Consider the following 72,089-nt stretch of genomic DNA (forward strand, 5'->3'; position numbering starts at 1 on the left):
TACCATTTTAAAGCTATGTGCCCCCAAACTGGAGGACCCCATAGTTTCTGAGATTGGAAATATATAAAAAAATCTAATCAACCACTAAACCAGGTCACTTGACCTTTTAAAATTTCAGCAGAAGAAATGTTCTGTCCGGTACAAGAAGAAAAATAAAAGACATGTATTCTGACCCTGAACCCCAGCACCCCAGGGGGACATTAACCCTCACAGCTGAGGCAGGGTAGTGGGAGTGTGACTTTGTCCTGAGTAAGTGCCCTTTTCTTCTTCATGAACCCAGCCGGTAGCTGTCAAGTTCAAAGAAAGACTCTTTCAATCTTTCGAAGGAGGCCTCTAACTATCCCAGCCCTGTGCTCAGTAATAAACAAAAACAGAATGTTGCCAGGTTCCCGCAGGCTATTATGAATTCACCTCATGCCGGCTGCCTCCTTATAACCAGGAGCACAAAGGCTCCTTTCACCTCCGGCGCAGCGCCTGGGTGAAGCCCACCAGGCCGCTCAGGAGAGGAAACCCAAGCAGACAGCTTTCAGGCGGTCAGCCCTTCTCGGCTCTGCAAAGCCCGAGGATGGGCAGCCCCGGGCTGAGAGGCAGCCACAGGCCTTTCACGCCTGGCTTCTCTCCACGTGAGAATGAGATCCTGTTATAACAAAACCTTGGCGCTTTGCTCTTCCAAGCCATGCTCTAGTCACTGCGGAGTAGCTCCTGGAAGTTAACTACATGTGTGTTTAAGAATCTGATTGCATTCCTTGTGGGAGGGAGAAAGTCACAGGAAAGATAGGAATCATTGAAGAGAATACGCTGAATTTGCACCAGAATGACAAACTGGGAAAATCTGTCTTGTCATTCTCTGTTTTATGTGGCTTTCAAACATTGTCCCCTCCGAGCTTTTTTGTCACTCCCGAAAACAATAACCATATATTAGCCTCTGGCGTTTTCTCGCAAGTCTACAGCACATCCGAGTCTACCTTTTACTCCTCTTAGTACCCACATCCATCTCTTCAGTTCAGTTAGACAACATTGGGAACCAGGCCAGCTCCATCATTCTCCGCCCTTTTATCTTAATAGGATTTTCCAGAAATCATGTGGAAATGGATCATACAAATTATGCTGCTCATCAGCTCTCAGTAGCAGGAAAGTGTCTGGTAATGAGATTTCAGTATTGATAGACACCAGCCTTTTCCAGAAAGGAGATGGCATCACTTTCAATGCGCAGGAAACAATTTCTCAAAGGATACCCCAGTTTAAAGAGCACAGGAAATATAAAATGACGGACTTAATATTATGGTTACATGGGCAGGTTATTTATTTTTGGCCAATATTTCTCAGCAGAAGTAGGCTGCGTTTTATTATTCTTCCAGTCTGGAGTCGCTATCTACGACCAAAAATCAACATTTGATGACATTAAATAATTCCTGCCCACAAAGGCTACGTAAATTCTCAGAATGTTTGGATACATATCAAATGAGCAGTACCTGGAATTCAAGTTCAACTAACCAGACACAGTCTGTTTTGTATGCCTTTCTTCCCCCCCATTTCCCTTGAATGACACACAGACAGAAAGGCAGCAGCTTCTAAAGTCATTTCCCAAAGTGGGTTCCATGGATCACTGATAGATAATCCTTGACAGAAACATATTTAGGAAAAAATATGTGCTTCACTGAAAAACAACGGTTGTTTAGGTGACAACCTTCCAGGTTATCTCATTTTAGTCTCTCATTGTCTTTGAGCTATTTTAGAACTCTATGAGCTGTAGACATCTAATGCAAAATAATTCTTGTCTGTAGGCGAGGAAAGTCAGTCTGTCCTGTACAAGATCAACAGACTTCCCTTCCCCTCTTGTAGAAACACTGGTATTACCTCCAGGTAAACATGCACTTTAATGTTCCTGATCCAGAAATGTGTCTATTTTTAAATCTTTTCTATCTGGTTCTCTCATTGATTGTGAGTGAATAAAATCTTTAATGTATATTCATTTTTATATCTGTATCTGAGTCATTTTAACCCTTTATGAAAATTATATGTGTATGTATATAAAGATAATATGAGTTTGGAAAAGGCTGGTAAAGACAACAGGCGACTGAGCTGAGACTGAGACCTGAGTTCTTTTCCAGACTACTTTTTATTATGGAAAATTTCAAACCGAATCAAAAGCAGAAAGAAAAGTATAATGACCTTCCCACCAGTTAACCTCACTATCTGGCTTCCTCAACTGCCAGCTCCCGGCCAAGCTTATTTCTTCCATCCTGTCCCCACAGCTTCCTTGGGATTATTTTGAAGCAAATTCTAGACATGTCATTTTATGTATCACTAAAATATAGAGGCTTTTTTTAAAAGAAAATACACACACACAAAACATAGCCATGATATCCTTATCATACCTAAAATTTAACAAAAATTTCTTTAAGTCATCAAATATCCAGTTATATTTAAATTGCGCCTTTTTGACATGTCGTTTTTGGGCTCTGACAGCACTTCTTGACAACGAGGCAGAGCATCTAGAACCCTGTTCCTCTCTGCTGTGCTATCTGAAGATGCATCTTCAGGGATATCTTGCTTTTATGCAGTGGCTGCGCTTTTAAAATATTGCACTGTCTGAAATTTTAGAATGTAAACACTTGTTTAAATGCACCACAATGAATTACTACTTGAAGAAAACCAGCAGCAAATAATTTTGATGAGCATCTCGCATTAATGTGTTTATTATATATCTAGATTTTTAGGTGTCAGCATTCCTAAAATGAGTCACTCCTTCACGATTGATCTACTTCAACAAGTCTTACAAAACGACTATACTTCAAAAGTACGGGCAATAACTAAAATTAGGGTCTCTAAATTTCTCTACAGGTCATGAAGGTCAGAGGCATTCACTGAACATGTTTAGATTTGCCTCTGACATACAAGCCAATAGGAGGTAATCTGGAATTAGGAGATGGAATTGTCTTCACTTTAATGGTTGAGAGCTGTCTTAAGTCAGCCCAACCTAAGAAGACTGTAGCCCTCTGGAGAACTTTTTACCTATAAAATTAAATTCATACAGACAAACAAACAAACATTAGCCATTGCACACTCTTTGTTGGGAGCTTATGGTGACATGGAGGGAAGGAGAAGTGCAGAGAGAAAATTCTTCCCAGGCTGAGGCAGCAAATGTGAGCTTTTCTTTCTTTCCACCCTCAAGGCTAATTTGCTTCTGGGCAAACAGAAAGAATAGAATGGAATTAATATCACAAACCTGGGAACTCATAAACATCTTCCACTCAGATGTAAAACTTGCTGGAAGGAAGAAAAACGTTCTGTCTAGTTTTAGATTAAAGACTCCGAATGCCCAACCCAAAAAGAGAGAAAACAGGGGGAGGTGGAAAGGAGGTGACGGGCAAAAATACAGGGGAAACGGTAGTATCCCCCGTAATTTATTACCTCACTGTAGTGTGACGGGGCCAATGCTTGGCCATAGCTGGCCGTGGCCCATTTCTCCCTGTGCCCTCCCCTCTACCCCTAGACTTCATTCTGCAAAGTCAGAGCCGTCGGGGGGGGGGGGAGGGGGGGAGTAAAAGATAGAAGGCTGGCAGCAGGAAAGGGTGAGATTTATTTGTGAAAGGAGAAAAAATACTGTGTCAAGGAAGAGAAAGGGGAGAAGGAAGACCGGTAGGGGGAGTCCGGGCGAAGGTCTGTGGGAGGAGAGTGGAGGGCGGCAAAGGGGGGAGCTGAACGAGGCAGCAGGAGGGTGCGAGAAGTCAGGCCTCAGGCGTGGCTCCCGAGGAATGTCAGTCTGGGTAATGAATTGGACTTTCCTTAGTATCCTTCTAGAGCTAGAATTAATTATGTTTCTGGTTCCCCAGGCTGGGCTGTGTTGGCTGGAAAGACTGAACCACGTGGATGGAGCCTCTGAATTTAGATGGGTTACATTTGAGGAGCGAATGTCCAAGTCTTTGGATTTGTGATGTGACGTCCAACTGCACCTTGAATTAAATTATCACCTGAGTCGAGAGCAATTTGGTATGAAGGTCAGACTCTGGGAACCATGAAATAAAGAGTGGGTTCTTGAATTAACTCCAGAAAGTGAGAGCCATGTAGTTGAGGCTTTGCTGAAATGAAAACTGTAATTGGAAGAAGGAAAAATAGTTCCAATCTGGAAATCAGACTTATGAAGTAAATATGATACATTCAACTGAGATTGTAAAAGAAAAAAATTACCTTGTGAAATTGCAAACTGGACATCAATTTTAAGGCAGATTCCATGGCCATCTAACTTCCTAAAAAATTATATCCCATTCCCAAGGGAACAAGCAGGTCCGTGTCAGGCCTGCCTGGAGCAGTCAAAAGCTGCTGCCTCGCTTCTCTGGTGGGGAACAGATCGCTCCAGGGGATCTGGCGGCTGCAGTGGAAGTCAATTTGAAGCAGACTTTGGAACCACTGGAACAGGATAATAGCTCCCAGAAACTTGAGAAATTTGTGGCAAATTTGTGCCAAAGAAAGGCCAAATCAAAAAACCCTGGGTTCCACCAAAATGATACAAACATGCACATACACAGAAATAAAAAGATGTCAGCATCTAGCATCCCACCAGGGGTGACCTATGAAGTCAAAGCTCAAAAAGTTGTCATTAATGTTATGGTTTTGAGAGGATGTGTCCATAATAAGCCGCTGGAGGAATTTCTAAGGCGAACTCTCTGCCAGGAGTGATGAGACTTGGCAGATCTGTTGGTTGGAGCAGGTGGGTGAATAAGCCAGAATTTTGTGGGTTTTAATCCTGAAGCCAGAGCTTCGTGAATGCTCACTGTTGGTGAAGCAGACCTAGGCTGAGATGGATAAATAGTGGATTGTAATGGATTTAGGACCAGCTAATGGGGCTCGCACCAGAGGCCTTGAGCAGATTCAGAGAACTGGAATGAGAGCAAGGATACTCTATCTTATTGAAGTCTTCTCGGGTGAGTGTAAATAGCACCCAAACCTCAATCGGAGGCCCCAGGAGACAGCTCTTCTTGCAGACTGGGCACCAATTTGCTTCCAGTTCAGGTACGTTTCCTGTGATGAGAGATTTGAAAGAACCCAGCATGGTTAGTCCATGTGGGGATCACCCTTGGGCTGCCTGGTCAAACTTGGAGGACTGGCCATGGCCAATGTTTGTCTTCTATTGTAGAGAAGAGAGGCACCTCATGATAGCCTCTGCTTCCAGGGTGTCTGTCGATGAATCATCTTTCATTATATGAAGAACAGGGACTGGAGGAGAGAGGTGGGTATGCTTAGCAGGGGAAGGGATTAAATACTAAATCTGACCTGTTGGCCATCAGGGAGTTTTCCCATTCTCAGCCTCCGATGTTTGTGGAAAGGACAATGATGACTTCTGGCAGAGGCAGCTGGACCTGGCAGGGATTCTGCTCTGCCCAGGATAAGCTAGGAAAGCTGGGGGCATCAGATGGAAAGGGTAACAGTGACACAGGCACAGTTTCTTTCGATGCCAGCTATTCACAGTCTCCCTCTCCCCTTGCCTTGCCATCAAGGAGAATTATGGCAATGTCACTTCGGTATTTACTACATTCCTGGGGCTCTGTGGCATAACTGTGCAGTGAGAAGGACCTTACATGCCCAGATGTGGTGTCTGTATCAGAAAGTGTCTTTCCGCAGGAAGGGTAAGAGTGGAGAGCTAGCAGGGAAGAGAAAAACTGAAGGGGAAACAGAGCAACTAATGCGCACACCGTGGGAGCACCATAGAGAGCTTTTCCAGGAGAGACTAAGGCATAAAATGGGGTAATGCTGGCTTCAGAGAGCGGTGGCTTTGGGTACTAAACGAGGCAGAGAATGAGAGGAATATAAGGCAATTACCATTTCCTTTTGTTTGTTAGATTATGGTCTTTTGAATCCAACAATCCACAAAGACAGGGCTCTAGGAACCCCAGGATTTATTTAGACCATGAATCCTACCTCATGGCAAAGTTAAAAACGTAAGAGAACCCACCACTCAAGAACTCAATCATTACCAATTTACTCTCTCCCAGCATTTACACCAGCATTTACATCCTGGTGCTTGGGGTTGAAAGCGTTTGGGGGCCTGGCTACTCCCGGTTCATCGTTGTTCCCAGTGTGAGTCTTTTCAGAGACCCAACCCAACCAAGGGGTTTCCACAGGCCCTCCCATCCTTAGCCAATCCTTGTCCCCTCTCTAAAGCATCACTCAGGCTCTGTAACACTCTCTCCACCCCTCCGCCTAGAAACTGCAAATGCGCTCAGGAGGAAAGCAGCCCCAAACACCAGGATCACATTCTGAACCTTTCCAACTCCGCTAGATCCTGGCCTGGTAACCTGGGAATCCATTATCTTTTCAACACTGAAGCCTTCAAGAACTTCATTAATGAATGTGGATTTCCCTTAATACTCCTACTGTAAAGACGAGTCACAGAGAAGTTAGGACCTTGACTAACTTACCACCACCGGCAATGGTGGACCCAGGATTCAACCCCAGGAAGACCTGTGCCAGTATCTCCTTCTCAAGGATCTTCCCCCTGGAAGGGTGATCTGTGTGGCGCTCTGGTGATACAAGAACAAATCTTGGAAAATCCTAAGGACTATATTTCTAACATTGCAGTATTTCTACGAAAGATGATTATTAGTAAAGTAGTCCTGGAAATGTCTCATAATCAGAAGACTCAAAGGGCCAGCCAAGAACAGGAAACACTCTACATGGCCCTCAACTCATTCTGCAGGACAAATAAACAATGTGATATGTGTTCATTCAATGAAATGCTACACACCAACAGAAAGGATGCATGCAGCATTGATGAACCTGAAATATATTAATGTGGGAAAGAAGTACCTTATTTTATTGTTTTATGTTCTTTCTTTCATGTTTTTAATAAATTTTAAAGTTTTTATCTAATAGTATTATTCCAAGGATTGGGTTAAGTCTAATTCTGCTGTCTGATGGTTTCCATGTGTTATTGGTAACTGTGGTTGCGAGTTCATCTCAGTGCGGCTTCGTCTATAGGAATCTTTATGAGGGTGTTTTCAATAGCAGTTAGTTCTGTGCTTGCTTCTGCTAGGAGACCCCCTCCTCCGTTTGCATTTTTATGAGTATTTCTTGGTTTGGAGACTATGAAGCAAGTGTAAATTCAAACTTCCATTCAGATAAGGTCAGGCCCATTTGATTTCTCAGGGAAGTCTACTGTTTTTCACCACAAAGACCAGGCCAAGACAGATGAGCTTTCTTGTAGTCTCCATGTGCTAGCAAGCATGTTTGTTTGTTTGTTTCACTGAGGATGTAGCTGGGAGTTTTACACAATTTTAGTTCCAACCTCCCACCTGGCTATGGTCAAGACCTTGCATCCTGAACCTGCATGGCCAGTAACACATACACTCCCTGGTTCCCCGGGGCAGCAGCTCTCCCCCATCTCCACAAGGCAGGCCCAGGGCCAGGTCTGTTTACTCCCCTCACAGTTGTTGGCCCCTATGTCAGTTACATTTTAGCCAACATTTCTAGTTTTTTGTAGTGGGAGGGTTTTCAATTTTTCTCAAAATTTGTTGTTAAATAAGTTTTAGAAATGCTAAAGCCCTCCTTGAGATTCACGTCATTAGCCTGCTAAAAGGCCAACAGTTGAACCCTTTTGGGAACAATGTACACAGACTTGGATTTAACCTAAATCACTATTTTGTTTGCATATTATGAATTAGGCAGTTCTCCTTGCTCAAGAATAGTCAGGGGCTTAGCTGTTGCTTGAGGACACTACTTTACCTGTCACTAGGATGGTACTGTACTCACACAATAGGGCTTAGCTTTCCGCTACAACACGAGAGTAGGCCTGTGGTTTTAAAACAAATGCCAATTTGTATAATTAAGAATTTCCTAATTTTTAAACATGACACAATATAGAGAAATACTATTATTTGAGAACAGGAATCCCATGTCAGTCTACAGAGAGCCACTAAAAATAGATGAATCAAGCAGGCATAAGAAAATAGACACTATCAGCCAAGTCTAAACTGGCCTTTTAAAAACACTCTTCACGCAGCCAGCGTGGCTCAGCAGTTGAGCATTGACCTATGATCCAGGAGATCGCTGTTCGATTCCTGGTCAGGGCACATGCCTGGGTTGCAGGCTCGATCCCCAGTAGGAGATGTGCAGGAGGCAGCTGATCAATGACGACTCTCTCATCATTGATGTTTCTCTCTCTCCCCCCACTCCCTTCCTCTCTCTGAAATCAATAAAGATATATTTAAAGAAAAAAAATGTCAATACTATTCATATGTTAAAATAGCATAGAAGAAAAAGAAATCACTCTATTTTATGCCATTTAAAAGGACAATTTGCTCTGTCAGGAGGTAACACTTACTTTTCCAGTCAATAGAATAAACACTCTGAAGGAGGCTCAGATGACTCGATGCTCTAGTTTCAACTCGTGGCTTTGCCCACGGCTGGTTCCCACTCATGGAGCAGTCAATATGGAGTCTCAGAATTCTCTGTGCAGTATCGTTATTGGTCCCTTTGGGGCACAAATGTGCTCTGGGTTTATCCTATTGTCTCTACTCCAGTAACTAATTATAATAAATAATTTTAGGAGTTATATGCCCTACTAGTAACAATAGAACACAAGGAATTCTCATGGCATAAACCTTTCCAAAGGGTAATTTTTAGATTAACGTGATTAATCAGATGTCTATTAACTAGAATCACACTTACGTAGATTTATGGAGTCTATAAATTACTGATTTCAATATATACAGATCTCAAAGATATTATTAGAATGGGAGATAAAGCTCATGCAAAGATTAGTAAGAAACTATGCCTCTGTCACTCCCCCATACAAAAGGAAAATGCTCAGACTCTACCCTGATGACTCCACAAGGGACCTCCCATTGAGATGAATGCTAGTCCTACTTCTCCACCTGTGTAGCTTAAAGGTTGCTCGAGTGCACCTGAGGGATCCCAAATCCATCTCTGCCTCAGCAATTCCTAATCTCACCCTCCGGCTCATGTTACACCTAAACCCTCAGCCTAGACCAGGCTCCTTTTATATAAACTCACACAGCACCTCTAGAGCTTTCCAATGAGAACTCTTATCCCACCTACTAATGTCCAACTTCCCAAGTAAAACATAAATCCTATGAGAGCACACCACTCACAAGTTGAACACTCTGGAGTCTTGGAGATCAATAGTGGTGAAGTCCAGAAGGAAGGAAACCAGTGCTGGGTCCGTATGTACTCTCTTCCCTCCTGCCGCGTGGGCACTCGTACTACTACTTCTCAGGAGCTTACCCTCATGAGGCACTGGGGTTACAAAGGTAGCAAAGATGAAGTCACTGCGGCAGAGATGACGTATGCCAGCCTCCCTTTTGGTTAGGTGTGAGCCTGTGACTAAGTCCTCACAAAGGAAATGTGACCAAAAATGGAGCATGTGTGCCTCTTGGCGGCCTACCCTTAACATCTCCCAGGAATGCTCCTCCATGCCCTCCCCCCTTCTGGCTGGTTGGGATGAAGGTGACCACAGCCACCTTAGGAGCCACAGAGAACAAAGCTTCCCTTGACCTGGGTCCCAGAAGAACCTGCCTGCAGCTGAGCCACACTGCCTGGGATGCCCGAGGTGGACTAAGTGAAAGGGTGACACACTCCTTACTCTTAAAGGTCCAGAGATCTGGGGGTCTGTTAACACAGTCTAGACCAGTCTAAGGCAGTTATCAGTCTCAAGGTCACAAGACCTAAGAAAGAACTCTCACTGTGGAGTATATTCCAAAGACCCTCAAGACCAGGGTAAAGAACAGGGTTGCATTGTAACTCAGTGTTGCTGGCTTCAAAAGCGACAGGTTTTGCTGCCACCAAGGACGTGTGATCAGGTTCACGCAGCTGAGACACTGCATAACGGGTATTTTTCAGTATATAGACCAGTAAGTATCCTGAGCAGATTTCTCTAAGGGACGGCCTCAGAGGCATGGAAATTTAATCACTTCCTTCCTACTCCACATCTTTCTGGTTTTCAAAAGTGAAAAATGCACTCTCCGTTATTTTAGTCCCCAGGGATGTCTTAAGACTCACCTCCCCTCCTTCGTGCTTTCCCACAGCCATAGTGATAGGAAGGGCTGGGCGCAGACTAGTCTTCTGAGTGCCCCAGGAAACCAGGTCCATAAGCATCCTGCGGGATTACGGGTCTCACTGCCACCTGCTCCAGCCCCGGCCACCCCCAGACCTCAGGACACAGGCAGACCTGAGCAGTGGGTGCAGTGAGTTTCTGTAGACAACACAATGGGCTGGGACAAGGGGCCCTTTGATGGTCCTCCTTGGTTTTGTGCTCTTTCCAGAGCAGCTAAAGGCCCATGGTTTGGGTTTCACCAAGTTAAGGAGATAAAGAGAAAATATGAACAGACTAGATGGAGGGTGGACACAGAGGAAACTGTCTTTTTAACGAAGCAATATTTTTCACTGCCTAGGCAAGTAACTTTTGTGAAGATACATGAAAAGTAATAGATGGCTCTGTTTTTACTTACTTCTCACTAATACTAGGTTTTGAGGCAAATGGAAATTTACATAAAATGAAAACACGCAGGATCAAGGATCAGGTACCATTCTGTGACTAAGGTGCTTTGCAATTCAGGCAATGTTCTGCTAGAAACTCATATCTTGATTGCAGTGGCTGCAGATACTATTTGAGGAGGCAGAGAACACATGGATGAAGATAAAAATAATTAGGTATCACCGGGCTAAATAATCAAGACTATTACAAAGGATATAAGTAATAAATTTATAGTGTATTGCAATACAAATAAGTATTTTCAGTATAAAAATTGCTTTTGCACAAAGAAGCTATTTAGTAACAAATACAATTACACTACTTTGGAAACATGGCAATGGTGTATGAGTCCCACACATACAGTGTCACAGTTCACATGAAAGTTGACTGAGAGTAAGCCACCTGAACGCCATGTCCTGGTCTGAAGCTGTCACAGGCCTTTCAACCGAACCTCCTGGTTCAGGAGAGCTGTTCAGAAGTTGTGGAACGTTCATCAGACTCCATGACTCCACGTTCGGTTTTTCAGACAACGTATAATCCTCAAGAGGACCAATACGTAGGACTGAGGTAAAGAGAAACTAAACAAGGAACTTTTCTGTTGGCACAAGAGAGTGATATGAACACTTTCCAAAAGTGTTGTCATATTTAACAGGATGGGCCTACCACACATTTATGACACCGGCAAAAATAGCACTTCAACACTGAGATGAAGGACAGATAAACAGACACATTAGCCAAAGCACAAATCTCCTTTCCTTCTCTCACTTCCTGCCAACATGAGGTGAAATGCTGAAATCCTATCTTGTCTACCTTTTTTGATGCTTTCGTATTTCCCATCCTGTAAAGCAACATGCAAGCTCCAGTCACATTAAGTACTTGCCCTGAAAGACATTTATCATCTACCCCAAAGGTGTTACAGGTGCAGGCTCTGGGGCTTCCATATACCCAAATCATGTAGCAACACCATAGCTATTAACAAGGGGGTTTGGCCACAAATAAGTAAAAATTTGGCTTTCTTGTGTCAAAAGTCAGCCCTGTGAAAGCTTTACTTTTCACTACAGTAGGTATTCTGAATTTCTTTAGGTAGAGGCCCTCGGCTAGCAGGGGTCATATGCATGAGATGAGGTCATATGCACAGGCCCAGGCAGGGAACTGAATGAGCCACTCATCCCATTCAATGCTTATATTTGAAGGGGAAGGAATGGCCTGTGTTACCTCAACAGGAGATCTCTAAGCAAGCTGGGGAGTGTAACAGATCTAGCAAGAGAAGGGTAATAAAGGAAGCTAAAAAGATGGCTAGGAGTTTCAACCTTTCCTTCTAATCGATGAAAAGGCGCCTGCTCCAACTACTCACACAGACAGCAATGTACCTCACTTAAAAATCCAGTTACTTTTATTTTAATTCACCTAACTTTGACTTATACAAAATACTACTGTGTGAGTAAAAAAACTGATATTACAATATAGGGAAGTACTGACTATTTTTTACTTTTTAAATCAAAATCATGTGTCCAGGCACTTGACTCCTGGAATAAATATATTATCTGTAAGAAATATCCTTGGAATCCTATTGAATGTTAATCTAATTTCAAATTATTTTAGGTTGACTTTTTCCCTTTAGTTTTACATTCAGTCAGTAGTGAAAACAAATCCAAAGGCGTCAAGTACAAAGAAATAAAATTAGTTGTGTATCAGACCATCTGGTAAAAACTCTATCTTTTGCCAGGATATTAAAACAAACAACGGAAAAATAAGGGAAATGGTTCTCATAGCCAGACATCTAAATTTCTAATGAATTTCTTCTCCATGATGTTTTTTGTCCCTCACTCCATATTTTTTAAAGTATTACTGAGAAAGAAAATATATATTTTTTAAAAATACATAATTAGGTACTATTTGGGGGCCAACTGGAAGTTGGCCTTACGTTTCTAAAAAGCCAGAGTATATCTTATTTCTTCATTCCCTCTCCTCTAGTCAAATACTCCACTCTAAAAAATTACCTTATTATGGAGGGGAGATTATACAGAAAAGCCAAACTGAAACCTTTGTTAGTCTATAGCTCTGAGCTTGACCTTAATGATCTTTGAAAACTTGATTCAGCTGTTGTTAGAGAAAGAAACCCAGCAACAGGAGGGCACACTGGGCTCAGCAGTGATCCAGAGAAGCTGCCCAGTATCAGGGAGATGGAGCCGCCATCATCAGGAGGATGACACTTTGGGTTAGGATGTGCCAGACCCTACTCTAGTGGAAAGGAAAGGAAATGAGCAAAAGCCAAGCTTTTCCCAAGCCCTCAGTTCTCTGATGGCCTCAAACTTGAGGTCCTATTGCTGTCTGAAGAGAACTACTACTGGTGACTTTTTGTGGGGGAGGCGGGGTGTCAAACCATTTTATTGAGGGTCTTCTGGAGAGGGTCAAAGGGCTGGGAGGACAATGACATCTGATGCCCTCGGCCTGCCCTTGCCTGGCTCACCACGCTGCGGGAGGAGGCTGTCAGGTAACTGAACTGCAAAGATGGAAAATAAGCATCTCTAAAGATCAGAGTCTGGCAAAATGAAACCCCCTTTGTATGAGGCTTGCAACAGGCTCATTCAGCACAGGACAGCGAGTTTCAGAACACCTCCCTCCCACAGTGATCAGTGGTCAAAGTCAATAGTAGGAAGGGGTTATCTAAACAGCCAGATAAGCATATACTGCATATTTGTTTTAAAATGACAGAAACTTTTGAATTTCACAAGCCAGCTCTACTTATTATTCTGTCCGACCCAAGGGGTGTAGAATCAACTTTAGTCATCTTTCATAAGCTTGGAATCTAATTTTATGACTTTACTCTAAGACATAAATCAGGTAAGGCAGAAGTAGATGGATGGATTTTTTAAAAAGAAATTGGGCCCCCTGGGTACTTTTAGTAGATTGAGCATTGAGAGATTTACAGGGATAAAATTCTGCACAAGATTAAGGAAGAAGGAAATGAAACCAAATCTTTCATTTCCAGATATTCACTTTCATTAATTCTTTCACCAAAAGCACATCACTGAAGGAAAACCAGAAATGGTTTTTCAGTTATTATTAAAGTGGTTCAAGACCAGGGAACCCTGGAGATGAAAACAAAACAACACAAGACTCAAGTTTCTTCACAAGACTGCCTTGTACCGGCAGGACTGGGACTCCGGGCTGAAAAGGAATACTGCTAAAGGAGCTTTTTGAAACAATTACTACATTTTGGCAAAAAACAACGAAACTGCCTCCCGTACAATCCCCACTTCCTTTGAATCTCCAAAGGTTACAATACTGCACTGGAGCTGCTTGCGGCGCCAGCTTCACAGGCTGCAGTCGGTCCTTGATTACCTAAAACCCTAAGTCCAATAAACACAACATGTCAGCCCAGCTGCTGTCCGGTCCTCTCACTAGGCAGTACTGTGAAGGGGTGGGGAGCCCGCAGGCCAGGGCGGGGAAGCTGGAAATGTGAAAGGTAAAAAATAAAACATGACCACGGAGATTTAGAGTCAGGTCGACTTCCAAGCTCTTTTCTACAATAATCCAAGGCCCTCTCAATTTTTATCTCTAAAAAAGCGGCCCTGTCCCATGGTGCCTGATGTTTACAAAAGTAAACACTTAACACAAGCACAAGGAAGCAAGAGCTCTGCACACTGGCGGGTGCTCAGGCCGCTTTGCTTTCCTGTATCGGGCCTGCAGCCTTGTCGGGGGGCTGGGAGTCGCTTCCGCTGGTCAAGACTCCAGTACACGGCCGGGCGCCCACCCCGAGCCCCCAACCATTCCCTAGCACAGCACCGTTAGCCTGAAAGGTCCTCACACACCCCGGGCTGCGCGCCCACTACAGGGCCGGCGGTGTGGAGACTGCGGGCCAGCGGCCGCCAGCACACCCTCGGCGCCCTATTTGGGGGCGTCCTCGCAGCCGGGCCCCGCGGCAGCAGCCTGGCTCCTGCGCTGCCTCAGCGCGTCCTCCGCCGCCTGGGCGCCTGCTGCGCGGGGCGGCTCGCGGGCCCCTGCCGCGGGCTCCACCGGCTCCGCCGGCTCCGCTTCCCGCCGGGCCTCCCCTGGCGCCTGCGGGCCAGGCCGCTGCTCCTCGCCGGCCGCCGGGCTGCCCTCGCCGCCCTCGTCATCCTCGCCCTCGCCGTCCTCCGCGCCCGCGTCCTGCTCCTCCTCGTCGTCGGCCAGGCTGTCCCGGGGGTCGTCCTCATTGGAATCCTCCCGGTCCTCCTCCCGGTCGTCCTCAGTGTCCCGCAGCCGCTCGCGCTCGGGCCCCGAGGCCTCCTCGGACTCCCGGCGCTGCTCTGGGAGGGGAGAAAGGAGAGAGGAGAGGGGACCGGCTGAGTGACAAGGTCAGCAGCACTCAACGGAAGGCGCGGGCTGCGAAACAGAAGGGCGACAGGACAGCTTCCTCCACCCCACTGCTAGGACCCAGGGCGGGTCTCCGGTTGGCGTGGGTGCACCAGGGCCTCCCCGCCCCGCGGTCCACCGACAGGGGCTCCCACGGATCCGCCTGCGGCGGGAGGCAAAGGCTCCCTCGGCTCTGTATTTGGTGCTTGCAGAACCTGGCTGGGGACCCTCTCTGGTGCCGTAACTGGTTCACCATGTGACAAGCGGAGCCAGAGTACTCCAAGCAGAGTTTGGGCTGAGTCCGAGGGAAAGCTCGCTCTCTTTCCATGGTGATGGCTACTGCTGATGACACCACCGAAGCAGTCTCAGGGGAAACAAAATCTAACATTCCTGGGCTTGTGCTTGAAGCTGGAACATCCCTGGACTTGCAGTTGTGTGTGTTAATACACTTTCCTTTTTTCCCTAAGTTCCTTTAAATTGGCTTTCTGTTACTTGTAAGAATTCTAGGGCACTCGATATACCTTCTAAGTATAGTCCGGTGCTGCACATACCACGGCAGCCCCACAGGTTACAATGGAGCTGAAAACTCCTATCGCAGCCCTCACAATGTAGCAGCACAAGGTAGTACCAGATACTCGTGTTTGTGGGGACGCTGCTGTAAAACCTCTCGGCTGTCAGCTGCATAAAGCATAGCACCTCCACTCACAGAAGTGGACTGTGTCATCTATGTGTGTACAAGCACATTCTGTGGTCTGCAAAGACCAAATCACACCTCATGACACATTTCCCATAACTTATCCCTGTTGTTAGGGGCGCATGACTATATCTATGGAAGTTGCAAAGCCTTGAAAACTTTAAAAATTAAAAGGAAATATAAGCCTATCTAAACTCCAACATAAAATTCAAAAATTATAAAGTCTCGTAAAAGTCTTTATGCAAAGTTTCTAAAATAGGATTAAAAACATGTAAATCCAGGGCTGTTTGGTCCCAGAAACAGTACGGAACAGTACAAAGATTTGGGGAGGCTTCTTTTAAAGCTCTTAGACTAGTTGCAGGCACACAGCAGAGACTAAATAAAAGTGAGTTCCTCTCCCTCCCTTTTCATTCCAGTTTGAATGAAGAAAAACGTGTCAACTGATTAATGAAGAACATACACTTAGAAGGAAAAAGAAATTGCTGAAATGAAGTATTCCTTGAGAGAAAAGAGAACTTTTGTTCAAATCTGTATAGAAAACATTTCAAGGAATTTGATAGTGGCGGTGGTTTGGTAACCTAGCAAATCGGGGAAAATCCACTACCTGTATGAGCACAAAAGGGCACAACACAGAACCCCAAAAATACTCTACTGCATGAGTTTATCACACTTACCAGGATGTTCAGATAAATGCCTTGGAAATGGCACATAGAAACATTCTGATATTATCACCAAGACCTGGAGGGGAAAAAAGTGATTTTACAGTAAGTAGATCGAACATTTATTACCAAAGAACCTCAAAATTAAGCCTGGCTTCCATAACCAGATATTCACAGATACATAATTAGCAGTTGGTCAAAATTCCTCAAGAAAGAAAAAGGTATAATTAAGAATTTCCTAATTCTTAAATGTGACACAATATAGGGAAATACTATTATTTGAGAACAGGGTTCACAAAGTCAAATGTCTACAGAGAGCCACTAAAAACAGATGAAAAAGCCAGCCAAGTCTAAATGGGCCTTTTAAAAAACACTCTGCTGGCCAAACAAAACTGGTCTGTACAGCTGCCCCTTACCATAAACAGAAATAGTACTTCCAACATCAGTGTTTTAAAGGTATTCTAAGATTTTAAAGAACTCAAAGTCACAGTCCTTTTGATTCAATTTTATAAACATCAAATAAGTATCCTACGATTTGTTCAGGGTTATTACCACCTATATTTTCATTTATTACTTTACACGATATTTCGTTCAGTAGGTTAACATCTGGGGGACAAGATTCAAAAACAGAAAAAATGGCAGCAGAAAAATAAATCAATACAGAACATTGAGTTTCATAAGAAAAATGAATAAAGCACTTTGACAGATGAGAGATACAGAGATTACAACTAGGGGCAGCACTGGGAAGGACCAAGAAGGATGCACGAGAGAAGGTGCATTCAAGGCCCTGGGCACAGCCAGGGAAAGCTGGCTGACGCCAGAGGTCTGGCTCCTTTAAGCTACACCAAACTGGGTCACGGGGGCTCCCAGATCAAGAGATCCCAGGAGACCCATGTGGTGGGGCCATTCGATGCAGGAAATTCTGTGGGTGGCAGAACAAGTGCCAATCCATTTAATTAATTTGAATACCAAAAAGGAAAATATTTGCATCTGAAGACTGAGGTTGAAAACTTACATTTTTAACATGACAGTCAAGTGCTTACTAGCTAGCAATTCAAGGGACATTAATATTCCTGTAACTTTTTTTCTTTTCCATTTCTTCATTCCAACTGGAGGGGAAATTTTTGGTCCTGACATATTGCAAAAGGAAGAAAAAAAATCCTCCTGCCAGTGACAAGAAATACTGGCATTCGCAACAAAAAAGGGGGGTTGGAGGGGGGCTAAGTCCTACTCGTGACATATCCATGCTGGCTAAGGGCTGGGTAAGGGGCCTAGAAAGCTTTCGGGACACTAGTCTCAGCTTTGTCTCTCATTAGCTGTGGCCCAACAAGTCACATAACTGCTCCCTCACTGCACACTCTCCTGAAAGGACAGGTCTGGGCTAGCCCATCACCGAGCTCTGTTTTCGGTCTGATGGTGCATAATTCCACTACACAGTCTTTCTTTTCAGGAACAGGAGTAAAACCCTTTCATCTCTCATATTCTCTCAGTTCTAGATCTGTTTTCTGGTCTGGGGAACAATGGGCCACTTTCTGAGCCACTAAGAACAGCACTATTTAATAACAGGGTGTGCCGGGGAATGCGCACCCTGAAGCTTCAGCTTCCCCTCCAGGGTTATATCTTCAGGTTTCAGCTTTTACCCAGGGAGGTGCAGACAGACGTACACCTGAGGAGAGCAGACGAATTACTATCTTTCATTGACAGCGGCATGCCCTGTGCTAGGCACTGGTCATCAGCACATAGCAAAATAATCTACCTAAGCACCAAAATCTAGACTGTGTCTAAACCAACAGAAATGGAGACCAGACAACAAAGGCAGAAGACTGCTGCCTGTTTACCATCACTCTTCTCCTTGTCCAGAGCTTCGCTGTCTTCCGTCCTTCAGAGCAGAGCTGCTAATGGCAGAAAATGCTGCTGCCAGAGTGATTTGATATAGACTGTGCACTTAAGGATCTTCCCTTATTGGTTTAAAATCCAAAATATAGGCCTGATTTCTAAAACTGAGACCTTTCTTTATATGTGAAAACAACATTTAGTAAAACACTTCAACCATCACTAGGTTCAATGAAGAAAGCAAACAAAAATCAAACCAGCAGCCTTGTTTTAACTTCTCATCTTTTAAAATTACGCAAAAATAGGAAACATAATAGTCAGGCTTATGGGAAATAATAACTCCATCAGGAAATTGCTTCTCTATGGAAAATATCCTGCATCTGCCGGCCAATACATAAGTTAAACTGCACAAAACCTTTAAGGGAAGGATAACCTCCAAGGTCAGCAGGACCAAGCTTCACCTGACTGCATGCCTGGGCTCGACTTTCAGCCCCCAGTGAATGGCAAAGGTGACACAGAGCACAGAACTGCACACCTGGAGACCTCCTTGCTCATGGCAAAAATTCTAGCTGTTGGGTGTTTTAACACACATTACAGCTGTAGAAAAGGCACTCTGAGTAGAGATATGCGTATGCTATTCTATAAAAATGTATTGACAATTTATGAGTCTATCACTATTCTGAAAGCATTATTTTGTTAAACAAAATTATCCACCCAACTTCTTATAAAGGAATAATATATTATATCACTTAATCACTTGAACAGTCTTAAATCCACTCTCTTCTTTCTTCAGGTCAAGCCTCTAATAACTTTCCTACACTGATTATCTGAATCTAAGTTTCCAAATGAAATTAAGGGATAGGCACACCTGACTTAATTTCTTGGGCTTAAAGTCAACTTCAAAGATAAAAGTCTAAAACTTTTTATGCTGAAAAGACTTTTCAGTGGTCTTGCAATAGGCTCACACTCAAGCTACATTCCCCATAACTCTACCTCAGAATCTTCTAGGATCTCATACTGTTCCCTCTACAGGAACCTCATACTAGTGTGGCTCCAGAATACACTACTAGAAAAATCTAGCACAAACAGTAGATGGAAGAAGTACATTTACATCCAGGGTCAAATTTATATCCAAAGTCAAATCCTTTTAGGCCAAAGCATTAGGGATATGTTAATATTAGTAAGAGTAATGCATCACATACCTAGGGCCCAATGAATGACATATCTATGTTCTATATCTGTGAGGTTGACATCAGCAGTCAAATCTCAAATATAAGCCATATTATGAAGCATGCTCATGGCAAAATAAAATTGAGCCTCTTTGGCTCCCTGGAATAGGACTTCGTCATACTAACTTAGACTTGCTATAATGTCAATTGCTAATATTTTGAGCTTATTTTAAAAGACTGTGCTCGCCCTGGCTGGGTGGCTAAGTTGGTTGGAACATCACCCAGTGCACCAAAAGGTTGCGGGTTCAGTTCCCAGTCAGGGCACATACCTAGGTTGTGGGTTCATCCCCTAGTCGGGCACATGCAGGAGGCAACTGATCGATGTTTCTTTCTCACATCATGTTTCTCTCTCTCTCCCTTACTCTCTAAAAATCAATAAAAACACATCCTCGGGTGAGAATTAAAAAAAAAAAAAAAAAAAAAAGACTGCTAAAGAGCCAGAGTTTATTATAAAATGTAAGGACAGGCTTTTAAGATAATCTTAACTAAAAGTTTGTGCTTTCTATATAAATGTTTAGTAATCATCACTTATTCCTATCATATAGCATTTAGGAGCTATGTGACTAATATATAGTATAAGGGCTTTTAAGAATTTATATTAGTTTAAAGCTCAATCAAATTGATCAAGTGTAGGTAAAGAGAAAGATAAAAAATTATATCAAAGAGTAAAGAGTAGGCCTACATAGTTGCCTACACAGTTAAATAAATAAATTTATTATTCCAACTCTTACCTAAAACACCTAGGTTGAAAATGCATAGATACAGATACTTACTAGATACTGATTGTCATACCCAAAGACATGTGATGTGCTTTGCACCTGACATTTTTTTCACAATATTGCCTGTGGTTTTTAATCAACATTATCTTATAACATGCACCTTGGGAAACCAGAGTGTTATGTATAAGCAGCTGGCTAGGATTAGAGGGTTAATTAGAGGCTATGAACAAGAGAAAAACCATCCCTTTCACTGAAGGAGCCTATCCACAGTGCTGGCCTTATCCCCACAGTGCTCTAGTCAAGTAGCAATGTGTGAAATCACCATCACCACTGACGGGCTGTCTTGGAAACTATGAATTCAAGTATGGTCTATGGTCTCTGTTTCTTCTTTTATCACTGCCTATATTTTGGGCAGCACACATCTTCAGAATATTTAAGGGATAGAATTAAAAGATAATGATTTAATGAATTTTCCATTAGATCTCAAATTACCATTGAAAGCAGTATCAGACAAGCAAATGCTATTTAACTGCTGATATTACACACAAAGTGATGTTAGTTTATGTGTTTTCTTTCTTGGCAGCTTTGTAGTTTTGCATGAAACCCATTAGGCTTTAAAGACAGGAAAAGAGATTGGCATTATCTCTTACCAGACCCATGAGAAGACCTAAAATCAAGGTGGCTATGACGAAAATGACATAAGAACACCAAGCAGGAATTCCAAGGGTCACTGTGAAATAGTTGTGAAGATGCTGTAATCAAAAGAAAAAAATTTATAATAAGGACAAAAGTGTTTAAATCTACCTCTCCAGCTGTAACTCAAGTCTGTAAATTATTTCCACATATAGGAGCTCCCATGAAGGCCATGCAGTAGTTTATGCATCTGTGATTCTTCAAGAATAAGTCACACTTTACAACACTGAGAATCTGAGAGCAATACTCAAGGTTATATGTAGTAAGAGTTGAAGTTCTTTGGAGTTCATGACCTGCTACAACTCTGGTAGAATTGTTTTTCTAGTCCCTTCTTCCACAATGATAGTTTTTTTTGGTCACTTTCCACTAGTAATTATATATACCTCAGTATTTACTTGTAATATGGCATCAATAAAAATTACACTTCTTAGACATTGGCTAATTTTTAAGTAGAACCAAACACTACTTAGAGAACACGAACCATTTTAAATGTCTCCATACTTCCGCTTTCTAGTCAGACTCTCATTTCTCTATGCCTACCCATCGTTAACAACTTTTCTAAATCACTATAAAATCTAAAATGTAGTATTAAACAGAAGGTGGTTTCTGTAGGTAATTCATTATGAGGAAATGAAAATTCATGCGGCTTTGCGTCCAGTGCACATCCTTTACGTTTACTATTCCCTGGAACTCTATTTGATACCAAAGACTAAAAACAAGAGAAGAGATACAACCTGAGCTAGAAAACATTTCCATGCTAAAATCACTCAGATGATGATACAAAGGATAATACCAGGTTTCTCTTATAGATTTTTGATGTAGTATGTACATACACTTAAGAAGATCAAAATAATCTACAAACCTACCATTTCTGTTCCTTTAGTCAGGTACACTCCCCCGCCCCCCCCACATCCATACACAATCTACAATCAGGGCAAATGTGTTAGTGATCCCAATAAATATAAATGGATTAAACTGATCAATTGAAAGAATTACTTCTTGCCATATACTTTTTACAAGACTCATTTAAAACACAACAAGAAAAAGACTGATAGTGGGGGAAAAAATTCCAGGCAAATGCTAACCAATAAGAAAAAAATATGGTATTAATATTAGATAAAAGCAACTTTGTAGAATGTAAAATATAATTTTTTGTGTGTCAAATGTTATAGTTTATCTTATAAAACTATCTTTTTTTGTTCCCTTTTTAAGTATCTGTAAAGACATTCTAAATATACATGTAAATATCATGTGTAATCTACTTGTCAATAACTGAGAAGAGTATCTTAATTGGTTACTCAGAGATGGATCATATTCTATTTTCCAAATGGTCCTTTCTCTGCAGTCCAACATCCACAGAGAACCCATCCACGCTGTCCATGGCTGGGCACTGCGCATGCATGAATAATAATAAAACACCCATTCCTGGCCTTATGTGACATTGCTGCACATTGTAATCATCTGCATGATATAATGAAAAACTGTTAACTCCTTGTTTAAACTCTTGTCTATCTAAATACTAAATGTCAAGTTAATGTACATGAGGTCAGGGCAATTATTTTTGTTCCCTGATACCATGTTTGAAAGTAAAACTCTAACAATGTATGAAAGTCATGACTAACTTCCACCTAAAGTGCAACCTTGACCCACAGAACAAATTCATCTTTTGACCTGCACTTATTATAGGTTCTATGCTAAGACTTTCTCTCAGTGATTCCTGACATCCATGTATTATAATTATCCTATTAAGTTAGACATTATAAGGCTACAATATTAAGACAGTAGAAGGAAACCATATGAAATTCATGCTACCTGGAGAGAGGGAAAAATGCCAGTTATTGTTTAATATTATACACAGAATCCATCCAGATTCCACACAGAATTGCCAAAAAACAAACAAAACAAAAAAACGAGTTAACAAGTTTTAACCAAAAACTACTGTATCCAAGTGACCAATTTAGCTTCTGTTGTTAAAACAAACAAACAAAAAACAAACCCTGAAGTTGGTGTTCTCTCTCACAATGTAGAAAACAAAATACAACTAAAAGACTGGGACACAACAGGTTGTTCTGAAATTTCCCTCAACATATATCGATGTGCATGAGAAACAGAGTCTTCTTGAGCTCCTTGAATATTAAGTTCCAAATATGACACCCTGACCTACACATAGTTTAGAAAAGACGAATATAGGAACTCATTCTTAAAGATTCGGAATACTTCAAGAATATACATTTAATTCCACAGCAATTGTGTTAAATCTGGCAGGATTTAGCTCACTCTACACACGAAAGGGAGCACAAGGTTTTGTGACAGATTCAAGGTTATATAACTGTCCAACCTTTTAACCTACATAACAGTTTGAATTCACTAAAATGACTCAGTGAAATGATACAATCACATATAGCAGGAGTGTCCAAACTTTTTCTTGAAGGGGCAGAGAGTAAATATTTTAGGCTTGTGGGCCACATGGTCTTTGTCACTGCTACTCAACTTTACCACTATAAAGTGAAAGCAATCATAGACAGAAGGTAATGAATGAACATGACTGTGTTCCAATAAAATTTTATTTATAAAAACAGGTGGCCAGCACTCAGGCTCGTTTGCTGGCCCCTGACATATAGAATCACTTTCAGGCTTAGCTAATCTTTGATCTGTAGGAGACCATGACAATGGTAATATAAAATGAAGTGAAACCACACAGGCCTGTTCAGCTTTGATAGAGATTCCTCACCAATCTAAGTAAGTATGACTTTGACATGGCAGTTACTGGTCATTGTTCAATTGATACCTTTCTACACAAGACACATTCCCACTGGGGACCCCTCGTGAGAGTAGCTGTGTGGCTGAAGAAGTGGAATTATAGAAGTATTTATGATGTTTATCTTCCTACAGTTTAGAAGTTACATTATTACTCCTAAAAAAGCCCTCTGCAGAGATGATTGCAAAGGGTGTATCTAAGATTACTTACCCATATCTTGCCAGAGATGCTAAAAAGACCAGCCATTCCAGACATGCTAAAAAAAATAAAGAGAACCACTGGTGACGCATACTATGAAAAGACAAAGCAAAACTCAGGTCACAGAGGTCTGCCCTTCCACTCTCTGCAATACTGTCCTCTCTTCCGGTTTCACTCGTGTTCACAGAGTTTCACCTCCACAGCATCATTTCAGTCACTGCTGTAAACACACTTCAATCCCCTGGCCCTTTTTCCCTCCATTGCACATAACTGGCATAAACCCAACCTTGGGCAGCTGCGTGTCTCTGGGAAAAAATCCGATGACCAGCTGACTGTTCTCCCTTCAGTCACAAACCTCAGTGAGCACTGAATACTGCATTTTTCACGCTCTAACAAGACAGCTCCTCTCTTCACACCCTTACACACCCTCCTCTCCCTGTGCACTCTCAGCTAGCAAAAGCTCCTCACACATCACTGAAATCAGAACCCATTATGTGATCTCTTATCTCTCCCCCACCCAACCTGAACCTGGCACACACCTGTACCTGCCTTCTCCTGTTTCAACAGAGAAAGTCCATCTGCCCTCCCACTGTCTAATTCCTCCTCTTGTGCCTTGGATCCTATCCCTTTGGCTTATTAATGACTTGGTTCTTTTTGTTAACCCCTCTTCCTGCATTAGCAATTTCTTCCTTTCTGCTAGATCATTTTCATGAGCATGAAAACATGCTCTACCCTCTCTCATCTTTCAAAAAGAGCATCCTTGGACCGCCCATGGCCCTCCAGGTTTACTTCTCCAGTCCACACTTGCCGTTTCTCCTCCCTTACCATGTTGTTAACCCATTCAAACCTGCTTCCGTCCTCATGACTGCAATACTACTGGTGAAAGCCACACTGACCTCGCGTTGCTACATTCAGTGCCCATATGTCAGACTTGATCTTCTTTCACCTCTTGGTAACAGGAGACACAGTGACTACTCTTCACTCTTGAGCACCCTAACTTACTTGGCTTCTAGGAAATCACACACCCCTGCTTGTCCTCCTGACTCTCTGGTACTCACTTCCAGGTTCCTGACTCCTTTTGCTAATTCCTTCTCTACCCAAATTCTTAATTTTGGGGCATCTTGTGGCTTGGTCCCATGCACTTTCCTTTGTTTTCTCTCTCTCTAGGTGATCTCCTCCTTCCTAAGGCTTTAAATACCATATGTATGTTTTGTATTTGTGCTCCTGAAGTCTCCACAGACCCACCCCCATGCATCCAACTTGACAGCTCCACAAAGAAGTCTGCACCTCAAACTTAACATGTAACAGTGTACCCTTGCTTTTCTCTTGCTCAAATCAATAACTGGTGCCAAGGCCCATCAAGTACTCAAACCAGAAACCCAAGAGATGTTTTGTGAATCTTTCCTCTCCTTCACCTTAGCCAGGTCTAGCTTCAAAACATTTTAAGTCCACCCACTCTCTCCATCCCCACTGCTGCCATCATCCCCAGACTAGACATGGCAACAGCCTCCTAACTGTCTGACCTTATCCATTCTTGCCCTCCCCAGTTTCTCCTAAGAGCCATCTGTCATTGCAGGCACTGATAAAATCCAGGTTCCTCAATGTGGGCAAAGGCCTACATGATCTGGCTTCTGCCTGCCCCTTTCTTGGCTTATACACACATCGCTCTCCCTACCATTCACTGTCTTGACCAGATCAGGCACTACACCTACTCTGTACCCATGCCTGGGAATAGTCCTCCACTGCTCCTCGCCTGACTAGGCCGTTCTATCCTTCAGGTCTCACTATAGTCCTCCCGTCATAGGGCCCTCCCTTAGTCCATCATCCAATGGAGGTCCCTGGCCAAAGAGTTATTCCCTGTCTCAGTAAAGGTTTTTGTTTATTTCTTTTGTTTTTTTATAGACAGCCTACAATTCTTTATATCCCTAGTTTCTTCTTAATCTGTTTTACTTTCAGTTGCCTGAGGGGAGCAAAGCGACCATGTCAGTCGTTCACTTTTGAGTATCTAGCACCTGGAACAGTATCTTGCATAAAATCATTACTCAAATATTTGTAAAATGAAAGCTGCTTTTAGGCTAAGCTATGCATCCCTGAGCACTAAATAAATGCTAATATGACTGATTCCTGAAATATTGCATCATTTAACCCTTTTTCAGCAGGGACAGTCCTTACACTTATTTATACTAATAAAATTAATTACAAATATGATAACTCATTCAAAATTAAGGCCAACTATGGGAAAAGTTACAATGATTTGGCCTACCTACCTCACCAGTTACTATGCAGTGTGCCATCACGGCCGTAAGTTGCCCAGCAACATTTTGCTAGGCAGCCAAAGACACCACAGGCTTTATTTTCCACATCAATCCAATAGCAATTCCATCATGAAGTCTAATTCAAGAGTCACTCATATCTTATCAATAATTTGAAAGGAATGAAGGATGGTAAATGTGTTCAATACCACATTTTGTAAAGAGAAAACAGTTGGCAAAGCTCGGTGCAAAAGTTGGGGGTGGCTTCCTGTAACCACCTGAAGCTGGATACTCACTTCCCAGTAACTAACAACTAGCTACAACATGTGGATAATAAAACCCGAAACACAACACGGTGTAAGCACAGTCATGAGTAGCGTGGGTAATCAGAAGTGAACACGAAGAAAAATGCAGACTTTAGAGGTGCATGAACTATTCACTTGGTCCTGCCTGTTTCATTAATAACACCTTCTCATTAAAAAAAATTCCAAGTTACGTTAAAGAAGCCGGGGATTTCCAGCCAGTCAGAGGCTCCACTGATTGCCATTTCTTCTCTAAGATGTAATTCTGCAGGTCTTCGTAGATTCCAGGGCCACGGTAACGACGGAATATCCCATCCTTTGCACTATAAATTATAAAACCAAATAAAACAAACTGATTAAAATGACAAGTGTTACACATAATAAAAATCAAAATAACTATTAGTTTTACATGTGAACTACACTCTGCATTTTAACTTGGCTCACGTGAAGAAAAAAATTATTGTTAGGAATAAAGAGAAAGCATGCATAAAGATTAATCTACTACAAATGAAATATTCCAAAACAGAGAGCATTAAACACCCTATTTTAGCACCACAAAATCTGTACCTATAAGCAAAGTTCCCGCTAAGTTACTTTTTATCATTTTTACTACCAAGCATTTCAATTTTTCTCTTATAACAGCAAAACAGCAGTAGCAGTGGTTATCAAGTTTTAAAAACTGTACCTGCATTTCCAAATTTATGTCATTCAGGTCCCTCCCTCAAAATGAACAAAACACCTCCTTATTTTCACATGCCCCTCAGTCTTCCCCAGTCCTGCTCTCTCCCCATAGTCAGGCTTCCTACAGGAAAAGTCTACACTCACCAGTTTCTCCTCATATATTACTCATTCACAATGCGTGTGACCTGGGGCTTTGCCTCCACAACCCATGGAAACTGCTCATGTTGAGTGTCTCCAATGACTCCAAAGTGCCATATCCAGGGAGCATTTTTTGTCTGTCACTGGCACTGCTCACTACTGAATCCCTTCCTCCCTCCCCTCCCTTGGCTTTTATGAGCTCTCCGGATTTCTCCCTACTCTGACCACCTCTTCCCAATTCCTTACTCCCTGTCCTAAGGTTGATCAACCCCAAGTTCAATCCATGACCTACTTCTATTCCTACTGCATACATTCTCTCTAAATATATTTTAACCTCTATCTCGATGCTGAAAAATTCCTAGTATGTATATTCAGTCTAAATCTTTCTTCTGAGTGTTAGATCCTCAAATCAGACTATCACCTAAACTTCTCTACTGGAAATTAACAAAGTCACTTCACACTATCTTCTCCATTTTGGCCTCTATCTTCCAAACTTCATCTTATTCTAACAGCTCCTCAGTAGCTTTTACTATTACACATGGCCTACTGATAGTCATCCCAGGATTTTCCTTCCTTATGGCTAATCAGACAATGATCCCACCCCCTAAGCATCTCCAGAGCCCATCCCTTCCTTTCTCCCTCCCCTCTCACTACTGAGCCCCTCTAGCCTCATCACCCAGAATGACCCAGACACACCGGCCGAGCCAGCCATAGAGAATGAGTTACAGTTAGACGGTAGCTCATTTTCTCCTGGGCTTTTCCATGGTGCCTCCTCTATCTGGAAAAGCCTTCTCTACTTTGTCTGTTTAACAAATTACGAAGTATCCATTAAGAATCATCCTATCTTTTATGTCATCAAAAAAACCTCTTTGACCCCTGTGCACCTCCTCCCATTAGCTGCCTGAAATCAGGTTCCTTTCCAGGAAATCCTCTGGGCATCCCTCTCTTCCCATGATTATCCTCTAACAGGGTTGTCTTTCTCCCTTTAAATGTTAAACTGACTGTGTGATGGTTATAAAAACAACAACTTAGGATTCCTGGCACACATCTACTGATTTCTAAAGTTTACAAGATCAGAAAATTATTTAAACTTACTGAAAAAATGCTGGGAGAGTGGTGACAAAGAAGCGGCCACTCAGACCTACAAGAAGCATAAATAAAAAAAGTTACAAGTCAAACTCAGACTTACCCAAGCACCTAACCTAAGTTATAATAAGCAACCTTGAACTTGTTTTTATAACTACAGTAATAAGTCATATATACTATTTTTTTGACTTAAAGAAATTTCATTTTATCACCTAACACTTTCCAGTCAGTGACATACGACTTGCTTACCTTTGATGTGTTACATGGGAGTTTTCCATCTTGTGCATCCCTTGGAATTGTATGGTGGCTGGCAGCACAGGTTATAGTTATGCAACCTGGGTTAAATCCTAAATTCTCTGTTTACTAGCTTTATGACCTTAAATAAATTATGTAACCTTTCTAAGTCTCAATTACCTCATCTGTAAAGTGGGTACAATAAAGCCTAACTAAACTGTTTTGAAGTTGGATTAGCTCAGTGTATTAAGTGCTTAACACACAGTAAAGGACAAAATAAACTATAGGCATGATTACATCAGATGGAGGTTTAAAAATAAAGAATCTGAAGTAATAAGACCACGTATAATCTTTGCATTTATAAAATCTGCAGGTATTGTCAAGGGACTCTATAGACATTAAATAGGTTTTCTCACATTTTCTGTAGAAGCAAATCTTTACTGACCACTAACTATGTATCAAATGCCATGTGAAAGCAAATACAAGTAAAACCTTTAATACTTGCTCAGCAAGTATGTACCAATTATCTTCTCTGTTCCAGGGTCTGTGGTAACTGCTCAAGACACATACCTGCCCCACTAATGACCAAGGCTTACACCTAATTTCTGGACTCAAACTACTAAAAGAGGAAAACAAGTGTATGGCAAAAATGTAATTCCAACGATTTGACCTCCAAACAGAGTGACTCACTGTAATAGCCAAAACCATGAACTAATAACTATAATTTTCCATCTCTAAATAGCAGATGGGCAGAAGTGGCTTTGATTCCAATACTTAGAAAGGTGGGTGGAGGCTTGAGGACTAGTGGCTTTTAACAGAAATTTCTCTCCATGTGCTTGTCAACACACTGATCTTAACAGACATCATTAATTTTGTTGTCCAAGTAACTGGTAATTCAGTACTTTGTCTTTTTTGAACTCACAGTTATTACAGAAAGGTAATAGCTACATTGTCATACCTACCTTCTTTTTATCCTTGTAAAGAATACAACAGGTAGAAATTAAATGCAAATAGAAAAAAAAAAAAAAGCCTAGTAAAGTTTGGAAATAGTCAAATTTGAAATTAGAATCATAAAAAAAAAACTTTTCAATTTATGTATAATGCAGTTATTTTTAAACTACAAATACCAACTGCACATATCTTTTAAGAATTTAAAAGATTCCTCTCTCCCCCTGCCATTTCTTTTGAAAAATTACATCATTAACAGCTAATAAATGTAGATGAAACAACAGAATTAGAAACCCATCATTCTGGTACCCACAATAAAATATCTGACTCAGGTTAAGATCATTACGTATCTTAAAACCCCAAAGTATCACCCCAAAGATTACCTACTAATCATAAAGTGGGATCTTTTCTTCAGAACTGAGATGTTCAGTGTCCTCACCTTAACCAAGTGCTCAAACTCAATATCACTAATAGTGATAGTATGTGTCTTCTGACGGCATAAAATATAAAGTCACAGCATCACCTATGAAATACTCTTGCCATACATGTCCAACCCAAATCATGCCTCTAGGCTGAACTTCAAGTTTGCAGAAAATATAAAATACAAGGAAACACCTTAGCAAATCTCTGGCCTATTCTCTTCAGAGTATCAATGTAATGAAAAAAATGGGGGACTATTCTAGACTAAGGGAAATTAAAAAAACTTAATGACCAAATGCAAGTGGTGAACCTTGATTAGATCCTGGTTCCAAAACTATAAAAAGACATTTGGGAAATAATTAGGGAAATTTTAATTTGCCAAAGTATTAAAGGTAAAATATCATGATGACTGCAACTTATTTTCAAATGACTCAGCAAAAGAAAACAATAATATAAATATATGTGTGTGTGTGTGTGTGCGCGCGCTCCCACACACATACATAGACAAACCCAGATATGCCAAAATGTTATCTGTTGATTCTAGGTGGTCAGTTCATGACTATCAATATCCTAGTCTTCAACTTTTCTATGTGCTTGAAAAAACTGAAACTAAAAAGTAACAAACTTTTGCCTTTAATGTTCAGCGTTTACAGTACCTGGCTCTTGAATGACATCGACCTTTCCCACACTGATATGAAGTAGTTCACCATTCTTTGCAAATGTCTCCCATTCTGAGTCAGTCTGCTGGCAGGATGGACACCAAGGGGCATAACTATAACAGAAGAATACTTAATCAATATAAACATATAAAAAATATCTGTAAGACAAAATAGAGAAATAGAATATTTAAATTAAAAAAAAATATCTGTCTAAAAGGAAGCATAAAAGCAAGCTTTTCCAAAGTCATTTACTATAGAAAAACAAAAACATACTTCCCCCCTAGAATTTAATGTATGAATATTAATTCACTAGGAAAAAATTAGGTAAAGTTTAAGATTTTCAAAAACTACTGTAGTACATAAAATATCTTATTTCAAAGTTATGTTTACAATCAATCCAAATTTGTCACTTTCTAGGTAGCTCTTGATTTTTGAGAGAGAAGACTGTTTTGACTGCCCCACTAAAGGAAGGTAATTTCACAAGGGTGTCCCTGAACTAGCCAAACCAGGTTCTGATCCATCAAAGCTACATTTCTGATGAGCAGAGATGCTGGCTTCACACATTCATCTCCTCCTTTGTTCATCTCCTTCCCCAGTGATCTGCAGAGAATGGATCCATGGTTCCCTGGGGAGCTTGAAGGCGAAGCTACCCAGATGATCATGCTTATAATGTCTGGTTTCCCCTTTGCTCTCTTCCTAGTATTAATATTAATAAACTAGCTAATTACAATAACATTTGGGCGGGTTAATAATCATTCCATGCCTCAGCTTCCTCAACTGTAAAATGAAATAACAGCAGCTACCTTAGAAGGTTATTGGGAGATTAGATGACACATATAAAGCAGGTACATATCAAGAACAATCATTAGTACAAATGTTTGTAATATACTACTTGGTTTCTGTTAAACACACACACACAAAATTCGACCAAGTAAATTTGGAGATCTAATTTGCTTTATTAAGCAATTCATGAATTGGGCAGCATCCCATCTACCAACTAGAAGGGTGCTCTGTGGGATTACAAAAAATGGAAGAGTTTTTATAAGAAGGGAGGGGCAAAGGAGCTATTAACAAAAGAAAAGAATTATTTTTAAACCAGGACATTTTTTTGAGGGAAGAGACCTAAGAAAGCTGGAAGGGTTTTTATCATGCAGATTGCCTCTCTGCGGGGGGGGGGGGGGGATATTAGATTCATCTTTCTGTGATTTAATCAATAATCTAAATCAAAATGTAACAAATGATACCTTCACTACATCAAGTGTTATGCTTCTTTTTGGAAAATCCAGAAAACTTCCTTAATGACCCAAGAGTTGAAAATCTTATTCTCAAATATATTTCTTTAGAAGATCATTTCTAGGAAAATATTATCAAAAATGCAGAGGAAAAATAAAAATTGACAGCTCTACGAAAACCATTACACTTGCTAGAGAAAATGGAATTGACTACTTTTACTAGAATGAACACTCCATGAAGGTGGTGAATGGTGCATTGCTTGTACCTAAACAGAGCCCAGCATATCCTAGGCTACAATAAAAAATAAGATAAAAATTAAATATATATATAAGTCCACAGCATTAAAGAAAATGTGGATATGTAGTAATGGAAGAATTTTTCATATCTTAAAAGATTTCAGATTTGTGTATATGTATATATATGTGTGTGTGTGTGTATATGTGTGTGTATGTATGTGTGTATGTGTATATGTGTGTGTATCTGAATATATGTGTATGTGTGTGTATATATACAGCCTCACCCTAGGACATTTTTTCCATTGATCTTTAGAGAGTGGAAGGGAGGGTGAAGTGGGGGAGGGAGAGAAACACTGATATGAGAGAGACACATTGACTGGTTGCCTCCCACATGGGCCTTGACCAACCAGGCCAGGGATCGAATCTACACCCGAAGTATTGCCCCTTGACCAGGAACAGAACCAGAGACCCTTCGGTACATGGGCTGATGCTATAACCACTGAGCAAAACCAGCCAGTGCAGCATTGTGAATAAATTTTTAAATGATATTTCTCCTTAGCAAAGAGTGCTTTTTTAAAACTGAAATTCAACTGCAAGAACCCAAAAGAATTGACTGAAAGTAGAACAAATTAAATTTTACAATAAAAGCTTTTCATGTCTCAGAGCAGACAAACACGGTTAGGTCCTTAAAAATGAATTCAATTATTGATACCAATATAAGCAGGAATTGCATTATAGGAGCTTTGTATAAAGTGGAATATAAAAGAAAAAATTCCCAGAAGAGAGGAAGCATATAAACAAACAAACAAAGAACTGTCATTCCAAGTAATGTCAAATTTTTAATACCGTCAGAAAGCCTAACTGGCTTCTTTACAGAAGTAAAATAGGCCATCTAACAATATGGACCTCTAACAATTTCTATTTATTATGCGGCCAGTTCACCGAACAAAGTGTTAACATGAAAACTAGCACTGACACATTTTGTTTTTCTGTTATATATATCAGGGGGGAAATCTGCTAACTTACTGGCTGTTTGAATGAATTCTTAGGAATTCAAAGTAGGCCTATAGAGGCACTGAGAATATAATGAATTTTATATTTTCGAGAGGAAATATCACAAATAGACAAGAGCCACAACATTTCTTCAGCCCAAGCGCCCAGGTCCCGTATGCGGAAAGGTGGATGCCGCGGCTGAAATCCCCTTTCCGCCTCGCGTCCCATCCTGAGCTGGGCTGGGTGAAGAGAGAACTGCTAGAGGGATCTCAAGGTCTGCAGGGCTTGCTTACTCCAGGGCTACGAGTCACGCCGTGCATCGCGGCCAAACACATTCCATGCAAAGGACACACGGCAAGGTAGAGCAACTACATCTAGGCCTGTACCTTCATGAAGACATGAAATGTGAACTGTCAGCATGGCCAAGCACAGGGGCTGCTGGCTGTGGCCTATTTATAAGCTTAACTTGGCTTCCACTCACCTCAGCCTTAGTGCTCTTAGTTCTTTTACTTAAAACATACACACAGAAAAGCTATTTCCAAAGTAAATAAAAGGAGCTGAGGCCTTTCTGCTCTGACTTTCATCATGCACATGCACAAATTCAATTCTAATCAGAAAACCGTCATCTAGAGAAATCCCGTTTTGCAAGCACTTCCTGAAAGAAAGAACTGTGTGTAGCGCTACCTGACGAAACGCAGCCTCTCTAAAACCCCTGCAGCTCCTACAAAGATGACAGTCTGGAATAAAGCTCCTCTTTGCTTAAAAAAGTTCCTCTCTTAAAAGGAAAATGACCTCCCTCACCTCCAACCAAAGTAGCTACGTGGTGTATTTTATAAGAGCTTCATGCCTAGAGATCTCTCTAATAGTTTCGCTGATTTATTATGCTATCCAAGGCATTCGACTCAGGCGGAAAACACCCCCTTCTTCGTGGCCAGGGGTGTGTTTGGGGGTAACGTGCGCTCCGCTCTGCTCCTCCAGCAGCGGAGTCTGCGAAGCCACGTGACCTTGGGCCCTGACCTTGGGCCCTGACCTCACAGGGACGCTGTCACTTCTCAGGCTTCTGCGGGCGTCTGGATGGAAAGGCTCGCAATCTAGCCTCGGACAAGTAAAGGAAAGACCCCGTGTCGTGTCTGTGTCCTGGACGGAAAATTAAGTATCGACTAGGAGAGGTGAAGGACGCGCCCGCTGAAGCCGCAGGCCGGGCCCGGGAGGCGCGGCTCGGCAACCCTCCCCATCCTTCACGCCCCCGCGAGCGCGCCCCGAGCGAGCCCCCAAACCGGCCCGCACGCGGCCCCGTCTACTTCAGATCTTGCAAATGACCCCTTTCCTCCCGGTATAACTTCACTTCATCTGCGCTGAACAGTCCCTGGCCTGCTCCTAACTCGAACTGTACTTTCCCGCCTCCTTCGAGCGCAGGCGCTAAGCGCGACTCACCAAAGGGGCAACTCATCCGCGTACCCACGTCACCAGCATCAGCGTTTCGTTGGGATCCTGTGTTAAACCCTCACGGGCGCCCATCTTTCTGCTTTATTTTGCACAGCTCGGGGATTTCAGAAGGAAGACTTAAGGGGGCTCGCGCGAACCGGCCGGGCCCTCAGGGCGTCGCGACCCCCCTCTCAGCGCGGACACCGCGGCCCACGCTGCGGACGGTCCCGCGCGCCGGCGCCGCCGAGCGACCGCCCTGCCCTCCACCCGCGCGGCTGCGCCCAGGGCACGCGGTCTCCTCGCAGATCCCCGGTCCCCGTCCCCACGCCCTCGCCGGGGCCGCGCGCACCCCGCCCGCCCGGAAGCCCTCTCCCCCGAGGCGGGGGGCGCGCCGCGCGGGAGCCGAGGGGCTGCGCTTCCCCCGCAGCTGTCACGGCGCAGGGCCGGCGCATGCGCAGCGCGAGCGGCGGGGTGGGCGGCGGAGCGGCCCCCGGCCCCGGAGGCGGGCCGGCGGGGACACTCACAATTTCAGCATCCACTCGCCCTCCATCACCAGCGTCCAGTTGGAGGCGGTCATGGGCAGCACCCTGCTCTGCGCCGCGGGCAGCGCCGCGAGCTCGGGGCCGGCCTCCTCCTCCTCCAGCGCCGCCGCCGCCGCCGCCCAGGCGACCAGGAGCGCCGTCAGCAGCCGCCCGCCCGCCATATTGGGCGCGGCGCGAGGCCCCTCGGCAGGCGCGGGGCGAGGGGAGCGGCGGCTCGGCGGCCTCCCCGCGGCCCCGCTGGGCCTTCCCCGGGAGTCGGCGGGGACGCGAGCGCGCTCAGCTTGCGGCCGGCCGGCGAGGACGGGCCGCGCTCCTGACGCGGGCGGCGGGCGCCGCCTCTCACTCGCGAGGGCGCGCCGAAGCCACGCCCCCCCGCCCCGACGGGCCGCGGTTGCCAGGGGTGTCGGTTGCCTGGGCAACGGCCTCCCTGCGCCTCTGACCGCCGAGCTGAAAATAAACAGAAGAGTGGATGTTGCATAAGCCAGAGCGTGCGCCGCGTGTGCCCGGGCTACCCACTGGGGGGCTGGCGCGTGTGGGTTTCTCTAAACACAACCTTGGCCAGTAATTTAAAAGTTCATCCCCTCTCCAAATGGTAGCAAAAGTTAACAACAATGGGCTGCCCCCTAAACCTATGGAATGAAAAGTGTAGGGACACAGTGGGCCTCTCTTGCTGAAAGGGCAAGGAAAATTACTCTCTGCATGTGTGTCTTGCAATATCGTTGCCTAACTGGAGGTAGTCGTGAGACTAGACTCTGCAGTTGTTGTTTTTGTTTTTTTTTACAAAAACAATTTTAATTTTATAAAAACGTTAAAATGTGGGTACTCATAGCTACAAATAGTTAAGAATATTGCCAGTTGCAATTAAATGCACCTCACCCTTTTCTCAGCTGCAGTTTTGTCAGATCTAAAATGAAAACAGCCTTAAATGTTTTCAAATTTCTTTCCAGATACACAGTAGTGCATCTGTACCTGGAGGCCACTACACTCGTGTGTATGACTGAAATATAATTAGAGGGTTGGTGAGCTTTTCAAGGTGTGCTTTATAAGAATTCATTAGGTGTTCAAAGCATAAAAGTGAGTAACCTGATATGAACCCTGAGAAGAAAGACACCTACTAAGAAGGGCTCCTGGTGTCTTACTGGGCTGAAATTTTTTTAAAAACCGAGCCAGCAGCCATTTCTACACAGGGGCTTCTCATGCAAGCTGCGCTGCAGGAAGGAGCCTGCCTCTGCACTGGGCTGCCCTCTGCATTGGGTTTCTACCAGCTGAGCCAGCCCTCATAAAGGAGTTATTAGAATCCTACATGAACCAATAGGTCAGACGCTTTCCCCACCTAGTCAGAGCTGGGCATCTCCAAACAACCAGAGAGCCTCTATTCTGCCCAATCGGGACAGTGCCTTTTGGGCCGATCAAACTTTGAAGATTTGGAGTCTTCATTTACATGAAGACAGATCAATGGGGACCAGAGGCGGGGACTTTTGTCCATATAAGCCACCTCCCTCAAGCTCTGAGAGTGTATGTTCTCTTTCCAGGGAAGGACAAGGCTGCAGTTCTCTCACAGCTGAAACACAGAAGTTGTATCATCAAAACAGAGCAGACCAGACCAGGGAGAGGCAGTGGCCACAGGGCCAGCTGGCATCAGGGCTGTTCCTCAACCCTGCTGCTTTCACAGCCAAGCTGTATCACAGTTAAGCTGTTTTGCACTGAACAAAGTTTCTTCTTCACTGCACCCCAAAGTGGGGATTCCTGTTGGCACTGAATTGGCACCAACAACCATGGGTTGACAGTGATCGCTGTATCATGAAATATATGTGATTTCTGAACTGGGCTTAACATAAAAACAACTATACAACTATGATTATTACAGGGCACATGACATGAATTACAATCACTACTTACAGGAAAGAAAGGTTGATGTTGCCTCCAAAGAAAGTCTTAACCTATGTTAGGTGTTGGGGCACTGGGTGAAAGAGGTGAAGGGACTAACAAGTACAAATTGGTACTACAAAGCTACAAAACGGTCACTGGGAAGTAAGTAAAGCATAGGAAATTTAGTCATTAATACTGTGATAACTATATATGGTTCCAGTTTGGGTACTGGAAATATCAAGGAAACACCATGTAAGTTATCATTGTTTAACCACCACTAAGCTGTACACCTGAAATCAATACATAATTTAAAAAAGAGAAGACGCTATTGCTGAAGCTTGTCCTATATCTAACACAAAATGTGTGTTCAAAAATTGTATTTCTTGGCCTTCAGATGAGCAGGAAAGAATACAAAAAGAATGTGTGAGAACAAGTGTGTGGTGGGGTGACGCAGATCAGGTTCAGGGAAGCAACTGCTGTCAAACCATGATGACATCTCAGCCTGACACGTCCTACCAATGTGACTTGAGGCTAAAATTAGTTAACACCAAGGTTTTGTTTAAATACAGGTAGTAATAGAATATACTGCATATGATGGCTGTGGCGATAAATATCATGCCTAACTCATGGTGTGATTCAGTAAAGGTTATGTATTATCATTTGGAGGCAACGGCATGCTCTAATGCTTCTAAGGCTCTCTATGTTTCCTGAATTAAAGTCAAATTTACTTATCATGGTTCACAACAATCCAGCTTCAGTTCTGCCCACTTTACAGTCCACCATTCCTACAATCCCCCACGCTCCAGTAACACAAAGCTACTCCCCATTCCACAAACAAGTGAGGAACGGAGGCAAGTCCAACAGCTCTGAAGAACCGAATCCTGTGATCAACCAGGAAAGTCACCTAGAAGCAGATCTGTCCCACACTCCTGAGATGACTGAGCCTTAAGAGTGACCTAGAGCCTAGAGCCCTGGGTCCTCAAACCAACAGAAACTGTGGAACAATAAATGTTGCCTTAGACCAGTAAGATTCGGGGTCAGTTGTCATGCAGCAATAAGTAGCTAGGTCAGTGCTCAATCCTTTACACATTTAAAGAATGGAATTATAGTTTTAAGAAGACTGATACCTGGTACTGGGAGAAAGCGCTTTTGTCCCTAGAGTATGTAGTTTCCACTGGTAGCACTGTGGGGCAGCTTTGGTTACCCAGAAGTACGTGGCTCCAAGTGGGAAAAGGAATGCCTTGTTCTCTGATGAGCTGACGACAGCGGGAGAGAGGAAGAATGTGGCAGATGCACATTCAGTTCCCTTCTCTCTCCCAGCCTGCAGAGCAGTGGGCTTCCACGCCCTCTTTGAAGTTAGGCCTCCCGTTGTAACAGTTCTGGCCAACGGTCGGCAAGCAGGAGGGATGAGTATGTATCACTTGCAGGTTGAAGCATTTAATGACTGCTGCCAGGTGCCCTGGTGTCCCCTTCTCCTGCTGTGGAACTTTTAGAGGAAGGATCATGATCTAGGAGTCTACGGACCAGAGAAGCCTGAATTTTTGAGATGGACCATGAAGAACAGTTGCCCTGATAGTCCCCTGTATTCTTAATGAACTCTGAAAAGGCAGGGAATAAATTTCCATTATGAGAAGCCTATTTGGGTTAGCTATTGTCGCATAGCTAACCATCCCAATATCAGGGCTCGGTGGGGCTGTTTTTCCTTGGTTCCTTCCTAGGGTGTCAGACGCTTGGAAGCTAAGGCTAGAGTTATTTGAAGTCTTTTGCGCTCACTCGTCTAGCACCTGGTATAGGATGGGTGGAACAGCTGGGGACTGATGCAACTCCTCTCTTATCCATGGGGCTACTTGGGCTTCCTTCAGCATGGCAGTTTGAGGGCTGTCCTATTTCTTTTCTCTAGAGCAAGAGTTCCCAGAGGCCCTGCAGTGTTTCTTAAGATCTTGCTTCAGAAATCTAAGAATGTCAAGTCTATTGGTCAAATCACGAAAGGGCAGTCCAGATTAAAGGGAGGAGGAATTAGACTTTACTTTGGGCAGCCACACACTTTGTCACCATGGTATTTAAGTACTCACAGGACTCCACAGGATTCTTGTTAAACTTGTTCCTAAAAAACTCAAAAGAGTATGATAAGATTTATATCAACAGACTCCTACAGATCAGATATCTGTCTTTTGCATCCTGAACCCTTTTTAATGTTGAATAATGGATGTAAGAAAACAGTTTACCGAGCAAAATACAAACATTTATTTCAATGGTAGAAACTTTTAATATATAGTAACAAAAATAGACCTTGATAAAATTGGCATCTTGGGACTTAATATTAAGAGGATAATCATGAGACAGAAAAAGACTGTATTAAGATTACAAACTCTATAATAGTAGGGTGTAGAAATAATAAGGTTTTCCTATTGAGGATGGTGAAAGTGGTACAGAAATATTAAATAAGCTACACAATGCTGTAAAATTAGCCCATAAAGTAATAATAGTACAGGAATTTAATTACACAAACAGATTTGCTACATGCCTTACAGGAACAAGAGATGGAGAGAGAATTTAAATAGGACATTTCCTAGAACAGATGGTAGAAGAAACCATAAGGAGGAAATGCACTGAATTGTCTCAGGCCAGTGACTAGAAACAAATCGAGAAGGAACCTTGATAAGCTTCTGAGAAACAATAGCCCTAGGACCACCTCTTGGTTATAGAGAATCACTAATTTTCCTCCAAACCAGTAAGTGAGCTCAGGGAAAGCTGAATATAAGAAAAATATACACAAGTCAATTCTCTTCCTATATATCAGTTAAGAGTCAATCTAAAAATTTAATATGGGCAAATATCTCATTCAAGAGCACAAAACCTATAAAAAAAACCAACTAAAAAAAAACAGGCAAGACATATGAAAAGTAAAACAGTTAAAAGACTTTATGTGGTGGAGGTATCAATTTTCCTAAATTAACCTATAAATCTAAAGCCATGGGATTTAAAATTCAACCAGAGTTGAATTTTATAGAATTCTAAATATCTGTCTCAGAAAGTAATGCTTAAGACTATCCAACAGATACAGAGAACAGACTGACACTGTCAGAGAAGAGGGGTTGGGGGCTGAGTGTGAAGGGTGAAGGGATTAAGCAAAGAAAAGAAAGAAAGACCCTTAGACACAGACTACAAATGGTGATGGCCAGAGGGAAGGGGGTGGGGGAGGCAGAAGACGTATAGGAGAGAGGAATGATGATGGAAGGAGACGACTTGGGGTGGTGAACATACAAAAACACAATACAATGTACAGATGATGTTGTAGAATTTTATACATGAAAGCTGTGTCATTTTATTAACCAATATCACCCCAATAGACTCAATTTTTAAAAAGACCAGCCAACAGGATTTTGAAAAAGAACCGCGATGTAGGTCTTCCCTTCTCAAATACTAAACTCTGCTGTAAAGTTACAATAAAATGGAAGTGTTCATGTAAGAAGCAAGTAAATAAGTGGATCAGGGTAAGGACTCAAGAAACAAAACTATAAAGATCTTTACATAGGTTAAAGGCGGTGGATTAGTCAGGGTAAAGTGGACTCCGGCTGCAGTGAACCCACAAAATCTCAGAGGCCCGACTCCCGGAGTTCATTTCTCTGCATGCAACAGTCGCCTCGGGTCTCAGGGACCCTCTGGGGCAGGATCTGCACAGTACAGTCGCTTCAGTCCTGCAGCTCGGCCGCTCAGCGTGCTCATCACAGGGAAGCAGGGAAGGAAAGGCTGCGGGGAACTTTTGGTTTTCTTAGTCTGGAAGCGGCACATACACTGTTCAGCTCATGGTCCGCCAGCCAGAACTAATCCTAAGACTGCCTGACTTACAGGAGGGGCTTTTGTCCGCGGGAACTCAATCCTGATGTACACCAATAGTGTCCACGATGGTATTTCAAGTCAGTGGGAGAAACTGCACTACTTCAAGGCCGTGTCAGGGTTACATTATAGTGGTTAGACAATAATGTACTTTACAAAGTGTTCCCCTGATATTTCCGGTGTCCAACTGGCACCATACTTAGCTATTACAATATTGCTGACTGTATTTCGTATGCTGTACTTTACATTCCCATGACTATTCTGTAACTACCGATCTCTATTTCTCAATCCCTTCGTGTTTTTCAGCCAGACCCCAAGCCCCTGCCCCTCTAGCCACCACTATGCTGTACACCTGAAACTAATACAAAATAATATTGAATGTAAACTGTGATTGAAATCTTTAAAAAATACTATAAAAAAATTTTTTAAAGAAAGGAAAAAAAGTATATTTTATAGTTGCTAATACAGTAGTCCCCCCAATTCTGCAGTTTTGCTCTCTGAGATTTCAGTTACCTGAAGTCAATCACGATCTGAAAATATGAAGTGAAAAATTCCAGAAATAAACAATCCCTAAGTCTTAAATTGCAAGTCCTTCCAAGTAGCATGATGAAATCTCAGGGGACCTGCCCAGGGCGTGAATCAACCCTCCGTCCAGCTTCTCAACGTTGCATGTGCTCCGGCCTGTTAGTCACTTAGTAGCCAACTTGGTTGTCAGACGGATATCACAGCATCACAGGCCTTGTGCCCAAATGACCCTCACGGTACTGAACAGTCCTCAAAGTGCAGGAGTAGTGATGCTGGCAATTCGGAGACGCCAAAGGGAAGCCGTAAAACACCTCCCTTACGCGGAAAGGTGAGTACGAACAGTACAAAAGGATATTGTGAGAAAGAGAACTTACACTTACACAACTTTTATTGCAGTATATGGTTACAATTATTCTATTTCATTATTAGTTAATGTTAATCTTTCATTGTGCTTCATTTAGAAATTAAACTTTATCATAGGTATGTATGCATAGGAAAAAACATTGTATAGATAGGGCTTGGTACTATCCAGGGTTTCAGGCATCCGCTGGGGGCCTGGGAACCTACCTCTCAGAGATAAGGGGGACACTGTGCAGTTGATTTGATGATTTCCTGTGATTCCCCTTGGGACAAGTCACCGCAATATTACAAAATCCTCAAGTTCCCCTTCTGTAACTTCTTGCCCCCAGTACTTTTTAAAATATATATATATCTTTATTGACTTCAGAGAGAGGCAGGGAGAGGGAGAGAGAGAGAAACATCAATGATGAGAATCATTGATCGGCTGCCTCCTGCACGCCCCTGACTGGGGACCGAGCCCACAACCCGGGCATGTGCCCTGACCAGGAATCGACCCACGATCTCCTGGATCCTCGGTTGATGCCCAACTGCTGAGCCACGCCCGGCCAGGCGCCCCCAGTATACTTTTTGATTATAGTCTCTGATCACATATTTGAGGACCCGGCCTTTGTGTGTCAATTTTAAAGTAGGATTAAATGGAAACTGCAAACGAGGGGGTCACACATTTTATTCTATAGCAATTTTGTGTCTAAAATCTGGCTAGTTGTGCACAAAGAGGGGGAAAAACTTCAGCGAATCCAAGCATAAAAACCGCATATAATGTTTGGTGATCTCTAGTAATTACCAGGCCCGTTTGGAGCAAACCAACCAGCTGGTACCTTCACTTCCTTCAACACAGTTTATGGAGTGGACTCGGTACAGGGTGTGCAGACCACGTGTTAGATTCTGCAGAGCTAGAGGGGCCTGGGTATCTGTTCTTCATGAGCAAGGCATTAATTGACAATGTGTTAAATAATAAAGGTTAACTGATGAATGGTCCAGAGCATTTCAGAATAGGGAGGCTGAGACTATGCCACGAAAAATATTCAACTTTAGAGCTACTCTGACGTGAAGGTAGGAAAAGAACAGATGGAGAAGGGAGCAGAGAAAATTCCAGACAGAGAAAGTGACACGGTAACATGGAACTCTGAGAATCCATAAGTTTAGCTCTCAACCTTAAAAAAAATCTAAACTACATGTATTCTTAACATATATTTGTTGTCTTTTGGCATTTGAAGGATGGGAAATCAGGAACTGTTGTTTGTGCACTTAACACATTTAGTCAAGATTTATTTTTATTGTAGAGAAGAAACTGGAAAGGAACGAAGATGTCCACTGAGCTCATTGCTCTGCTCCAAGGAAATAAAACACGTAACTAATTTATCAGTTCTTCGTATCTACATAGGAACTTACAAAGCTCATTTTAGTAAATATTCTTGATATTTGAAGCAAATATTTCCCAAGATACTTAAATAATGCATTAAGAAATGCTTTGTTTAAAATTAAAGTAGAAAACAATAAAATTATAAAACTTAATACTTATAAAATTTATAAATATAAAATTTAATACACTTAATTTTGTATTCCTGAGTATAATCTTTGTCCCTATTTTAAGCTCCCCTCCCTTTGTCATCAAAAAAAAAATTTGAAATCCTGCTCTGGCCGGTGTTGCTCAGCTGGTTGAGGTTCGTTCTGTGAATTCAATAGGTCACCAGTTCAATTCCCAGTCAGGGCACATGTCCAGGTTGCAGGTTCAGCAAGAGGCAATTAATCAACGTGTCTCTCTCACATGGATATTTCTCTTTCTCCCTCTCCTTTCCTCTCTCTCTAAGATCAATAAATACATATTTTTTTTAGAAAGATATTTGAAATCCAAAATTAGATACATAGAAGCATTAAAATATTAGATAATGCAGGCCAAGAATTCAACATCTTGCATTTACCTAAGAAAATACTTTGGGATAACTGCCTGGCAGGAAGTTGTATGTTCCCTGGTAGGAGCTGGGTGAACAGTTAAGGTATGTTCTGTAAGAAAAAACATAACTAAAATGTAACTAAAACAAAAGTCTATAGTTCACATAAATCAACAGTACAATTTGCTACTAAAGCATAAAATGATAATTGAAAATTATAATGTAGTAGAATGGATTCTATGTGACACCATTTAGCCCAACCACCAGCAGCATACTGGTAAATGTTTAACAGCCTTCATTTCTGAGGCCGAGAATTCTGATTTGTAGAATTTGCTGATTTCTATACTTTAAGGAATCCCACCACATCTGATTTCAAACTACCAACTTGATGTCCACCAACTAGCCAAAGTTCTGAAAATTTATCAATTGGCTCTTACAACCTGGTACAAGATGATTCCAGCACCACACTGCAAGCACTGATAATACTATACAACGACCTATAACATGTTTACCCTCCCCTTATTATCCTAAATACTAAGGAAGTGGATTTAAAACCTCTAAGCCCTGGCCACCTAGGCTCGGTTGGTTGGAGCTTCGTCCCGTGGACCAAAAGGTAGCAGGTTTGATCCCCGGTCAGGGCCCATATGGGAGGCAACCGACTGATATTTCCCTATCTCTCTCCTTTCCTCTCTCTAAAATCAATAAAAGCATGTAAAAAAAAAGAAAAGAAAAGAAAAAAACCTCTAAAATACTTTTCAAAATATATAATTACAGGTATGTGTGTATATGTGCTTTGCATCTTTGTAAATTTAAAATGCTGTACTTGATTCAATCCTATGCTTTTAGGCATTTATTAAATTTTTCTTTCAAAGTTTTTAAAAACATAACCAAAAAAACATATGTTTTTTAAGTGAATTTTTACGTATAAATGTAACCGGTGTTAAATTACTGCTCGTGTCTGTTGGTGAGCACACATGCGTGCGCAAACACGTACACACTCGAGTATTTTAGTGACAGTTTAGTACAGGTGGCTGGGCTGCGGCGCTACTCCTCTTTCCAACAAAACTAAATGACGCTTTTCCCATATTCCATGACAGATTTATGACACTGCCTCAAACCTAATGAATTGCAGCATTAGTTTATTTCTCAAAATGCACTTAAAATAAAAGAGAACATATACTTTAAAACATCTATAATACAAAGCATGCACTGTGTTGTCAAGTTTTCACCATCTATCTTTTTTTAACCAATAAAAATGAAAATAAATCTAAGAAATACTTTTAAAACACTTGTTTTTCCCATATAAAGGGCCAGAAATATTAGCCTAGTTTTCTTTTTCCAGTGTTTAATTGGAAAGGATAAGCACTTTCTCCATCAATCTTATTCTGGGCCATCCAGAAGAGTTTTCATCGCATCACTGACGGTGATTTAAAAGTCCTCTCTGAAAAAATGCTGCCGGTAAAACTCTCACAGGACAAAGGAGACAGAAAACAGGAACAATCCCAAACTCAGGATTAGGATGAGCAACAGAAAACACTCCTCCTGGGAAAGGTACACACACCATTTTTTCCTTATGTTAAAAAGTGGTAGGTTATAGTAAGTCTGTGTTGGCTATTTCTTTGGCTAATCACTTCGCCCTCCTTTATTTAGTCCCCCCCACCCCACCTCCCCTCTGGCATCCCTCGGCCTGTTCCATGCCTCCATGCCTCTGGTTCTGTTTTGTTCCTCAGTTTATTTTGTTCCTTAGATTCCACATAGAAGTGAGATCATGTGATGCTTGTCTTTCTCTGACAGGCCTATTTCGCTTAGCATAATACTCTCCAGGTCCCTCAGTGCTGCTGCAAAGGTCCTCCTTTTTCATGGCTGCATAGTATTCCTTTGGGTAAATGAACCACTGCCTTTTTTGAAAAAATGCTTTTATTGATTTGAGAGAGAGAGGAAGGGAGAGAAACATTGATGAGAGAAACATCAGTCGGCTACCTCGCACACACCCCCTACCAGGGATTGAGCCTGCAACCCAAACATGTGCCCTGACTGTGAAGCGAGTCAAACTAGCACCCTCTCGGGCATGGGATGACACTCCACCAACCGGGCCACGCCGGCCGGGGCACCACAGCCCTTTCTACCCGCTCACCTACTGATGGGCATGTGGGCTGTTTCCAGATCTTGGCGAGAGTAGATAACACTGCTATGAACATGAGGGTGCATATATTCTTTCTGATTGGTGTTTCAGGATTCTTAGGATATATTCCCAGAAACAGGATAGCTGGGTCAAAAGGCAGCTCCATTTTTAATTTTTTGAGGAAATTCCATACAGTTTTCCACAGTGGCTGCACCAGTGTGCATTCCACATCCTCGCCAGCACTTGTTTGTTGTGCTACTGCTTTTAATTCTACCAATCTGGCTAGTATGTAATGATATCTCATTAGGATTTTAATTTCTATTTATCTGATCACTTACAAAACTGAAAACCTCCACAAATGTTTATTGGCCAGCTTTTCCTTTTTACCTAAGGGCCAATTCTGGTCCTTTGCTCATTCCTTGCCCTACTGGTTTAACTAATATTTTCTTACTGATCCGTAGAAGTTCTTTATACAGTTACATGTAGCTTGTTTGTCACTAGTTTTATTGTCTCTATAATACAATTTTTAAAAGTTTATAGGAGTTGTATTTACCTACATTTTCTCCTAACACAAAGCTATTTTTCTTATATTATCTTCTATTTTTCAGTTATGTCTTTAATTAAATATTCTAATGTTAAAGCCACCTTTCATTCTGGAAGGGGCAGGGGAGGGAAGCAACTTAATTTTGGTGCTGTACCCTTTTATAAATTTTTGGATTCAGTTTGCCAATATTTGGTCTAGAATTTTTGCATCTATTTAATGAGGATGATCCTGAATTTTTATTTTTCTGTCTTCTCTGTGTTTTGACATCAAGACTATGCAAGTTGACGGACTGAGTTCTCTGGGAGAACTGTGTAAGATTGCAAGTTTCCCCCCTCTTGGTTGGGTTTTAGAACTGAGTGGTAAAGGACCTATAGCTGAAGGGCTGCAGAAGCACCGGATAGACTGTCGCCAGGTTGTCAGGAGAAGGGTTAGAAGTTTGCTCACACTTAGAGACATGCAAGTATAGCAAGCTAAACTTGTTTTCTTGGTTGATTACCCTTGCAGAAACATATCTGCAAAAACCAAATGAGACTCTTAAATCAGTGCACTGTGAGCTTATTTGACCACTGAACATTTCTTTAATTTTAATTTGCGAAATAGAGTATATTCTGTTTACTTAAAACTTTTTTTCAGTCAGGATCCAAGGGAAAGAATTCGTTTAGTATAGTTTTATGTGTACCAAATCCTGAATGATGTGACGAATACCTGCTGAATTTGAACACTGAATTGGCATAGGTTAGTTAGTTAATGCTACTTACGCATTAAAGCTCAGACGTCGAATTCATGATGCACATCCAGGTATAAGCCGTATTCGGTTATAATGCAAGAGCACATTGCCACACCCAAAGGTGATGTCAAAATACCCCTGCTTATATTTCTCAAGTCTTACGAAAGGCACACTGAAGCCACACAGTGCTTCTTAAACATAAATAAATAAAACTCTATTTCTTCTTCCTCCAAATTGCTCAGACATCAGAGCTCTCTCACGTCTCCCTCTGCCAAGCACACACCTCCCCTTTTTTACTCCTTGGGCTGCTGTTCCCTTCCTTCAACAAGAGCCCCTTAAGTCACAGACTCATTCAAGGATGGGCAAGGGAAAGGGACTGGAGGAGACTGGACACTGACCTTACTTCGAAGACAGGGAGGAAACTGAAAAGTCATTGATAACCCGTGAGCTCCCTGGGCTTCCTGATATACATGGAGAGGCCACACCATTCGCAACGGTCAATCATGGCATGCTAGCAAGAGCAACTATGTCCAGGTTTGGTAATTTTTACTTATATTTGTGAAGATTTTCTAAGAAAACCACTTCCCGTGTTTGATTTTGTCTAATAGGTACCTATCAATTTCTCTGGAGTACTAAATTTTCAAGAAAGTTTTATTGACTTTTAAGGCATCATTTAGTATTTAAATGATCATTTCTTTCCAATTCCATTCTTTTCTTTAAACCCTCATGGAGGATATGCTTATTGATTTGAGAGAGAGAGGAAGGGAGGGAGAGAGAGAGAAACACCGATGTGAGAGAGAACACCCATTGGTTGCCTCTCACACACACCCCGACTGGGGATAGAACCTGAAACTTAGGTGTGTGCCCAGATCGGGAAATAAACTGGAAACCTTTTGATATATAGAGTGACTCTCAACCAACTGAGTCATATGGGCCAGGGCATAAATTACCATCTCTAAGGTGACTTACAAATGCCCTTGTTGAAAGTGCACTAAACAATAAAATTGTTAGTTGTAGGACATAGCATATACTCTATGTCAACCACATAAAAGAGACTCAGAAATTGTTTATAGTCTTAATTCATTCGATGACTGTATCACTTTTAGCCAAGTAAGTTTATATGAATAGCTTCAGCTTTACATGTATCACATCAGGCACACTTCATAAGATCAGATTTGTAAATGATCAGCTTCGTACTAAAACTAGTATGAAGTTTCAGTTGATTCAGTGTCAGAAATTGAAGTGATAACTGGCCCTATGTGGCTAATGGAAAATATTTTGCTCTTGTTAAAATAAAATAAAATTATAATACACATAGAACACGTCCATTTGTTAAAATGAGATTTTATTCCAAAGAGGATTGGTTATGAATTCACCAGGTCAGAGAGTAGGTGGAGGTTGCCAAGGGTATCCTGAAGTGAGCTTGTTCATTTTGTGATAACTCATTGAGGTAGATGCTTGTAGTTTGTATGCTTTTCTACGTGTGTGTGACTGTAACTAAAGCATTTAAAATGTTATCTCCTTGAAGTTTATTTAACATAAGAAAATGCTGATCATGTCGGAAAATATAATAAATTAGGTAGGTTATGAGATAGCGCATGTAGTATATCATATTGGAAAATACATGTGTTCATGCACACACACAACACTTGAAATATATACACCAACAATTTCCAAGTTAATGTGGTAGTGTGCAGCTATAACTAATATAGTTCATAGATAATGCTGTATCTATATACATAGAATTCCTCATTTTTTACAGCTCCCACGTTTATGCATAACTTAATCAGTTTTATCTTGATGGTATTTAGGTTGTTTCTAAACTTACTCTCTTAAACAGTGTTGCAATAAATAATCTTGTACACACAACATCCTGCGCATGTGGAAGTACATCTACAGAATAGCTTCTTGGAAGCAGAAGTGCTGACTTTAAGGAACTATGCTTTGTTACCTTGACACCCATGGCAAAATCGTCCTTCATAGAGATCGTCTCAACTTATGCTCCCATAAGCAATATACGAATGTACCTATTTCCACATACACCCTCCTTGCACTTGTATTTACTTCATTTTACCCCAAAACTTGCTTACTTGAGAAAATGTAAAAACCACACAACAAACCAATATTTTGGTTGCATTATAAATGATCCCCTCCACTTTTGTTGTTTTTTCTCTGCTTTTTTTTTTTTTTTAGATTTTCAAATTAACAGGAAAAAGTCAAGTTACAGAACAAGTGTGTTTACTCTACTGCTATGGTGTAAAAAATGTTGGTAAGAGAACAGAGGTATGTAGTTATTTATATGCATGGAAGTTTTGTTTTAAATTTTTAAATATGCTTTTATTGATTTTAGAGAGAGAGGAAGGGAGAGGGAGAGAGAAACATCAATCAGCTGCCTCCTGCCTGCCCCGTCCTGGGGATCAAACCCGCAACCTGGGCATGTGCCCCAACCAGGAATTGAACTTGTGACCTCTTGGTTCATGGGTCAACAACCACTGAGCACACCGGCCAGACTGCATAGAAGTTCTTTAGTAGCTAACACACGCCACACACTCCCATGAAACAGAGATATTTCCCATTTCAAGCTTTATTAAAAATCGCAAAGGCCTGCACCACTGAAATAGTGGGTGGTGCACAGAGGCCTGTGACGTCATGGGGCTCCTTCCCCCACCATCATCTAGATGCATCTTGTACGTGAGGCTCACAGGATCAGTGCCCACATTTAATTACGAAGCTTCTCCTTTATGTAGGGTGCAGCCTACTTGACATCTCCCAGGAGGCCACCTCAAAGCTCCTGGTTCTATTTACCATAGGTTATCCTTAGCCAGGGACTCCCTAAGGGCCTTTCAGAGACAATGCCTCCTCCTCCTAAACAAATGTCAGTTAGTCCGTTTGAGATCCAAATGAAGAAATTAGGCCAAGGCCCTTGCCTTTTCCTTGGGGGCGTGTCCCTGTAGAGGACAGGAGTAGCTCTCAGGCAGCTAATGTAACTCCTTTCTCCCAGCAGGACACACAACAGTGTCTCGGGGAAGCTGGATGGCTTGGAATGGGGTAAGATAGAAATTTTAAATGGAATGTCCTTTTGGTCCATGTGAATGCATTACCTATTAAAAATGGTTATATAAATACAAAGAGCAAAAGTATTCAATTCAAAACATGCAGTTTATAACCAATGGAGCATGATATTTCTGGGTTCCTATTTTGTCCATGTTCGTATAAAATGCTTCTATGCTATAGTTAAACATTGCCAATTTAATTTTGGAAATGGAATATTTGGCACAGGGAAGATTGGGAGCCAGGAAGAGAAAGTAACAAGATTAAAATCCTTTGGCTAAGAACAGTGCAGATCCTTGTGTTTGGTTTTGGATCTCTGCCTAATAACAGCCTATTTTTCTCCTAAAAGATATTAGTGGATTTTATGTGCTTTCTGAATATATTAATGACATTTCCATTTTTAAGTGACCATTGAATTCTGTGTTTTCCGAAGTAATAGCTAGGCTTCAGGACATTACCATACTAGTCCGTCTTTGTCACTTTATTGGCTTAGCAAGACATAACTGTATTATATGGTATATTACAGTGCCCTGGAGGTGAATTAGTGAGAGGGAGGGTCGTAGGAGGTCATGTCAGAAACTTGCTCTGATGACAACCTGAGAGCGAACCTTTGTAGGCCAGGTAATGAGTTAGCTTTTACTCTGGGATAAATGGAGAACTATTGCAGGGTTTTTGAGCAAAGGAATGTCACCGTCTTCTCATGTTGTAACAGGGTCACTCTGACTGTAATTTCATAATTGACTCTAGCAGTGGCTCTCAAAGTTCAGTGTGCATCTGACTTATCGGAAAGGTTTGTAAAAACCACAGATTGCTGGCTTTCATCTGCAGAGTATCCAATGGTCCCATCTCTAGGAATATATCCTAAAAAGCCTGAAACACCAATCAGAAAGAATACATGCACCCCTACGTGCATAGCAGCACTATTTGCAATAGCTAAGATCTGGAAGAGCCCAGGTGACCATGGAAGTAGGGAATAGGCTGGTGGAAAGGGAGAGGGAGAGGGGTGGAGAGAGAGAGAGACTTGTTGTTTCTCTTCCTATTTCTGCATTCACTGGTTGGTTCTTTTTTTTTTTTATAAACTTTTTTTTTTAAATATATCTTTATTGATTTCAGAGAGAGACAGACAGACAGAAACATCAATGATGAGAGAGTCACTGGGGATCGAGCCTGCAACCTGGGCATGTGCCCTGACCGGGAATTGAACCCCAATCGCCTGGATCCTAGGTCGACGCTCAACCGCTGAGCCATGCCTGGCAGGGCACTGGTTGATTCTTGTATGTGCCCTGACCAGGGATTGGGCCCACAACCCTGAAATTCCAACCAACTGAGCTACCCATCCAGGGCTCATCTCCAGAGTTTCTGATTCAAGAGGTATGGGATGGGGCCTGAGAAGCTGCATTTCTAACAAGTACCCAGGTGATACTGATGCTACTGGTCTGGGTACCACACTTTGAGAACCACTGGACTATAGGGAGTAAGTGTGTAGCAGGAAAGCCTTTCAGGTCTTTCACTCTCATACATGTGGTTACATTACACTTTAAAAAGTCAAACAGAAAATAGCTTTCTTCTTATTTGTAGTCATTCTTTTCTTGACTTTTCTCAAAATGGAAAGAATCAAAGAGTGAACTGAACTCGGTTGTGCCACTGTGTAGCAACAACCTGGTTTGATTCTCCTTTGGAGACTGCCAAAAATTTAATTAGATACATAACCCAGGGTCATTAATAGTTTGCCTATTTACTCCAGGGGACAATGAGTTTTTAAAAGCTGGTTCTGAGAACCAACTGATATGCCCTTGTGCCCTCTGTGGGAGCAGGCACTGTTGCTAAGACTCTAGATACATGAATTGGGATATTACCAGGAAAGATTAATAGGCTCTACCCTGGAATGGCCTCACTGTGACAGCCTCCAGAGCCAAGGTTCAACTGGGGTAATATATGAGAAAATCTTGATATAGTCTAAACTGTATATAAATGTTATTCATTGTTATTATTGTTACAATAAAATAAGGCTGAGTCAGTGGATCAGCTTGCATCAGTAACAGTGTGATGAGTGTGAGTGTGTGTGTGATACTAGCTGGTTTTAGGACCAGAGAACTCTGATACCGCTTCTTAACTAGCTTTTAAAAACACTGTCATTAATATAGTCAACAGTATTAACATTTTGAACCAGATAATTTTTTGTGGGGGGTTGTCCTATGCATTGTAGGAAGTTTAGCAGCATCCCTGGCCCCTACCCACTAGATGCTGGTACCTGGGACCACCTCCCCAGTTCTAACAATCAAAGTTATTTTTAAATGTTGTCAAGCATTCCCTGGGAGCAAAATTGCCCCGGTTGGAGAACTATTGTTGTATATATAGTTATTTATGTCTTGATTAATTTATAACAAAGAAAAGTAGTATTCAAGAACAGTGCTCTAATAGTCAGCTAATTGCACTATTGCCCTTGAGAGATGCTAAATGAAAGATGCTTGACTACTGCAGAGCAAGGGAGTTATTCAAAGTGCAGTAGTGAGAGCAGAACACCCAACAGCAGAGGGACATTTGCAGCACCCAAGTGGAGCTGTGGAAAGGGGTGATTGGTGAAGGTGTTCCCACCCCGGAGGGCCAGCTTCTGTGCTCTCTGCATCTCTAGTTCCACTTTCTTAGCCCAGGCCCTCTCCCAACATAGCCCCTGACACAAAAGCACCACCAACACAGAGTCAACACTCTGGGAACAGGATGGAGTTCACCCCACCTACGGAGAGATGGGCAAAGTCTTTATTTTTTCAATGAGTCCGAAAACTGATTGAACATCAAGGCAGCCAAGAAAACTCTCAACTATAACCTCCCTCTTAGTTCTCTGGTGTGGCCAAGAAAACATGCTACACATTTATAGATCAAATAGATTTAGAAAGTCTCAGTGTCTTGTTGCTGTTGTTATTTTTAAAGCACAAATGTGGAGTTGAGCTTAAGGGACATAAAAAACAAAGAGCTGACATCAGCATAGACTGTAACTCCAAGAAAGATAAACCTAATGTTGAATACATATATATGTATATAATACATACATATGTGTATAATAAAATGTTATATATTTATATGTATATAAATAATTTGAAATAATTTTGGACTTACAGAAGAACAGTAAAAATAATACAGATAGTTTCCATTTGCCCCTTACCCAGGTTCCCCTAATGTTAGCATCTTACTATCGCCAAAACCAGGATATCAACACTGGTACAACATTATTAACTAAGCTGCCTTATTTGAAGTTCACTAGTATTTCCACTAGCATCCATTTTTCTGTTCTGAGATCTAACTTGAGAGTCTACGTTGCATTTAGCTGAGATGTCTGCTTGGTTTCCTACATCTGCAACAATTCCCCAGTCTTTCCTTGTTTTTCATGACCTTGGCAGGTAGGATATTCCCCAATTTGCACTGACACCCACTAGGAATATAGGCAAAATATCTGAATAAGCCATTCATCGTAGAGACAAAAACAGCTAGAAAGGATATGAAGAGATGCCTTACCACATTAGAAATCAGGTTAATGAAATGCAACAATAATGATCATATCTTTTTGGCAAAAACAAAAAAGTTAAATTAAATTAAATTAAAAACCCAGTGATATTATATCAAGTGTTAACAAAGATACGGGGAATGGGAGCCCTGACGCACTACAGGCCAAGTTGGGACAGTGCAGTATTCAGAAGAGAAAGAATTCATTATTTTATGAAATCATATCTGTAAATTCCCCAGAAATTACCCTTGAGAATATAAACCATAGAAATTCCTGCATGAGGGTCATATGCAAAAAATGCTTATCTAAGTGTTACTTGTGGTTCCGAGAGCAGGAGGCAATCTGGTTGTCCATCACTAGAAAAAAAACGGAAACCAAGAAGTGATGGATGCTGACACCAAGAACTAGAAGTAGGAACGGAGAGGGAGGGTCCTAAAAAGAGCCTGGGGTGACAGTAAGAAACTGAATGAGATCTCAAGCAAAATGCTGCTGGTGGTGGTGAGGGTGATAAACTAAGATAAAATAAGAGAGCGGCTTTGTATGAAGAAATGATAGTATCTCAAGAATTAGGGGCATGCTTGTGTTAGCTCTGCACCCAGCTGAGCCAAACCGAACGCTCGGGCCATTTCCTCCACGGCAGGTTTTGCAGCCTGTCTTATTCAGATCGTCCTTCATCCAACATCTACGTGATAGATGAACTTTAAAGTCATGGCCAAAACAAGTTTCTATCCTATATATGCCCTGTTTTGATACTCAACAGCATTTTTTAAAAAAATCGATCAACATGCATGCTGTAATTTTAACATAAATTAGGAAACCCAAATAGAAACATATTTATTCACTCATGCACAGGGCCTTTCTCACAAGGTTGAGTTATGAGTCTTCTAAAGCTTAATTGGTATGTCGTAATACGATGCCAAAATAATTTAGTTCTACCTTGTTTTTTAAGGTTGGTGATTTTCACTGAATCTGATGATCATTGTAATTGCTATCAAAATCAGGAAAACAAAGCTCAAAAAAAAAAAAATGTCCTATAACTTCAAATAGTTTAAATAAAATTCATTGACAATTTTTATATTTTTATTTTAAAGAAGATACTGTAAACTTATTTCTGAAGCAACAAATACCCTTTATTTGCTAAGAGGAAAATAAAAAAATTTCCTAAAATGATAGTTTTTTCCACCAGGTGAAATGACGCACAACTGCATTTTGTATTCTGTTAGAATGATTTCCCCCCACTGCCTTTTTATAGTCTAAATAAGAAAGCCTATAACTATTGCACGAACACCCTCAGACCATTCACTCTACTGTACACTGACCAAGAACAAAAAGAGAAAATTTGGTTTCTGAGGATGAATGAAGCTGAAGGCTCCCTAGCAGGTGGGGTTCTAAAACTGTTCTGATTTTTAGGATTTATGCCACTAGATGGCGATAGAGTTTATAACTACAGGGTCCATTCAAGCAGCTATGGGATCTCATTATTACACTATTTGTTCATTTGATTTACTTTAAGTTATTCTTTATTATACGAATATAATTATTACTCAGATAACTGCAAGGTATTGTTAATTTTTAGAACCTTGTCTCTATTTCTTTGTGTATTTTTAAATACTTCACATAAGTATTATGTTTTTTAAATGACATGTAATGTTATATATATGACCTACAGACACAAAATATAAGGTAAAGGTAAGTGCTAAACAGCAGCACCCGTACCTTTGTTCACTGCCTCATAAATAAAGTTTAATCCCAGGACTTGCTGACCTTCACACTTGAATAAGCAATTTTTTGTTTACCCATTTAGTAGTTTGACAAACAGCAAGAACTTAATATATGTGAAATAAATGATTGTACTCACTTGGTTCTTGTCTTCTAGTTAATTCTACTTATGCTAATAATAATAATTTCAAAAATATGCTATTTCTTTAACAATACAATTACATGACTGTTAAATCTGACAATCATAACAGGGCACCAAACTCAATTATTACAATGAATTGAGTCTTTGTCGCATCTCCTAAAATAATTGTATTCCTACACTTGGTTTAGAAGTTTTCACTGTCATAGTCATCAAACACACAGGGCGATGAAAAACACCATAGCTCTTCAGGTGTCTAAAATCAGGTGAAGCTGAAATGGATTATATGATTAGAAATGAGAGACAGAGTGAACTTACATCTCCCTGGTTCTTGTGACTTCGTGCTTTTAACTTGGAAAAGTCACTCAACATCACTTAATAACTGTGTAATAGAAAAGGCCCACTTAATTGAGGGATGTGCAGAATGTTTCGTCAATGGCTATATTTTTCCTACATTGTCCTCTCCTCCCCAGAGAGCAGGCCATCTCTGACCCAGTCCTGAATTTTGGAATGAACTTTAATATGCACCCAAGTTCTTCTCACTCTGTGGGCCCCCTGCTCTGAGCCCGGAGACCCCAGCACCAGCTGCCATGCTCCTTCGCAGAGGTAGGGGGGCCAGGCCTCTGGGACCCCTCACCCAAGCCCCCCTGGCCAGTACCCCCTGCAGAGGTCTGAGGCCCAGCTCCACAGTGTCTCTTTTCTAAATTTCTCATTTTAATTAGTCCAGCACTTTCCTTTTACTCCCTTCGCCCTTGGGGATGCTAAGTTGCTTCCTGCAGCTGCTAATTCAGTGATACCTCTTTTTTAGAAAAGTTGATTTTTTTTCAGTGCTGGGTTAACAATTCTTTATATTGAATTTCTCACTGTCAAGTAAACCGGCGGAGTAGACACTGAAGGCTAAACCCTGCCGTTTGTCTGACGTGCTCTTCGAAATCTTCCGTTGAAATCTTGGTAAATTTCTCTCCCAGGATAATAAGACCTGCACTAATAATACATAGTAAACATTTATCTTTCTTCTGAAATTAAAATAAGAGAGGCTCCAAAGGCCAGGACAGAGGAGCACCAGGGGAGATTGAGCAGACGTGCCAGTTATTTTGACAAAGTCTCTACCTTGATTTGACTGTGAGAACGCATCGTGACAAATATTAGCACTGAAACTGGAAAAATACAGCTCAACCACCGCAGGAATGGGAAGGCTCTGGGACCCTGAGAGTGGAGGCATCAGTGTCCCGTAAGAGTGAAAGGAAGCGTCCGAGCTCTGTCACACTGTCCACGAAGCTAGCGGCGACCCCTGTGCTCCGGGTGACTTCTTGCTTCTCCGAGACGGAGGAAGCCCTCTGGACATCTCTTTCTGGAACAGCAGCAAGCCCCCCTCAGAGAGGAGCCCCGGGTTAGATGGCAATGAGCTGTCAGAGGAAAATTAAATTCGCCGGGATCAAGATTCAAGGACTATGATTCCTTATCTATTTTGATAGCTTCTGTTTACCTGTAACATTTCCCAGATAAGGAACTAGAATAAATGGCTCAGTTTTATTTTGTTTCATTTGGTTTCATGAAATGTCCTAGCTCACTTTTCTTAGGACAGCATATGTTACCATGGCTACTATATTTTTGAAGGTTCAATTTTTCCCTCATGATGAACATACTTGCTTTTTGAAAAAAATGAGCTTTCCCCCCGGGTTACATAACTAATACTTGCTTTTCTGAAAAAGTTTTAGAAGTTACATTAAATTATATGGAAGAAAGTAAAGATCGCCTGAAATCTCATCACCCTACCTCATTATGGATTCACATTAATTTACATCCTATTATGTAAACTTCTGATAGAAACTTTTTTTAGAACCAGGCTAACCAACTGGCCAACCAACAGATGGTTAAATAACCCATCCACCCTCCTCCCCTCCCCTCTTGAGACAATGGGCGTGGGCTCAAGGTGGGGGCCATGGAGCCTGGACTCCTAGTTCCTGAGTCTGATCTTTCTCAGCTGAAGTTCCTAATGTGACATTTTCACCTTACAATGCATTGTGATTGCAGTGCCTGACCTTACGCCTCAGTACTGAGCCTAGCAATGCTTTATCTGTGACGGGCCAGAGACTAAATGTTTTAGACTTCATGGGCCATAAGGTCTCTGTTGCAACGACTCCATTGGCATCACAGAGCGAAAGGAATTATAGATAATATGTAAATCAGTTCTAATAACACTTAATTTGCATAAACAAGTGGAAGGCAAGATTGGGCCCATAGGGCCACAGTTTGACATTCCCTCTGGGAGATAACACCCGCCTTTGGATGGGTGAGTGAGATTGCTTAGTTATTTGGTGTTCCACGGACAGGTGCCGGGTCCTATGGACCAAGTGGCAGGACAGCTTGCAACCATACCCTAAACCTGCAGGAGAGTCCTTTCTTTCCCTGAACCCTACTCAAAATATTCAAAATGGACAGTCTACCAGGTCACCCCCAAAATAGAGCAGTATTCCCAGCTGTGATATACGCCGCCTTCAAAGCACAAACAGGCCCAGCAAGCAGTCTCCTTGTCAGTGGTGAAACGTGGGAAATTCAGCTTGTTCCCCTCAGAGATGACCTGGTATATGCCACACGCTACTCACTCCCCCCGTCTGCCAAAGTGACTGGATTGCGCCATTTGTTGGAGGTACCTCTTACCATATGGAATGCATTTAGCTTATTATGGAATATAAGGTAATTGTAATTCATGTTTACCAGATTTGATTAACATGTTATCATCAACATCGCAGACTTGCTTACTGTTTTGTGGAAAATCTTGTTTCTTTCAAAAATCATGAAGTCATAGCTCTGTTTAAAGATTCAACTAGTTTCAATTGGCTCTATCTGGTTTAATTCACCCATTTTTTTAGATGTTCAGTGTTTCACCATTTATCCAGTGGGAATATTTTTCAGCTGGCTTCTTTGACCTCGTTAGCATGCAAACATAATAAAAAAAGAAGTGTATTGGTTCTTTTTGACTCATAAGATGCTCAGCTTGACGCAGACTTTTTAAAAGACAACAGGAAAGGAAAAGGTTCCTTATTCCTAGCTCAAGGTAATTGCCCCCAAATCTCAACTGCCTAGTCTTCCAAGACAGCACTGCAGCATGTATTTGAACCTTCTGAAATAAAGTTTATATAAAGATCCAATACACTGCACTAGTCCTTCTTTGCTCCAGAGCTTCCCGCTGGGTTGGTCAAAACTTTGACAGAGCTGAATTATAATCTGAGGCTTGGTCAAAACTTTGACAGAGCTGAATTATAACCTGTGGCTCGCTCTAGTGTATTCTGTGTCCTTCCCCTTTTATCTTTCACAGGCACTAGCCTCCCACAAACTTCTTGCACTCTTAAGCCCATCTCAACATCTCCTTCCCAGAGGACACAACTGAAACCCTACTTTCTCCCGTTGACCTAACTGCAATACAAAGCACACATTAGAAGGTTTAGCATTGTTTACCAAAGAATGTAAATTGCTTTATAATATTACATGTGTCTATTCATTTTTCATTGGTCACTGAAGATAGCGTGGGTATAGCTCCAAGTCCTCCTTCGAGACCTAACTCTTTATTTTCATGGCTGCGTAACATTAAATGGCGTCGATGTCCCTCAGTTTGTCAGTTTCCCCACTGATGGGAATTTCTGTTTTCAGTCTTTTTGCATTTCAAACAATGCTGCAGTAAACACACGTGTGTCTACATTCTTATGTACCTGACATTATATTTCAGTGGGGTAGATATCCAAAAGTAGGATTTCAGGAGCTATGGATAGGTGTGTTTTGAGTCTGAATAAATATTGGCAGATTTCATTCCAAGAAGCCCTAACCAGTGCACATCCAGGTCAGCCAAGTGAGAGGGTATCCTTTCTCCCTCACCCCTGACAGCAGCAGGTGTAATCACACATATTTTTTTTCCAGTCTGAGAGTTGTATTTCCATTCTCTAACTAGTGGAGAGATTGAGCATTGTTTCCTTATGTGTATTGTTCATTTGTATTTGCTCTTCCACAGACTGCCTCTTTGTATCACAAGTCTATTTTTCCTATGATTTTTTTATTAATTTGTAAGAGTTCTTTGAATATTATGTAGTGTAACTACATACATTTTAAATTTGTGTATAGTCAAATATGTTTAACTTTTCTTCTACGGCCTCTTGAGTTTCCTATCTTGGTTAAAAAGGCTTCTATCACCCCAATTTTTATTTTTGCAAATTGTTTTCTAAACTTCCTTCTATGATGCATACATATTTCTTTAATTTCTGCATTTGACCCAACTGGAATTGATTTGGCTACATGATATGAGGCTGGTGTCTAGACTGTTATTCTTCAGATATCCCATGATTGTTTCTAAAATGCACTGTTTCCCCCCTTTTTTTCAACAGCATCTTTGACATTTATCAAAAGCTTACATACATAGTGATGTATTGGGGGAGATTTCCAGGCTATTCTATTCTGTATTTTATTTTGATTATAGTGGCTTTGGAATACATTTTATTATTTCATTGCAAAGAAATGATAAAAGTGGAATAATTTACAGATGTCGTCGTCTGCACAGAAAATCTAAGAGTATAAACCAAAATATTACTAGAACTAATAAGAGCAGTACCAAGGGGATAAGACATAAAATTAATATACAAATATCAGACACCATTCATAAGCAGTAATACATATTCTAAAATGTCTAGAAATAAACCTATCAGGAGATAAGTGTAAGAGATATAAGAAGAAAACTCTACACTGATATTGCAAAACTCCTGTTTCTTTTCATTTTTGTTTGCCTTGGAGCTTCAGTGCCAGTATATTTCTTCTTTCCTTAAAGGAATATTTTCTCCCTTTCTTAAGTCTGGTATAAAATTCTATTTATTCTTGAGTTCAAGAATTTTACCAGGATATACCAAGTCTCGTTCCATCGGCCCTGTGAGAAAGCCATTCAGTCCTTTGACTACGAAGACTTTACCTTAAGGATCAGCTCTCCTCCAGCCTTTCCTCCATCTCTGCCTGCGGGGGAAGCTGAGCTGGTTTACTCAGCGGCCTGAGCCAACCCTAAGTGGAGGTCTGAAGCTGGGATGTATTACATTTAATTTTCAGCCCTGGGGTCAGGGAGCCTACATGTTATAGTCCCACGGGGATCATTGCTTGGATGTGGGCTGCCCCAGGGAAGGGGTGTGACCTTGGATGAGGCAACTCCCCCCAGCTGAGGCAATTTTCCAGAGAGGGTTGACACTGTAACAATATTCACAAAATGAATTCCAGATGTATCTAAAAACGAAGTGTAGGAAACTAAAATAGCAGATGTAAATTTTCTTTTAAAGTAGACTATATTTATAATCCTGGGGTAAGAAGGCCCTTCTAATGATAGATAATGTTGATAAGTTGGAGCTGAGAATATCTATAAATATACTGTAATATCAAGAAAGCCAAAGGACAGACTGGGGGAAAAAACATCTGCAATGTGTTTGAACCACTGCATGTTGTGTTGGACAAACTAAATGTAACTTTACTTTTGTCTGTCCCAACAGACATCCTAAAAATTATTTAGTTAGAATCTTCAATAGGCCCCATGACTTTTCTGTACTATGTTCATGTTAAGTTAAAAACATTCTCATTTCAGTCCAAGATGTTAAACAACACGTCAGACTTCATTCTAAGATAAGATTTCTCGGGTCCAGCTCTGTGCTGCACTGTGTGGGGCCCCAGCCTTTGAGGAAGGGGATGTGGTCGGCTTCCGTTTATTTTTTATCTCTTCTCACCTCATGCCCTTTGGCTGGCTGTGGCTTTACACCCTGCCTGCTGGTAAAGGTAAAGGATTGGGAAGGAGAGGTAAAAGGAAAGAGCAGGACGCTCCCTGCTTAGCTGGGGGTGGCCTCTGTCATAGCTGCTTGTAAAATAAAGATTTATTTTTGTACACATTTGTTTTGTGTCTATCAAAATTATATCTGCAGCACATATCTTACTGGAGTTGTGGTTTTTTTTACAAGATTATATTCCTAGAATACTGTGCCCTTAAAATATTTTTGAGACCATTCCAGTCTATCACTGTTTTGCAATAACTTAGTTCCACAAACACAACACTTTAAAATAAGGTGTAAAATGATGTCACCCATACATTCTCTTTGACCCTGTTCCAGACTACTACTTCAAAGACTGTAAGCCACACTAATTTATCAACCTTTTTACTGCAAAGAAATTATTTTAAAATGTCAGAATTCAAAGGGCAAGATACTCCTGTAGGCCCTGGTTTCCCCAATTACACTAGGCCATCTCCTATATTCTTTTAAGATTATAAACAGCAGATACAACTCTAATTTTCACAATTAAAAGTTTCCATGCCTTAAAATGAAAATAATTTTATTTCCACAGACAATCTATGTTAAAATTATCTTCTAACTCAGAAAGGTGTTTGCAGAGCCCATTTTCCCTCTCTTAGAGCTGTTCTCCAATCGATCTTCAGCTATCAGCAATCCTGTTTCTACCACAGAACCCTCTTCAACTTGTTTCTATAGTTGATTGGACCTGAGCGTTCACATAACCCAAGCTCCATAATCAGACTCCTCTCCCTAGTATTTAGGAAGGGAACTGAGAGGCACTAAAGCATCTGTACTGGTTGCTTGAACAGAGGTCACAGAAGGTCAAGAGAGACAGGGCAGCAATGTTAGACATGTGGGATCAGAAGGAAGGCAAATAATTCTGCAAAGAGAGGGGGGAGAGTCCCACAGAGAGGAGCTGAGGAGACAGCGAGCAGCTGCCTGGGTTCCTGATAGTTGTCCTTGTGTTGGAAGTATCACTATTAGTAATAACACTGAGCATCTACTGTATTCTGGGAACTGCCAACCACTTATATAGATCTACTATCTCTTTCAATCTTTGTAACAGTCAGATGACTAAATATTCTTAGAGCCTCTATAAATGGAGAGTTCATACTTCCTGAGCTATGATGACTCTAAGGCTAGCTTCAGCTGTGACTGTCAACTAGGACATCTACCCATGGCCATTCTCTGTGGCGTAGGCTTCCTCCCAACATGGCAGCCTCGGGGTAGTTAGGCTCACGGCTCCACGACCAAGTGTCCTAGCATTACACTGTAGAAGCCGCAAGGCCACTGTGACCTGGCCTCAGAAGCCACACAGAGTCACTTCTGCCCCACTGTATCGATCAAGGCAGCCACAGAGGAGGGGACACAGACCTCCCACCTTTTCATGGAAATAGCGTCAAGGAGTTCATACCATGTTTTATAACCACCAGAATATCACTGATCTCTTTGAAGAGCCAAGCCAGCTAAATAGGTTTCTAACCATATGTCATAATGTTGCTTTCATACATTATCCTGTTAGCTTTCCAACTTCTCTCACTCTAGTGTGAAGCAGATTTCTACTAGTTAAAAGGGCTCTAAACAATAAGGGCCGTATTTCAAAAAGTTTAATTACACCAAACCCTAAGTAGGCTGTGTTGGTACAGAGCAGGAAGGTCGTCAACAAAACTGCCCTTTATTAAGTGAGGAAAGGCTGGGACCTTCACTTCCTCTTACTCGTGTCACCAAGTCCAAGCAGCATGTAGCACCTGTTCCTCAGAAGGAACACGGAGCCACAGCACCTCACGGCACACATCACAGATATTGCAGGAAGAAAAACCAGAGTGATGTGCTGCTCTTTTAACAGAAATGAGAAGGGAATGGAGTTTTCAACCAGGGACATATTTTAAAATCAGGTCTATTGATATATGACCTACATAGAGTAAAATTCACTTTTTTTTTTTTTTTTTTGTATGCCATTCTATGAGTCTTGGCGAAATATAGTGTATAGTCATAGTCATGTAACAATTTCATTACTTCCAATGATTCCCTACTGTGCTTTTATAGTCAATTCTCTTCACCCATTCCCAGCCTCAGCAACTATCGATCTCATTTTTTCCTTCTAGGTTAGAATTTTTCAGAAGGTCGTGTGTATGGAATCCTGCCACCTGCAGCGCTTTCGCTTGCCTTCATGTGTTTGAGTATCGCGCAGGTTGTTGAATTTATGACTAGCTCATTTCCCTTTGCAGCTCAGTAGCATTCCATTGTAAGAACATGCCACTTTTTTTTTTTTTTAATCCATTCGCCCAATGAGGGAAATTAGGGTTGATTACAACACATAACATTTTAAAAATAGCAGAAAAAGGTAAAAATGAGTCTTGTCATAGAGTTTTTAATTTCTTAACTATTTTTGTATTTTCTGGTCATTTTGAGTTATTACTAGCAAAAGTTAGAAATCATCAATTTGATGGGAATCATGCAAGTGTGGGGAAAACGGTCTCTTTCTAATCAATCATTTTCCCACCGAATTCCTTCTGGTTTGATGCAATGCCTCCTGTTTCTCAACCAGTATGTTTATGGAGAGTGTTGAAAGGGGATTACGTCCCAGTGGGTAGCAGCTGGCCTCATAGCGACTGGATGACAGAAGGACCATCCAAGTGCATAACTTGTGAAAATTGGGCCAGGAGCCGACTTAGAGGATGGACCAGCCTCTCTGGCTGCCTTTGAAGGCCCAGCTTCTCAGTGATGCTGTCCAGGAGGCAATCCTGGGCTTTCTGAGGATGGAGGGCGAACAGACCGGGCCACTGGGGGGCCCCTAGAGAAAGAACGCGGCTATTTCTGCTTTTTCCATTTTCTGGCTCCCGTTCGGCACTAACTCACCGCTAGTCATTTCACACGCTGTGCAAGACATCAGTAGGCTGGAAGGGAATTTCAGTTCATTAAAAGCGAGCTCATATCAGCATTGTCTCCACGAGCCCTGGCGTTTAAAACAGCGGAGGGCAATGCTGCGCGGGGCTCCCACGCCGCTGAGTCACCTGCATGGAACGGGCGCGAGTCTCACTTCGCTGTCACCGCACTAATCTCTCTGTTCAGAGGCTCTCAGGGGCGCTGTCAGTAACGGCACCGCATACTGGGGTAAGTCAAAGAATACAGTCGCCTCTCCCGCTAACTCTGAATCTGGAAAAGCAAGATCTGAAAAATTAGAGACGGGTCCTGGAGGGAGGGAGTCACTTACTACTACATTTCTCTGGCTTGGTGACAGCCAGTATTTCCAAAAACAAGAAAATTAATAGAAAAAGAGAATTTCATTATGCTGGAAGCCTCAAGTTCTATGTTTTATTTATTTCTTTTCTGCCCCTTTATTTCGTAATAATCCTTTCCTTTATTTAAGGAGTTCCCATCGAAAAATGAAATGAGTATCAACTTAGATACTATCTGTCTCCCCTTCTCTCTCCCAACTAGTTCCCCAGGAACGCTGCTTTCTTAGTGGCTCTCAGGAGCGGTGTGCACGTGACAGACGCTTACAGATTCTTTCACAGGCACATCACCCAGGATCACAAAATACACACTCATTTGTCTACACTGTTCGTGTGCTACAGTGACTGCGAATGGAAACAGATTCTATTGTTTTCATCAGCTGTTAGTGTATAAATAAATGTATATAAATTATATATATATATTTATGAAAAGTATATCTAATAAAGCACAGATATATATGTACATATATATATATATACAGACATTTATATTTGTGTAATTACAATACATGCATAACTTTTAAAATGAAAGCAGGCTCCTGGAATTCCCATGATTGAACCCCCAGTGGCTCCTGCACTCCTCTGGCCACGGCCCTTCCCTTGCTTACTTCACTCTGACCCCCACAGGCCTTTTAGTTTCTTAAAGACACCCAACTAATTCCTACATCCTGGTCTTTGTCCTGAATGTTCCCTTGGCCCCAGAAAGCTTTTCTCCTGATGTGAGCAGAGCCAAGTCCCTCTCATCTTGCATATCTCAGCTTAACACCACACACTCAGAATGACAGTTGTTGGCCGATTTAACATAGCTACCCAATCGTTCCAGCTCTCAGGTTTTTCTTGGCTTTTCCTTTGCTCCTCACTGGCACAGTGTCTGTCCCTCCGCAGCAAAGGGTGGGTGCCTCACTAACGCCCCTCCTTCCCTCGGTTCCCTCTCCATCCTGTGGCTCCCACTCTGTGCACCTTAACCTCTCTGCCTGGGGCTGCTTCTGATTACAGGAGCATGCTCGGCCTGCACCAGCAAGTTTACATCCCAGAGGCAGCCCTAAACCAAATGGATGAAAGTTGATGAGCCCTTGGGTAGGATGACTCTGAAATCCACTATAGCACTGAGTTATAATTGTCCATAGCAATTGCAGTTAGCACACTTTTATAATCTTCCTTCTCTTCCCTGCTTTCCCTTCCCTCTCCCTTACCTCCATCACGTCCCAAGTAAACCATCTGTACATACATACTTGTTTCAGGGTCTGCTTCTGAGAGAAGCCAACCTAAGGCACTCCTCCAACTAGAATGCAAGCTCCACTGAAAGGAGGAAACATCTGACCCATCCATCATTACCTGTCAGTCCAGTGCTGGGCACACAGGAAGCACATGGGAGATGTTTGTCGAATGGCTGAGTGATCACATGTGTATGCATGTATACGTGGAAGGATATCATTTGGATAACTATAAGGGGTCCTTCTCTGGACCCTAAGACCTGCCCACCTCCCAGTATAGAAAATTCTTTATTGCCTTGGGGCCCAAGTATCAAAGAGAAAACACAAAAGCCTATGGAGGAAGGGAAAAGACAACTGGGGACTTTTGGGGACTCTACATTGATGTTTAAAATTGTGTCTGAATGTTGAACATTTGATTTCTGAGAGGAGGGTTTTTCTGAGAGACAGGAGGCTATTTAAACATTCTCATTGTGAGAGTCGTATGTGAATATCATTTAATCAAAAACAATGATCACAGAGCTATTAAATACTGGACGCTCGCCTTGTGAGGGGTCCTGCATAAAACTGCGGGAAGGGGGTAACGGGCAGGAGAGCTTCCTGCACTGCCACTGTCCAGCAGTGATTCTCCACGGGCCTCTGCCTGCTTCAACCGAGCACAACAAAGGGACAACTGGATTTCCTGGAGTTTGTCGGTGGCTTTAATAAAGTCATATGTTAATATCATTTGATCAGAAACAATCATCATAGACCCACGGTATATTTTCAGGGACTGTTTTGGTTACTATCAGGAACCCAACAGCACAAAAGTCCTGCCCTGACAGAGCTTACGTTTGAGTGGACAGAAGCAGTTCAAGGAGTCAATTTTTTAAATAGTGTAGATAATAATAGCAGAGGTGAAAATTAAGCAAGGTAAGGAGGTGGAGAGAGATTCTGCCGCTTCGTATGTGGCGGTGACATGTGAGCAGAGGCATGAAGGAAATGGGGAAGCAAGCTCTGCAGATCTCTCTGGAGGGAGGGCGTCTGAAGCAGATAAAGCAGCTCAGGGCAGAGCTGTGCCTGGCTGCGAGCAGCGGCAGGAGGCTCTGAGGCTGCCCGGGTGGGTGCAGCAAGGCGCTGGGTGGGACTGGACACAGAACAAGAACAGTCTGGTGCGGAGTTCAAACTCTCCTTTATTTCCAGATCATCTCTATCTGACCTCAGGTCCATGGATCTGACAGCTGCACATTAGCTGAAGAGCTAACCTACGATAAAGCTGCTTCATGGTCACAAGGTGGCTGCTGTCCTCCAGCCTCGGGCCACAGTGTAAGGAAAGGCAGGCAATGTTTACTTCGGCAGGTAAAATGTGGATTGAAGAATAACATGCATGTTGAAAGGTGCAAAAATCGTTACGTGTGCAGCATGATGAATTTTTCACAAGCTGAGCGTATTCATGTAACCAACATCCGGATCCAGAGTTAGCCTCCCAAGGAGTCTCCTTGCAGCTGCTCCCAGGGGTGATCCCTGTTCTAACTTCTTCCACCACGTAGTATTGCCTTCTGTTTGAACTCTATATAGTGGAATCAAAGGGCACCTATTCCTCCTCATCTGACCTCTTTTGGTCAACATTATGTTTATAAGCTACATCTATGCTGTTACACGTAGTTGTAGTTTGTTAATTTCCTTGGTTGTCTGTTAATATTTTGAGTGAATATAATACGATTTCTTTATCCATTCTGATATTGGTGGGCATTAGTATTTCTCTCTTTGGGCTACTATAAATAGTGCTGCTATGGATATCCTTCCCCATATCATTTGGTGCACTTTTATGTGGGTATTTAAATAGGAGACAAATTACTGGGTTGAAGAATATGCCTCTTTTTAGCTTTAGGAGACTCTGCCAGTTTTCCAAAGTGACTGACCGATTTTGCCTCCTTCAGCAGTGTATTGGAATTTCAGCTGGTCCATATCAGACAACTGGTATGGGTTGTCTTTGTCATTTTAGGTATTGTATGTAGAAGTATTAGGTTGTACTTATAATTTATATTCCCTTCGTGATTAATAACTTTCAGAACTCTTTTTTGCTGGACATTAAATTTTTATGTTTTAAAAGCAGCTTATCAGTCAGTCCCAGGTAGTTGTGGAAGTTATAAGTGAGGGTAATAATAGCACCCACATCACAGGGTGGAAGAAAATTGCATGAAAGGACCCATGTACGACCCTGAATATGACACCTGGCAGAGAGTAAGCACACAATTAACATTATGTATTAGTATCATTATTTTATGTGATAAACAAAGAACAGCTGAAAAAATGTGATGACCTTTGCTACTAGATATTGTACTTGAAGATGAAATCCAGAAACACTGCTGAGTGAAAACAAAGAAAAGATAAATCCCTTTGATATAGCCAGTAGAAACAAAAGGGCACTGGAACAGAAATAAGCTCATCAAAGTAACATCACAGGCTGCACTAGATTCATTTCAATGATAAATACAGTCTTAAATGTCAATGTGAGGGTCAAAGCAGTAACATTAAAAGGCTTCATCTTTAACAGCTTGTATATACTTTATCTTCGATTACTGAAATCCATTGAGCTGGGTATTTTCATCTTGGGCCTGTGAATTAATGTTCCTTGAAGATTTACAAAATTCATTTGGTCATAGTCAGTACAATTCACCTGCGGCTTTACCTACCAAGGTTACCATTAGGTATCAGTTGAGTCATTAAGTGGAGTCCGGACTGAGAGTCAGCCTAATGCATAAGAGAATCAGAAATCAACACAGCAGGATGCTAATACTGAACTAGCACCTGATCTTAACCTTAAAGTTGGAGTACGATTTATTGGATTCAAAGGCAAGAGGGACACATCAGCCATTAATATAATAGCAACTAAAGAACTGACAAAGTATTATTCACAGAATCGTGCGGTCTGGAAACACAGATAAGCAATAGGTAAGCAGAGGTTGCAAAGATTATGATGGGTCCCTATCATGCTGGCTTTGGATCTTCAGCCTTTAGGAACTCGTGGAATGATTCTGAATTGAGACATAGCATGCCTGTATTCTGGAAACGTAACCTTGAAAAGAATGAATGAAGTGACGTTAGGTTTGGGAGCAGCAAAACCCTAAAGACTTTTGCAAAATAGTTGTTAGATGATGAGAGCCTGACCACAGTTGGTAACAGAGGAAAGGTAAAAGTAATGATTAATTAGAAACATATTTTTGAAACAAACTTGACTAACCTCGACCTTTGGGCGAAGAGAATTGAAGAATGGTCTACGATGACATGGAGAATTCTAGGTTCGTTCTAGCACTTTCTAAATCCAGAAAGTATTAATAGGACTGGATGGAGACCAAATGTGGGAAGAAAATAAAGAGTGTAGCTTGGGGCTTTTGATGCCGATCAGTTCATTCCTTTTCACTCGTTAACATAATGGAAATAGTAATTAAAACTAACAGGCAATCAAAGGGGAAACATCTGTGGGAGAAAAGATAAATTAGAGGAAGAAATAGAAAGATAAACATTAACGACGACGGGGTAAATTTATGAGACCAACACGTTGGGAAGATGAAACCAATTGGGATTCTATACGGATGACACCATTTGTGAGAAGTCTAAAGCATAACACAGAGTTCTCTATAAACACATGGATTCTCCTTGGTATTTTCATTCCAACCCAATCCGAATGGGGAGAGCCACAATAAGAGGGTAATTAAGAGAAATCATAGTAATTAACCTCCATGTTTTTTAATACTCTTAAAACTGGAAACGAGATCTTCCAAGTGGATTATCTTTTCAAGTTGTATTACTATAATTCATTTATTCAAAACATGCTTTTTAAATGTCTTAAAATGTTTTTTATGCACTGTCTTAAGTACTGGGATACAGCAGTGTATGCTATCAATTCCAAATCTGTCTTCCTGCAGAAATTTTTAATGGTTACCCAGAAAAGTCATTTTCCCCTGTAAAAATTCACAGCAACTTTTTCTCTATTTACTTTCTTTTTCTGCTCATCCAAGGCCACTACAGCCAAACACACCCATGATTGTAATATGTAACATGCATTAGACTTGGCAATTGCATTGGGCCAAGTGACATCCACCTAATAGAGATGAGTGGGTATTGTGATTTCAGCACAACTATGCTAACTATAAAATGCTAAGTAAATATTCAATATGCCTCCTGTAATTCAGTAAGGATAGCCAGTATTTCATGAACAGGTATTAATCTACATTCATGACTATTCTAATTTTTCACATCAGGAGAGCTTTTGACATTACACAGTTCATTTTCCCAGAAAGGACAACAAGTCCTTAAAATAATTATTTAACCTCTGAGTGAACTAGCTCTGCTGTCATTGCGAAAACTTGGGTGTGCTCATTGTATTAATAGGCTTTGGCTCATTTCAGCTTCTTTACTTCCATCTTCTAAGAACAATTCTTATTCTCAGTGGTCTACATTGTGAACAACAGATAAAAGACATATTTTAAATAAACCCTACCATTGCTTTTTAGTACTATTTCCCCTTAGAATTTGATTCTGGAATCCCACATGGTTAAATCATAAAAGAGAAGGCATTGAGAACACGTCATCCTTGTGAGAAACTTGCTTATATAATGTTGGCTCACATTCTTAAAGGGGGTTGATATTTTATCTGTGTCCCAGAAAAGTTCCCAGGATTTGAAAGTAAATACATACTTTCCTCAATTGTCATTAAAAATAAGTGTTCACTACTGACATGTTAGTAAGTACTTATTTTAAATCATACTTAGACATGTTTGTATTCCACGTGAACTATGGCCTATGTGTATTATAATCCTCGCCTTGAAAAGTCATTAGTATTGTTATTTAATTTTTGCTGCTTTGATTAACACAATTCAAGCCTCACAGGTGTACAGGATGCTGGAAATACTAAAATTTCACTAAAATAAAGCAAAACATTTCAAAATAGTCACCTGGCAGAAATCCAGAATTTAGGAAGATCTTCTTACCTTGAATGAGCATCGTTTTTGTGCAAGAAGGTTCTGTCCCATTGTATTTATAGTTTTTACAGGGGACTTAAAGTATGCTTTGCCTCTGAGAGAACATGAAGAAAGCTAAATACCTACAGGAACCCCTGAGAGAGTATGTTTTAAATAAAACTATCTATGCAAAGAGAGGAAAAAAGGAACTTGAATAGATTGTTATTTTTCTGAACACTGACTAGTTTCTCTTGAAAAGGTTCCAGTAGGGGAAGTCATAAAATAAAATTATAAATAAGGTAGCTTGCTAAAATTATTATGCATGAAAAACTTCCTCTATAGTGTGTTCCAAGATGAAGGGAATTTGTATTCATGTTTCAGTGTTAGTCAGACATTCATTACATAATATGTTCCATTTCATTATGTATTCCACAATCTTCAGATTAGATCTGGAATCTTTTTATACATTATACCTCCAAGATTTTATTTGGAGTATTGGCTCCATTTTTCAAAACATATGATTAAGATGGTTTGTATGCACTTTTGTTTTTAATACCACACTGTATGTATCTTTATAGGTTTACCATGTCTATATGGGAGAGTTGCCTGAAAAATACTGATTAAAGAAATGACACGCAGTTTCTCACTCTATTGTAGGTCAAAGTTTATTTCTCACTCAACTGAAGTTCAGTTAATTTCTCACTTTGCTAAAGTTCTGAATTTATTTCTCACTTTACTGAAGACTGAAAGATATAAACAAATCTTTTTTAAAAATAAACCACCAAGAGTACAGTGGAGTTGAACAGCCCTGTGGTATTTCTTTGAGCCAAAGTCAAGCGTGTGACTAGAGCTTCCACAGTCTTTAAAAACAAATTGATTGCATGTGTTGTTTGAAATATCTAAAAAATACTGAGGCACACACCTTTTATGTGTGTGTGTGTGTGTGTGTGTGTGTGTGTGTGTGTGTGTGTGTATCTCTTTATTGGTTTCAGATAGAAGAAGGAAGAGGGGGAGAGAGAGAAACATCAGTGATGAGAGAGTCATTGATTGGCTGCCTCCTGCACGCCCCACACTGGGGATTGAGCCCGCTACCCGGGCATGGGGGTCATGGGGGGCATGGGCCCTGACCGGGAATCGAACCCCGATCTCCTAGATTCTAGGTCGATGCTCAACTGCTGAGCCACGCCCGGCCTGGCAAGGCACATGCCTTTTGACCATGATTTTGGGTTTTAAAGTGAGCTAGAACCATCCTAGTCGTCTACAAACTGTCACACTGGTGGACTGAGGCTACTAGGAAGGGGTCCCTTAGTTTATGGGTCCTGAGAAGTCCCCGTATGAGGCAGCGACACCTAGGCCAGCAGCAAGCCAGTTCCTGGTTCCCACGGCCCCCGCTGGCTGGAGGGAGTCACGGGCCTTCGGCTGGGCGTGGGAGGGGGCCTGTCACTCATTTTCTGGGACCTATAATGTTGCACTTTCAGCTGCAATAGACAGAAACCTTCACACTTGCTTTTTACCAGAGTGTAGGAACCAAAGTAAGAAATCCATTAAATGAGATTGTAACTAAATAGAATGACTTTGGAGCAAAAGATTTCACGCCATTGAGACGTCAAACTCTTCGAAGAAATAATCAGATTTAACTATAAAGACAACCTTTTCCATTTTTAACTGACTACAGAAACAACGGCAAGTAATTACAGATATGTTATTTTAGATGTTTTAAATAAACAGTGCCTTACTTGAAAATGTATTTGTGCATTCTTAATTTTGAAAAACTTACTTTTTACAGAAAAGTTTGTAATGCTACTGCTCATTCTTCATTTTATGTTGGCTTCCTTCTTATTTTCTAAGGAACCTA

General features: G+C 41.5%; 1 protein-coding gene across 1 annotated transcript; it reads right to left on the reverse strand.

Moving 5' to 3' along the window:
• Nucleotides 1-12,135: 12,135 nt before the first annotated feature.
• TMX4 (thioredoxin related transmembrane protein 4) lies at nucleotides 12,136-34,920 on the reverse strand. Its single transcript, XM_087818863.1, has 8 exons — nucleotides 34,742-34,920; nucleotides 30,328-30,443; nucleotides 28,079-28,124; nucleotides 26,359-26,487; nucleotides 23,623-23,668; nucleotides 20,612-20,713; nucleotides 16,196-16,259; nucleotides 12,136-14,781 (listed from the first exon to the last, which is right to left on the reverse strand). The coding sequence occupies exons 1-8, from the start codon at nucleotides 34,918-34,920 to the stop codon at nucleotides 14,381-14,383; spliced, it is 1,083 nt and encodes a 360-aa protein (XP_087674989.1). The 3' UTR covers nucleotides 12,136-14,380.
• Nucleotides 34,921-72,089: the final 37,169 nt, after the last annotated feature.

The sequence above is a fragment of the Miniopterus natalensis genome, chromosome 7, assembly GCF_054644295.1.
Source record: "Miniopterus natalensis isolate mMinNat1 chromosome 7, mMinNat1.hap1, whole genome shotgun sequence".
Classification (NCBI taxonomy): domain Eukaryota; kingdom Metazoa; phylum Chordata; class Mammalia; order Chiroptera; family Miniopteridae; genus Miniopterus; species Miniopterus natalensis.

Coding starts and splice junctions, on each gene's coding strand:
- TMX4 (XM_087818863.1), bottom strand. CDS start 34,920: ATGGCGGGCGGGCGGCTGCTGACGGCGCTCCTGGTCGCCTGGGCGGCG. Junction 23,669..26,358: donor AAATCCCCGGCTTCTTTAAC/GTAACTTGGAAT, acceptor TATTTTTTTTAG/CATGTCTGGAATGGCTGGTC. Junction 20,714..23,622: donor GCATCTCTGGCAAGATATGG/GTAAGTAATCTT, acceptor TTTTGATTACAG/CATCTTCACAACTATTTCAC.